At 47.1% G+C, this 70,896-nt stretch overlaps 2 protein-coding genes across 4 annotated transcripts; one reads left to right on the top strand and one right to left on the bottom strand.

Moving 5' to 3' along the window:
* Window positions 1-10,321: 10,321 nt before the first annotated feature.
* Ran (RAN, member RAS oncogene family) lies at window positions 10,322-13,417 on the bottom strand. 2 transcript variants are annotated; one of them, XM_051204912.1, is made up of 7 exons: window positions 13,265-13,417; window positions 12,987-13,032; window positions 12,773-12,857; window positions 12,566-12,691; window positions 11,299-11,486; window positions 10,976-11,146; window positions 10,322-10,716 (listed from the first exon to the last, which is right to left on the bottom strand). In XM_051204912.1, exons 2-7 carry the CDS (start codon window positions 13,020-13,022, stop codon window positions 10,672-10,674), a joined length of 651 nt encoding a protein of 216 aa, XP_051060869.1. In that variant the 5' UTR covers window positions 13,023-13,032; window positions 13,265-13,417; the 3' UTR covers window positions 10,322-10,671. The 2 variants fall into 2 exon arrangements, with proteins under 2 accessions (XP_051060869.1, XP_051060870.1); XM_051204913.1 differs by having other exon boundaries at window positions 12,987-13,048; window positions 13,265-13,347.
* A 13,850-nt stretch (window positions 13,418-27,267) lies between these two features.
* On the top strand, window positions 27,268-50,600 carry Stx2 (syntaxin 2). 2 transcript variants are annotated; one of them, XM_051204906.1, is made up of 11 exons: window positions 27,268-27,453; window positions 36,247-36,324; window positions 39,381-39,480; window positions 40,789-40,863; window positions 42,192-42,265; window positions 43,043-43,151; window positions 43,710-43,783; window positions 43,892-44,029; window positions 46,248-46,358; window positions 47,404-47,528; window positions 48,882-50,600. In XM_051204906.1, the coding sequence occupies exons 1-10, from the start codon at window positions 27,424-27,426 to the stop codon at window positions 47,482-47,484; spliced, it is 870 nt and encodes a 289-aa protein (XP_051060863.1). In that variant the 5' UTR covers window positions 27,268-27,423; the 3' UTR covers window positions 47,485-47,528; window positions 48,882-50,600. The 2 variants fall into 2 exon arrangements, with proteins under 2 accessions (XP_051060863.1, XP_051060864.1); XM_051204907.1 differs by lacking the exon at window positions 47,404-47,528.
* The last annotated feature ends 20,296 nt before the right edge of the window (window positions 50,601-70,896 follow it).

The raw sequence follows: 70,896 nt of genomic DNA, 5'->3' as shown, positions 1-70,896 counted from the left end.
GCAACTTCCTGGCAAGTACTCTGGTCCCAGAGATCGAGGCCAGAAAAGTCTCATGCAAAGCCAGGGCAGGAAAGTTTTCGTAGACTGTAGTCGAGGGGTGATGAACATCTACCACAAGCTGGGTTTGTACCAAATTATTGTCAAAAGCTGAGTGCTTGGGTGGGTACTTGGGCAGCTGGTAACTTCAGGGGAGGAAGCTGCAACAGCCACTAGGAATAAGGAACTGGGCGTTTTGGCCCCTTTCCTTTGTTCAGAGATTCTCTGAGCAGGTGGGGTTTGGAGAAAGAGAGAGACAGAGGAATGGGATTTCCTAGACCGAGCCGGAATCTCCAAATAAATAAATGTCTTGAAAATAGTAATAAGAGGCTGGGAAGATAGCTCAGCGGTTAAGAGAACTGACTGTTCTTCCAGAGGGCCCAGGTTCAATTCCCAGCACCCATATAACGTAACTCTAGGTCCAGAAGACCTGACACCCATGGCAAAATACCAATGCACATAAAACAAAAACTGTTGTCAATGTTCTGTGCTCACACCACTCCAGTAAGCATGTAGAGGGGTCTCTTTTTAACTTTTACTTTATGTGTATGTGTGACTGGATGTGTATGCCACATGAATGCAGTACCTACACTGACCAGAAGAGGGCGTAGGATCCTGAGCCATCGTGAGTGCTGGGAACCAAATCCAAGTTCTCTGTAATTGCAGCAGGTTCTCTCACCACCAAGTCATTTCTCCAGGCTTCTAATAATTCCAGGTGAAGCTTGTTAACAGAAGTAGACCATCCTCTGGCCTAAACGTGGGCAGAGGGCAAAGATGTCTGAATTTGAAATTACCTCAAACCTGCCCCAAGATAGCAAGTGGCCCCTGAAGAAAATTTCCAAATTTTTAAAAATTAATTAATTTATTATATATACAGTGTTATGTCTGAATTTCTGCCTTCAGGCCAGAAGAGGACACCAGATCTCATTACAAATGGTTGTGAGCAACCATGTGGTTGCTGGGAACTGAACTCAGGACATCTGGAAGAGTAGCCAGTGCTCTTAACCACTGAGCCATCTCTCCAGCCCCCAAAAGTTTAATTGCCTGATTTATTTTTTATTTATATAGGGGCTGGAGAGACAGCTCAGCACTTACTAGTACTTGCTGCCCTTGTAGAGGACCTGGGTTGGGTCCCCATTTCCCATATGGTGACACAAGCACCTGTAACTCCAGCTCCAGGAGATCCAATACCCTCTCGGGGTTTCTGTGGGCATTGCTTTCGCATGCATGTGTGCATGTCCCCACCCAAGTAAAATCATCTTAAAAACAGACAAGCAATGGACTGAAGAGATGGCTCACTAGCTGTTCTTTCTGAGGTCCTGAGTTCAGTTCCCAACAACCACATGGTGGAACACAACCATTTCTAGTGGGAGGTGATAGCCTCTTCTGGCATAAAAGCATATATTCACATAAAGCATAAAAACACTCATATATATATAAAATAAATAATTCTTTAAAAAAATGAATGCTTTAAAAACAAACAGGCGGTGGGGGTGCATGCCTTTAATCCCAGCACTTGAGAGGCAGGGGCAGGAGGAATTCTGTGAGTTCAAAGCCAGCCTGGTCTACAAAGCTACACAGAGAAACCTTGTCTGGAAAAACCAAAACCAACCAAAGAAACAATGAATGAACAAAAAATAGACACAACCATGGGGCTGGAGAGATGGATCAGAGGTTAAAAGCATTGGCTGTTCTTCCACAGAACCTGAGTTCAATTCCCAACAACTACGTGGTAGCTCACAACCATCTATAATTAGATCTGGTGCCCTCTTTTGGCAGGCAAGCAGAACATTGTATACATAATAAATCTTAAAAAACAAAAAACAAAAAACAAAAACAACAACAGAAAAACACAAGTGTATATCTTTGGGAAGACTCTGATACCATCCCATGAAATTCAACAAGTGTCCTTTATCTAGCCATTATGGGTGTGTGTGTGTGTGTGTGTTTCTATCTAAAAGAGACCCTAGCTCAGGCATAAGTCACAAAGGACAATGTAAGGCATTTGTGGAGACCTTCTGGTTACTGGCAGGAGATTGCTGTGAGCTGGCCCATATCTCACACTGGTCTAGCCCATGCAGGTGCATTTGTTGAAGTCATATTGAGGCAGTCAGTGTGACACCTGTCCTTGTAGGAAGAGCAGAGGCAGAGATAGACATGCACAGAGGGAGGTGACCTTATGAGGTGGAGGATAGGTAGGAGAGGCACCTCCAAGTCTGGGACCATTGTAATGTTTTGAATGAAAATGACCCCCAAAGGATCATATTTGTATGCTTAGTCCACAGTTAATGAACTATTTTCTGTAAGAATTAGAAAGTGTAGCCTTGTTGGAGTAGGGTATGATACTGGGGGTGGGCTTTGAGGTTTTGTTTTTGGTTTTGATTTTTTGTTTTTCGAGACAGAGAGGGTTTCCCTCTGTAGCACTGGCTGCCCTGGAACTCATTCTGTCGACCAGGCTGGCCTTGAACTCAGAGATCCGCCTGCCACTGCCTCCTGAAGTTCTGGGATTAAAGGCAGGGCTATCAGTGCTTGGTGGGATTTGAGATTTTTTATTATTATTATTATTATTACAATCCTGTGGGAGGTTCAGTGTCTCTTTGCCTGCTGCCTGTGGATCTTGGCTACCAATGCAAGGCCTGTCTGCTTCCCACCATGATGATAATGGGTTAAACCTCTGAAACTGTAAGCCAGCTCCCAGTTGAATGCTTTCTTTGATTAGAGTTGCCTTGGTCATGGTGTCTCTTCACAGTATTAGAACAATAACTAAGACAGTCACCAAGGATTGTGGAGAGCCACCAGAAACTCAGAGATGAGCATGGGACAGAGTCTCCCCAGAGATTAAGAGGGAACCCCTCCTTACCTGGTCCCATTTTACCTTGGATCTCAGCTGTCAGGCTTCTAGAATGGAGAGTATCTGTGTGATGTTTTGGGTGACTGTTTCTGTAGGAACCTGTCACAGCAGCAAGCTGCAGAAAACCAACACAGAGTAAACACTGGTGTACTTGCGCAATGATATACCAGAGAGACAGACAAGGTGGATGAGTCCCAGCGATACACACATCTACCAATAGCCTGGGCACTGTCACCAAGGAAGTCCTGGCTTCAGAGTGCTGGTTTCCTGGCACCAGTCACCTCATTAAACATTAGTGTATTATAATTGGGTCATTCTTATGAAACTGGTCCAGCCAGGTTCCAAAAGGATTATTTAACAATGTCTTCTATTTTATTCTATTCTATTCTATTCTATTTATTGGTGGTTTTTTTGTGGGGTGGGATTTTTCTGTGTAGTCCTGGCTGTCCTGGAACTCCACTCTGTAGACCAAGCTGGCCTGGAACTCAGAGATCCTCCTGCCTTTGCCTTCTGAATGTTGGAATTAAAGGCCTGTGCCGCCACCACCTGGCGACAATGTCTTTTAAAGCACAATGTTTCTCCTAAGTTCTGGCCAACCAGTCTCACTGCTAAAGGTAAATCAAACAGGCCTGGTGCAGCTGAAAGCAGAACACATGTTCAGTGTACAAGAGATTCCGGATGCCATCTCTACCAAAAAGGAGGAGAAAACATTCAAATTGTATATACAAAAATGCTCATTGAAATTATGTAAATTATTACTGCTTGAAAAATCCATAATTCTTCTTATGCAATATGTGACAGCAAATGACCATCCCACAGCCATTCCCTAGCTCCATGCATCATTGGGTCCCCAACTGTATGCAGGGCAGCAGTGCGCCCAGGCATGAGATCACAGCACTCCCTCCTGGGTAGGGGCTGCTCTGCTCACTTCAGTCATCAAGGGATGATATTATCAGAGCTTCCAGTGGAGAAACTGGGGACATCAATGACAGAAGGTCTTGCAGTCCCATGTGCATGGAGAAAGGAGGCTAAGTTATTAAGGGATCAATTCATTAACAATTCTATGTTCTGGCAAAGTTGGCCCAGTTCTGCAACTACAGGCACTCAAAATTGTGATGATTTGGTAATAAGGCTGTTTGTAGGAATGGTCACATCATTTTAGTTAAGTCTGGTAATCTCAGCCCATTACCAAATGGCTGCCAACTGTTGCCCAGAATAAAACGTAAAGCTCATGGCCTAAATGGTAAAACAGCCAACCAAAGCAGCCATAAGGCTCCTTGTGTGAGCTCCTCTGCGTTTGGAGCTAGCTCATGAGGTCTGCCTTATTGTGTGCTTTCTTTGCAAATTAAGCCTTCAATTAACTTCTTGCTTTCCTGCTTATAGTTTGAGCTGCTTTATCTTTTTTTTTTTTCCATGACAGGGTTTCTCTGGAACTTGCTCTGTAGACCAAGCTGGACTTGAACTCAGATATCCCCTGCCTCTGCTTCCTGAGTGCTGGGATTAAAAGAATGCACCACCACACCTGGCTAAAGTCGCATTATCTTTTCTCTTAAAACCCATGGTGGCAGCACACACCTTTAAACTCAGCATTCAGGAGGCAGAGGCAGGTGGATCTCTGTGAGCTCAAGACTAGTCTAGTCTACAAATCAAGTTCTAGGACAACTAGGACTACACAGAGAAATCCTGTCTGAAAACAAAACAAAGATCTGTACCTGCAATCCACTGCCAGTGTCACCAGCCACTGTTTTCTGAGTTCCAAATGAGTATGTGATGGCAGGGACTAAGAGCAAGTCTGAGAATACAAACAGGAATTGTGACATGACCAAGGGAGAGTAGGACTCCGTGTGTTTGACTCAGCCTGTCCAGGGCCCCTGAAAGCTGGGGGTGGCATGGTGACGTCACACACATAGACTTTTAGATGGGCACGGTGGTGCACATCTGTAATGACAGCAGTCAAGATTCAGGAGGATCATGAGTTTGAGGCCAGCATGGACCACTCGGTGAGACTGTCTCAAAGGAAAAAATAAATAGATTAAAAAAAAGGATGGGCCATCAAGATGACTCACCTGAGAAAGGCTCATAGCATGCAAGTCACAACCTGAGTTTGATCCCTGGAGCACACATGGTATAAAGAGAGAGCCAGCTCTTACAAGCCTCCATCTGACTTCTACACATGCACTACGATGATGCTTGCACCCACACACAATAACAACCAAACTTCAAACAAACAAAAGAACAATCAAAGCAAATTTCAGCTGGGACTATAGCTCAGTGGTGGGTGGGACACTTGTCTCACATGCTTTAATCCCCATGGCTGAATTTTTTTTTTTTATTTTTTTAAGTTTGCTGGGTGTAGTAGTGCCCATCTGTAATCCCAGCACTTGGGAGGTAGAGGCAGGAAGTTAGTTCAAAGTAAGCCTTGACTATACAGCAAGCTAGAGGCCAGAGTGGGCTATGGGAAATCTTGCCTCCAAATAGTAATTTCAGCGTTTCTATTTCATTAAGCAATGTGTACTTTTAGGAAGTAAGCCCCATTGACAGTTTGAGTGTCCCACAAAAGTAAAACATAGAAACTGCAAAACAGAGATCATAGCCAGTCCAGGCAGGACTGGGTTGGAGTCCTGTGGTAAAGCATTAGTCTAACTCAGTGATTCTCAACCTTCCTAATGCTACCATGCTTTAATCCAGTTCCTCATGTTGTGGTGACCCCCAACCATAAAATTTTTGTTGTTGATGGTCTTAGGCAACCCTTGTGAAAGGGTCGTTTGAGAAACACTGGTCTAGCCCAATTAAGGCCCTAGGTTCATCAAAAGAGGTGAGCTACTGTGAAAGTAACAAAGCAAAGCACAAAAACATGGACACACCTTGACCAGATCTACAGAATAGGTCAAACTGATCTATGGTCTATCCGTACTGTGGGTGACTAATTAATAGCTATGTAAAAGTAAAAATGGATGGGGCCAGGCGTTGGTGGCGCACGCCTTTGATCCCAGCACTCAGGAGGCAGAGACAGGCAAATCTCTGTGAGTTCCAGTCCAGCTTGGTTCCAGGACAGGTTCCGAAGCAATACAGAGAAACCTTGTCTCAAAAAACAAAAAAACAAACAAGCAAACAAAAAAAGTAAAAATGGATGAAGCAGGATTATAGTACAATTTCACCTCATTTTTTTTTTTTTTTTTTTTTTTTTTTCTGTTTTGTTTTAAGACATGGTTTCTTTGCGTAGCCTTGGCTGTCCTGGAACTCGCTCTGTAGACCGGGCTGGCCTTGAACTCATAGAGATCAGCCTGTCCCTGCCTCCCAAGTACTGGGATTAAAGGCCTACACCACTACCACTTGGCCAATTTAGTCTCTTTTGAAAACAGTTTTATTATTACATTTATCTGAATACATGTGTGCTGGAGCACACATGCTAGACAGAGCATGCTTGTAGAGGTCTGAGGATAGCTTTCAGGAATTGGTTCTCGTTCCACTGTGGGTTCTGAGGATTGAACTCAGGTCCTTAGGCCTCTACTTGCCTTGTCTTTTGAGAAAACATTTGAAGGATAACAGCAAAATATCAGCAAGTTATTCTTCACTGATCAGCAAGCATGGGGAGGGGCTTAGACATCCATGTCAGGGATGGAAAAAAGCAAATGTTACCCACAAACTAGCTACTGGGCCAGGCTGATTCTAGGATTCTGCTGCAAGCACCCTTTCCTAGAAGTCTGGAGGCCCATTTTCTGTGCCTGGAGGGTCGCCAGCAGGACCTGGTCATCTCCACATGATCACCTTACTTGGTGCAGCCTGTTATGTGACAAAACTTTTCCTGGTTAGGCATAATTACACACACATCTATTCACCCCAGATACAGAACCCACAACAGATCAAATTTTAGTTACTACCAAAGTCCAACTTAGCAAACCAGTGAGTTATATCGTGGTTACTCATGGTTACTTATAGGAATATGGGTGAGCAGTTACCTGTAAGAGTGGAAATGACTCAGACAGCTGTAGTATCAAAAGCCCGCTCCCAGCATGGGTGACCGCTCACAAGCTGGGATCCTGGAGCTCATTACATAGCCAGTAGGCAGAATCAACAGGTTTGAAGAGTGTCCTTTACTGGTGCCTCAGTTGATCTAAACCTCTTTCAGGCAGCTTGGCTGGTTTCTACTTCCTCCTGGCAGCTGGTGTGGTCTGATTCTTTACAACTAAGCTTCCTTCCCTCTGAGGGGCACTCTCGGATTTTATTGCTTACTGTGGCAGGGAGGGGCCTGGTGAATCTGATCAGTTTCAGGGACTTCCCTGCGTAAGGAGCTTTCTGCAAGATGAGATGCTTTAATGTCAGAGGAAACTGTTATACGACCCAGTCTGCACCTGGACCAAGTACACCAGGGACCCTACCTCCATCCCTAGGGGAAACCCTACCTTTATTACCTATGTGTTGGAAACAAATTCTTGGTTTGCGACAGTACAGTCTTTATGCCTCCCCAAAAGGTCAAAATTTCCAGTCATAGATTATCCAATACTCCCACCAATGGACTCCATAAAACATGCTGATTCATAGACTGCGGACAGCCTTACTGGCTGTCACAGCCTGTAGCCAGCCAAACGGTGACTTCTAGGTGCCACATCTGAACATCCCTTAAAGGTAGCAGCTGGCCTATCTGCCCCAGGACTCCCACACCAATCCTCTTCCCAGACCAGTGACACTTTGCAGGGGACTAGATTCCAAGGATGTCATCAGAGTGCCCTTCCTTCTAACCCAAACACACCTTGCTCCTCGGAACACCAAGCTCTGCCTGGTGCTGCGAACAAACTGTCCATGCCTCACCCAAGATCCCTGGCCCAGTTCCTACACTTTGAGGTCCCTACCTGCCTACACAGCACCATTCCCATTTTGAAGTTTATTTATGGCCAGTACCCTGACTGTCCACTCAGCTCTCTGCTGCCAAACTGGATTATGAACCCATAGTGTACCAACGGTGTAACAAAATTCTGTTCTCAGGGTGATGGTGCTTGCCTTTAATCCCAGCACTCCAGAGGCAGAGGCAGGGAGATCTGAGTTTAAGGCCAGGCTTGTCTACAAAACAAATTTCAGGCCAACCAGGGGTTACACAGAGAACCTGCCTCAAAAAATGACAATTCTGTTCCCTACTCTGTCTCTGGTTCCCTAGTCCTCTTTTCTCTGGGTCCCCAAAGAACACTATTACACAATGGGACATCAGTGATCAAAGACCTTTGCTCTCATGGCACCCTGGACTCACAACTGTAAACTCACCACATGGACTAGGGATGAGACGGTCCTGTGACAAGTCTACATCAGGGATGTGTGATCTATTAACATAAACAGGCTGAGATGCTTAACAGGTAAGGCCTTCCGGATGAAGAGGAAGGTACATAGGAGAGTACATTGCAGCTGCAGGTACCTCAGGTAGCCTGAGCTCTGCAATTTGGGCCTACTAGCTGTGAATGAGCCACATCTAGATGGCTGGATAGCTTTCGTTACCCAGCTCCACCTCAAGCTTCAAGAGTAAAAGGAGCAGAGACAATTCAAGACTGACAGTATTGCTTCCAGGAGAGGGTCTGACACAGTGCAACTTTAACTGGGTAGAGCAACTGCACTCCTCATGGCAGAGTTATCACAATGCATCACATGCACAAGCCCAAAGCAGGCTTCTACCCAGCTCTCACCTTCCATGTGTCCCTAGCTGCATCTACCAGACCCAAAGCAAGCAGTTCTGGCAGGTACAGGGTGCAGCTTTTCTCCATGTTGGTTTAGAAAGACCTCCCAAGCCAGGTGTGGTGGTGCACTCAGGAGGCAGAAGCAGATGGATCTGAGTTCCAGGCCAGGCTGTTCTACAAAGTGAGCACACACAAACACACACACACACACCAGGGCTGTACAGAGAAACCCTGTCCAAAAAAAACCAAAACAAAAAAACCTCCCAAATACCCAACTTCCCAGCTTCTCCTCAGTGACCTTGCTTAAGCCAGCTCTATCTGCTGTACAGTAACTGATTAATAAGATACCATCTAGTCAGGGATTTTTTTTTTTTTTTTTATCATGGGTGAGAACTTTCCCCATGTATAAAAACTGAAGAGGTCAAATAGTAGTGGCACATGCCTTAAACACAGGACTCAAGGTAGAGGCAGACAGACCTGTTGATGTCAGCCTGGTCTACAGAGTTCCAGGACAGCAAGGGCTACACAGAGAAACCCTGTCTGGAAGAGCCAAAAATAAAACAAAAAAATCACAACCTTAAAATAAGATGGTCTCTGCCATTTGGCAAATCAAACCTCAAAAACAGGAGAGGAAAAAGAAAAAAAAGCCATTCACTACTTATTCCAATAGCAAATACCAGAGATGACTCAGAAAACTTAGGCAAAGCAGAAGCAATATATATTTTGAAGTTCTTCCAATAAATAATGTAAATTCTCTACACTCTGGTTAAACACACATTAAGTAGCTCCTAAATTTAACTGTTACAAAAATAAGAGTCATAAGGTATTTGCATTCTACATTAGCTTAACACACATTGTATTAATTCAATAGATCATCTAAATGAAGTTTCATCCCAGTTGGGGGAAGGGGTCTTCATCTGACTGTAGCATAGCATAGACATCAAACTGCATCCTGAAATCAGTAAAAGCTGATGCACAGCACACCTTTCCTTTCACCCTCCCCGTTTTGTGACTCGACCTTTGGAGAGAAACAAAGTAACCATCTAAAGTATTCCACCCTTTAAGAACTTTGGTGGGCTGGACTAGCAGAGCCCACAGAATGGCTTACTTTAAATACATCTTATCACAACATAGCTGACAGGATCACACACCTAATGAGAAAAAGGTCCAACTGACAGCCTGACACCAGACGCCCACCCTGCTCTACAGTTGTACGCCTTCCTGTTCTAGAATTCCCTTTCCTGTGCTGTCTATAAACGACCTCTGGAAAAAGAATCACCAGGTGCTATGCCACAGACTACCTACAATTATCACTTTTTTACTAAGAGATGCTGCCTCTGCCTCTCATGTGCTGAGACCACCACTCAAAAGCAGAGAACCATGGAAACCAAGAAACGTACTCCATCTCACAAAACCCTCAAGCTTCCATCAAACGCAGTTCTAACTTCTGAAGCCTGTCAACTATACTCCTAGATGAAACATCTGATGCACGCATACTTACAACTTTTATTAAACAAATTCTTTTCTTAGGTGAAACTACCTAGGCAAAATGTAGGTAGGGCAGATATAGCAGCTACAGCAGTACTTACACCTATAACAGAAGAGTTAGGTCATGACTTGATCCAAATGTTTGTGAAGGAAGGCACAAGGAGAATATAATTGAATGGATCTCAGGTAATCAGCAAAGGCATTGATTGTTAACTATAATATGGCACAAACTTCCTTATGTTGGTTTTAAAGTGCTTATAAACAAGGGATGATTCACTTGTTTAGATTATTTGAAATACAACTTTATTCTGATTCTAAACAAAAAGAATGGGAATGACAGTAACAAACAAGATTTCACCACTGACTGAATAGTGTGATGTGACTGTAGCAGTCTTATCTTTGAAATTCAGGAAGGAAACAACTGTGTTCCAAACAGCTAAATATGCAAGTCCAAAAAAAAATGAAGGTATGTTTTAACTGCCACATTCACTCCGAAGCCCATTCATCTCCTTCAGCATCCAATGAAGTACACGATCTGCTTAGCTAAATAAGGTGGCACACACGCTGCACCGCTGACGTCACAGGACAGTTGCCTATAAAACTAGACTTCTGACGCGGGGCTCCAGCTTCACTTTCTCACAGGTCATCATCCTCATCCGGGAGGGCAGTCGTTTGAGCAACCTGGAGCAAGAAAGAAAACACTGAACATCAAAACTACCAAGACCAAGTAGAGGCACTAACTAACTATAAAGACCAATGTGCCTGAAGATGGCTCAGCAATTAAGAGCACTGCCATCTGAACACAAGATTTGAGTCCAGGCATCTACAGGGCTGGGAGAATCTAACACCAGCTTCTGACCTCTGCAGGCACCAGGCAAATGCAGACACACATGAAGGGAAGACACCCATACATGTAAGAAAAATTCAAAAGGACAAATACCTCTAAATCATGCTCGTACTGTGCTGCCAAAGCAGGGTCCATGACCACCTCAGGCGGGGCAAGAGCAGGCATGGCAACAAACTCCAAGTTAGGGTCTCCAATGAGCTTTCTGGCAAGCCAGAGGAAAGGCTTTTCAAAGTTGTAGTTACTTTTGGCAGAAATGTCATAGTACTGTTTAAAACAAAAAGAAATGCATATTTTAAAGAGTTCTGCTAGTAATTACCATTCCAAGACACTTTAAACTCACCATACATTGGTCCTACACGACATGTGTACCTTATATCAATATTCTCTAAGAATGATCTGATAAATTGTGAACATACCTGAAGATTCTTCTTTCGGTGGAAGACAATAGATTTTGCCTTCACTTTTCTGTCCTTAATATCCACTTTGTTGCCACACAATACAATGGGGATGTTTTCACACACCCGTACCAGATCTCTATGCCAGTTAGGTACATTCTTGTAAGTGACTCTTGATGTTACATCAAACATTATAATGGCACACTGGGCTGAAACACATTCAAAGGATTGAGATGTTTCTTAGTTTATTGTAGTATTTATCATCTTTGGACGCTCTTATGATCAACCCATTCTGAAGGTCTCCCCTCACCATACTAAAAAGTTAGATGCAATCCACAGCACTGATTGCAATTTTTCACATGAAAGCTTAAATGTCCTACTTACTCTATCAACTACCTTCTCCCTCTGGACACCTAATCACCACCACTCTCCAAGTTTGTCAAAGGTAAAACAGTACATCAGCATTGTAGAGGACCCATCTCCTTTATAGTAACTAGGACCCATGCATAAAAACACTCTGCTACCTAGAAATATAGTCTTTAAATGGTCAATGAGTGTTACACCTTTAAGATAATCTGAAGTGAGGATTCCATAGCCTGACCTACAGGGATGGTGAGGATACAGTTAAAGAGGCAGCAAAAGTACAGTCCAATTTTCTGGTTAAAAAGTTTCAATTAAAAAAAAAATGTTTCAACTCAAGGATAAACACCTTTATGTCCTTACATGCTAAAAAGACAAGAAAACAAAGAACTTCCAACGGTTTTTCTCATCAGGCTAGTATGATCACATTTGTTTTCTTTAACCACCCAGCAAGCACCTTTCCTTAAAATGTTTGAATCGCTTTCAAGAAGAAAAGTACAATTTTCATGACATAGTATGTCTCTCATTGAAAGAAGGCCTGGCTCCTGGGACTGGGTTTCATTAAGTGGCCCATAAAGTGCTCACCATCTTTCTTTTAAATGATGGGGAGTAAGTACTCACAGATAACCAAATACAAGTTTTGAAAACCAAAAAGTGATCCTACAGCTTTCCTGCCTCCTATTGATAAGTTGTAAAGACAGTCTTCCCTAAACCATGCCTAGCATGACACAGCATGTGATCGAATGACACCATGGACGAGTCACATAAAAAAATCATCTTTTATCCACTCAAAAGAGGTCGCCTCCCTGGAAGCGACGCGTGTCTGCCTCTCCTCTTTCTCCCTTCTTAGTCACCAGGCAACGGCTGGCTCCTGGGCTCACCCCAGGCACATGTCCGATGGGCCAGGCCCACTTCCGCAGGCCCTCACCTTGGATGTAGTAGCCATCGCGCAGGCCCCCGAACTTCTCCTGGCCGGCTGTGTCCCACACGTTGAACTTAATGGGTCCTCTGTTGGTATGGAAGACGAGCGGGTGCACCTCCACGCCCAGGGTGGCTGCAGGGGCAGGGAGGCAGGGTCAGCCATGTACTGTCGGCCACTTCCCCGCCCGTAGCCACGCAGCCCCTCCGCACCTACCTACATACTTCTTCTCGAACTCGCCCGTCAAGTGGCGCTTCACAAACGTCGTCTTCCCGGTGCCACCGTCGCCCACCAGGACGAGCTAAGGAGAAGGCAGCGTGAGCGGCCCGCTTCCCTCCGGCCATGCCGTCCTCCCGACCTCCCCTCCCGTTCGCTCTCCCGCCCGCCAGCCCGCAGGCCCGCCGGTCGATCCGTCCGTCCGCGCACGCACCTTGAACTGGACCTGCGGCTCTCCCTGGGCGGCCATCGCGGCGATCCTGCGGGAAAGAGCGGCTGCGGCACGTGCGCCCCACAAAGGCCGCGGCCGGGAAGAGCGCGCGGGAAGGCGGGGACGCGGCGTGAGACGGTGGGGGGAAGGGAAGCTGGCCGAGAAGCCCAGGGCGCAGCCCGTTCGCTCTCCTCCCCGTCGCCGCCCCGCGCCCACCCGAAAGGCACCCCCTTCCCCGCCGCCGCCCGCACCCGGCCCGATCCTCCCGGCCCCGCCGCTACCTTCCAGAAGACTCTCCGCGCCTGTCCGACTGAAGCTGGAAAGATGGCGGAAGCGCGATTCAAATGCCGGAGACGCAGCGGACGCCGGCGCGCGGAGGGGGCGGAGCCTAAAGGGGCGGAGCAACGGCGCCGCGCCCAACCACGCGGCTCACGCGCACGCGCACGCCTGCACTGCCCGCCCGACTCGGCGGGTCAGTCGGAGCGCAGAAGGCGGGAGAGGGGCCGTGGGTCACGTGGTGCTGGCGCGCGGGAACGCGCACGCACGCAGAGCAGGAGGTCCTGGTGAGCCGGCTCCGAGCGCGGGCTCCGGCACGCATGCGCTCACTGCGGGAGGCCGCGCGTCACGTGGGCGGTGGCCTACCCCGGCCTCGTGGGCGGGAAAGGCGGCTGAGCCCTCCTAGTCGCTTGCCGCTGATCGGCGGGCACCGCCCGACATTTGTCCCCGCGCCCTGTCTCCACAAACTCGGTGGGCCTCGCGGGCGGACGGTCGCTGAGGGCTCGTGGCCAGCGTCCCCAGAATGAATGAAGGAGTGAATGAATGAGGGCAGGGCGCGCGTGCCCGCGACCCGGCTTGCGTCAGCCTGCCGGGACGGCCACGCGTGCCAGGGGTGGACGCGTCCTGGTGACCCTAGCTGTGGCACAGACTCTGAGGATGGGGCGGGGTGCAGTCGGGGGCGTCCATGTCTTGTGTATCCCGGGCCCCCTTCTCTGTTTCTTGGCCGAGGTGGATAATCCATTTCTCAGAAGACAGTCCACCCTGGCTCCCTCCTGAGCACCAAGTGACCAGGGAGGGGTCCTCACAGGCCTGGGAAAACAACAGTTAGATTGGGCCTGTTGGAAGCCAAGGTCCACTCCCCCAAAGCACCAGTAAATACAGGTGCTGCTGGGAAAATAGAAAATATATCTCTGATGACCAAACTTGTGGCCTTGCTGTTATTTTATACTATGCAGTTTAAAAGGAGACAGCGCAGCTTTCAGAAGCATTTCAGGTGCAAGGCTAGCTTGGGCAACTTAGTGAGATAAGTCATGGCAAACTGCTTGCCAGGCATATGCAAAACTTTGAATCTGCAGTACCAATAAGAAAATAAATAGATGTCATCCATTATGATTAGGTAGATCCTGGAAGGATACTGTTTGGGGAAAACAGTGAATGGGAGAAGGGAAAGTGGTTGTGTGAGGTACAAAAGACGATCACATATCCTTAACTTAACATAGTGTATATTTAATGGGCTGCCGGTTACATCGGTTACATTTTTATAGAAATACAAAATTACAGCCCGTCCGTGGTGGCACAGGCCTTTGATCCCAGCACTCAGGAGCCAGAGTTCGAGGCCAGCCTAGCCTGCAAGAGCTAGTTCACTACACAGAGAAACCCTGTCTCAAACAAACAAACAAACAAAAAACCCAAACTATATTCTTGAGTATGTGAATCTTAAATTGGCTCCAAGGGGCTATATGACATTAGCTTCCTTTAATAGAAGGTAGAAAGGGATGGGATCAAATTGAGACTTGAGAAGACTATCAGTCTGCATAATTCCAGTTCTGGGTTTAGGTAGTTGATAAAGGCAACAGTGGGTGCTGGGTAGTGAGATCACCAGTGACCCCCCCTCCCCTGGAGAACTCACCAGGATATTTCCTGTTCTAGCATCCAGCCTCCTGGACGGCATGCATCATCAAGTGGGTTGTGTTGTGTTATTAACTGACCCAAGTTTAGAATTTAAAGAGCCTCCATCCTCTTGGAAGCAGAAGAAAACGAGAAAATATAGCTGAGTGGGCATACGCCATGTTTCCCTGCCAGCACTGTCCAGACTCCTGGCTGCCTACTGCTTCCTAGTTTACAGAGACACTTGTCTCTGCCATCCAGTGTGAACTGCAAACCCAGACTTAGCCTGCACTTTAAATCTTGGCAGCTGTTTAACATGTGTGAGAACTGGGGCTTGGAGGTGTGGGGTGTCAGGGGTGGGTGCAGCTATAGACACAGTAATTGGTACAGCCCTGGGGAAAGGTTGCGGTTGTAGAAGGGATTTTAGCGTGTGATGGTTATTAGTCTACAGGATTTAGGGTTGCCTATCCGACAAACCTCTGGGTGTGTCTCATGTGCTTACAGAGAGGTTTAACTGAACATGGGCTGTACCCTAGACTGAATAGAAAGGGGAAAGTGAGCTGAGTACCAGCATCCATCTCTACTCTCTCTCTGTGGACACAGTGGCCAGACCAGCTGCCTTTACCCTCTTGCCATCATACCTTCTACCTTCCCCAGATTGTGAGCCAAAATGAACTCTTCCTTTCCTTAAGTTGCTTTTTGTCAAGTGTTTTTGCTGCAACAATGAGAAAAGTGGCGAATTTTATTTTCTTCTGACTCCCCAAATGTTATGTTATAATTTGAATTTGAGATTACCCCTTGTAGGCCCATGTGTCAAACACCTCATTCCCTCGCCAATGGTGCCGTTTTAGACTTGTGAGCTAGTGGATGGCTGGTGTGGGGGCAGAGGACCGGTTTGGGGTGGTCAGCCTTAAAAATCACATCCTGAAGTGTCTGGTCAGCTACAGTGTGAAGCTGCAAGCTCCCACTACCGTAGAGTGAGATCCAATGCCATGCTACCCTGCTGTGGTGGACTGCATTCCCAGTAAGGCCCTTTCTCTACTCTTGATTCTTTCCAGTATTTTTGGTCATGGTGACAAGAGAAGTCTCTAGCATGCCCCTTCATGTCTGTTCTCCGCTTCCTTCCACACAGTGGGATGGTCAATATCTGTGTTCAGCTTGGCTGAATCTGGAATTAACCAAGAGACACACCTCTGCATGGGTCCTCTGGGCATTTCTAGGAAGCACTAACTGAGGTGGCAAGATACTCGCCTAGGGTAGGCAACATCTTCCCTAAGTGTCCCAGATACACAGGTCCTAGGAAAAAAACCGCCCTGCCTCCCCCTTCCTCTCGATATGAGTATATTTATATCATTTTTGCTGCAACTGTTATACTCAGCTGACATCAAGTTCAGCTTCCGGCACAGAACACTGGGATTCTTAAGGCATTCAGCCTCATGGACCAAGCAGCTCCTGGTTTCTCAGGTGGCCACTGTTAAACTGCCCAGCACATATCCTGCAAACGATTTGAAAACACACACACATACACACACACACACACACCCCGAGTTGGTTCTGCACCTCTGGAGAACCATCTCTAAAACATTGTTTAAGCATCTGTTTGCATGTGTGTCTAGTTTGCTAGAATTGGTTCTCTCCTTCTCGGAGAGACTCGGAGTCAGGTAGAGCAGTTTTATCCACAAAGTCATCTTAAAGGGCCCTAGTACAATGCTATACATACACATGAATAAATACAAATATATAAATAAAATCCTTATGAATCAAGACCTTTGCTTATACATGATATTCCCTCTGAAATGTTTGAGAGTATATAGTACACAATCTTCCTCATATGTCTTAAAACTAAGGACACTTGACTACACAACTTCTGTTTACTGACCAACACCATGTTACCCAATCTGCAGAACTTAATCCCATTTATGACACTAACAAGTGTCTAATCTGGGACCCATCCCAGAGTTACCTGCTGCTTTGGTTGTCTTTAAATCTAGAGTCTAGACAGTCCCTTGACATTCTTGCAGAGTATTTGTTGAATCAGTCATTTTGCAGGACATCTCTGCTGTTGTTTGAATCTAGTGTCCCCCCAAAGGCCATGTTAAAGGCTTCGGCCCAGTGTGGTGATACTGTGATGTGTCCTAAAGAGGAGCTTTAGGTTGTTGGGGCTGTACTCGAACTATGGGGCCTTAGTCTCTTTTCTCTTTCTCTCTCTGGCCATGAGCTAATCTGGCCATCTCTCATTCCTACCATGCTTTATTTGCTACCTGCCCATAGGCCCAAAGCAATGGACCAACCAGCCAGCCACAGGCTGAATCCTTTAAAACTGACAAAGCTGTCTCACGACAGGATGTTGGACAGCAGCAGAAAGCTGACAGAACTCCATCTGAATGGGGTCCAATACTTCCTTGTAATTAACTTCTGGAGAGACAGTTTCGATGGTGATACCACAAGAGTGATGGTGTGATCTTCCTCAAAACTTTGAGGGCACAGAACATTCTAACTCCCCCTCCCCCGTCAGGCTACCCTATACCCTCCTCCAGCCCTGCAGTCATTTTGATTATCTCACTCCAAGGTGCCCCGTCTTTACCTCCCTCTCCTGCTCTGTTCTTATCTTCTTGTAACTCCTTGGAGCCCTCACAACCTTTCTGGATCTTCTTTTAGCCTATTTGTAGACTTACTGGTCTCTCTGACTAAAGGCTTTCCCCCAACACTTTTGCCTTACAGGCTCCTCTCCCTGCTCAGGCTGAAGCTCCTTAAGGGCCCAGTCTGAACACCTGGTCCAGCTACTGCCTAACACCCAGGCTTTCCTCACCAAAGCACCTATCCATCTTCCGCAAAGCACTTAACTGGAACTATAGGGCATAATGACTCATAGGTTTGTCATTTATCTGTCTCCTTAATGGAATAAGTGGATTCACCTGTCTTTCACATTCAACATGGAGCACAGGGCCCTGAACATAATACATACTCATGAATGGTCACTGGGCTGTCAACTGGACCTTCGGCTCCTTCTAAACATGCAGCGAATTAGAATTAGCAGAGCTGTGTTCTAGTAGGAATCATGGAGATTCAAGGCCTGGAGGGTGGTTCAGCGATATAGCACTTGCTCAGCACTATGGGAGTCAAAATAAATGATGGAGATCTAAATGCACACACTGTTAGTTCATAGAAGGAATCATTAAGCAGATACAATTTGCCAAATGCAGGACCAGTATTTTCTGTTTGTGCAGTCTCCATCAGGTTAATTTTCTTTGGAAAGGAATAAGAAACTCTTGGACATTTTCCATCTCATTTACCAGTAACTTCTCAGATGCTCTGCCTTCTCTAAGGGAGAGTGTGGCTCACACAACACTTGGCTGCTTGGCCTTGACATAGAATGTCTTTTCCCAAAAAGCAAAACAAAGAGATACGTCAGATATCTGGGTGTCTAGGCATCTTGGCTTCACCTCTTTTCTGTAACTCGGTTGGGCAGAAGGTGTATTGTGTCTTAGACTGTATCCAATCTATGTGCCTCACTTTCTGGCCTGCTTTGCTTTACCTCCTACCTTGTGTCTTGTCCCACTTCCCATACCTGTAGGTAAAAGTTTCCCAACAGGTCCTGCAGCCCTTTAGTCCCAAACAAACACACAGATCCTTATATTAATTCAAGATTGAGATGAATAGGCATTCTTCAAAACTTTCAAAGACCTACAGAATATGGCATTTAAAATGGTTTAGGGTTTTTCTTGACAATGAGGCACAATTGCTCCTGGCAACACCACCTGCGTCAGAAAGGAAGATGGACATTGAAGAAACTCGTTATGAAGTTTACTTCCAATATGGCAAGACTAGCCATTTGGAGAAAATACTTCTCTTGTCTGGACTGTTTGACTTTATGCTGTATAAACTGGACATGCAGGACTCACAGAAAAGTGACTCCTGATTCAAAATGGACATTGCTACAGAATTCCTGCTTCATGGAAGAGTCTGCCAGACGGTGTGCAGGATACAGAGAAAAATGACTGACAAACTGCCAATACAAAAAGACAGTTTGAAGTTTCCTGCCAGACTGAAGTCTGCCAGACACACTATGGCCTATGGGCTGAAGATGGAAGATTACAGAAGAACTTCGGGTGATTGACCAGGCAGTGAGTTGTCTCTGTCATTTCTAGAGTTTATATACTATCCTTCTGTGGTCTTTGAAGGAGTTGAAGACAAATAGTTATGGTTATAGTTTTCCTTAGTTAGGATTAAAGATAAGTTACATATAGGACTTTAGACTCAAAAAGATAGAATAGATGACATTTTCTTCAAATCTTGCTAAAAGTTAATAGACTAAATATTGTTAACTGTGATTCTTATTTGATAACTGTTGTGTGATATATTTTGCTATGTTAAGGTTAAAACCCTTCTTTTTATTTTAGACAGAAAAGAGGAGATGATGGGAGATGTCATTCTGTATATATGTTTCTCATACTGGTTAATGAATAAAGCACTGTTGGCCAATAGGAAAGGAAGATAGGAGGGACTAGGAGACAAGGAGAAAAGAGGAAGTAGTAAGGAGGAGTCAAGATGGAAGAAGGAGAGAGCAGAACGCCGGCGGCCTCTCTGGTAAGATAAGACCATGTGGAGATTAATAGAAATGGGTTCATACTTAAGACAGAGCCAGCTGATAAGAAAGAAGCTAGTACCTGATCAACAGCATTATATCAAACAGACTCTCTGTGCATTAATTGGGGACAAGACCAGCGGCGGGCAGAAAAAACCTACTCCTTACAGTAGAGTGTTTGGCTGATGGCTCAGGCTTCTTATTGGCTAGCTCTCTCTTAATTATTAACCCATTCTATTAATCTATGTATCTCCACATGGTCTTGGCTTACCGGAGAATGCTCTTCTTTCTCAGCAGCTACAAAGGAGTCTCCCTGGTGACTCACTCTCTGTCTTCCTCTTCCCAGAATTCTCCTGGTCTGGTAGCCCCACCTGTACTTCCTGCCTGGCTACATCCTGCCTGTCCATTGGCCGAAACAGCTTTACTCACCAACCAATAAGAGAAACAATATTCACAGCATACAGAAGGACATCCCCATCACATTCCTACTTCGCTTCCAGTTCCTTCTGCACTTCCTATCTCACTTTCCTTCCTGCCCTGCTTCGCTTTCTGTCCTGCACCATTTCCTGTCTTGCCTAACTTCTACTTCCCACTCTTTCCCTTTGCTTCCCGTCCTGCCCTGGGGCACTCGACCCCAGTGACTCTGGCTTTAAAATCATGCAGGTCCAACCCCTTCCCAGTCACCAGCCTAGTGGTGTGGGGTACACCAGTAGAACATCCTCTGAGTCTGAGGCCTAGTGCCAGAGACCCACTTCTGAGTCTCTTTCTGGTCCTCCCACCCAGATGTGCCTATTTCCTCAGTTACTGCTCACAGCTGGTTGCATTGATGTCTCTTGAAGTAAGACGTTTCTGTCTTGAGACTGGAATATAACACTACAACTAAAACCATAAGCAGAATCACATAAAAGCAGAGAATGCCAGGTGGCACGTGCCTTTAATCCCAGCACTCAGAGCCAGAGGCAGGCAGATCTCTGTGAGTGTGAGTTCGAGGTCTACAGAGCAAGTTCAAGGACAGCCAGAGCTACACAGAGACATTGAAGAAACTCATTATAAAGTTTACTTCCAATATGGCAAGACTAGCCATTTGGAGAAAATACTGCTCTTGTCTGGACTGTTTGACTTTATGCTGTATAAACTGGACATGCAGGACCCACAGAAAAGTGACTGCTGATTCAAAATGGACATTGCTACAGAATTCCTGCTTCAAAAAGAAAAGCAAAACAACACACACACACACACACACACACACACACACACACACACACAAAACAACAACAAAAATAAAACAAAAAACCCAAAAACAAAAGCAGAAATCAAGGTTGCCTCTAGAGGTCAAGATGGACAGATGCTAGGCCAGACAGAAGCCTCTTATCATGAGATCAGGTCTCCTGGTCTCTCCCAGGCCACCTACATCAGTGCTATCCTTTCCTACTGGAAAGTTGCTTGAGCCCTGGACTGGGATTCTGTTGGGTACCTTTCAGGACATACTTTTTAAAGAGTTTTGTTTGTTTCTACTTTGTATGTATGAGGGTTTTACCGGCAGGAATGTCTGTGCTCCACATGCATGCAGTATTTGGAGAGGTCAGAAGGGCATCATATCCGTGGAACTGGAGTTACCAAAGCCACTAGGTGGGTGCTGGAAATGGAACCCAGACCCTTTGGAAGGGCAGCCAGTGCTCTTACTGCTGAGGGACTGCTCTCTCCAGTTCCAGGCCAGACATTCTGTTTCTTGTTTTTGTTTGTTTGTTTGTTTGTTTTTCCAAGACAGGGTTTCTCTGTGTTACAGCCTGGAACTGACTTTGTAGACCAGGCTGGCCTTGAACTCACAGAGATCTGTATGTCTCTGCTTCCTGTGTGCTGGGGTTAAAGGCGGCCAACACCATGCCCAGCCATATGTTATTTTTCAAGGCTGTATGTGACTTGGGTGAAACTTTGGTCACATCTATCAGGATTAATAACTGTCACACCCTGGTTTTTGGAAGTCGGGATCCCTGCTGGTTGGATGGTTTGCTTTGATTGTCTTTTAGTAGATTTAAACTTAGAAAAGGGACATTCTCCCCAAGATGCCCATATGGCCCACTCCCCCACTGTGCTGGGGCTTTGACTTTTTGTTTTGTTTTGCTTTTGTTTTTTGAGACAGAATTTCTCTGTATTGCTTTGGAGTCTATCCTGGAACTCTCCCTCTGTAGATTAGGCTGGTTTCAAACTCACAGAGATCTACCTGCCTCTGCCTCCTGGGTGCTGGGATTAAAGGTGTGTGCCACCAACACCCGGCTGGAAAATTCTTTGACGATTATTATTGAGTGAACTCCAAGCTGTCCCTCTCTGAGGTCATACAAACACTAAACACTTGCTGACAGAGAGGATACTCTTTAGTGGAGCTGCCAGCAATTGTTCAGGGAGTTCCAGGGTTGGCTGTCTCAAAGCAAGCAAGCAAAAACCAGACTAGAAATGAACTAGATAAGTAAGTAAACATAGGGTGGCTGTCTTTGTATAAGACAGTTTGGCTTATGTGGGTTCAGCCAACTGAACGTTGAAGGTATTAGGGGACATTAAATCCTTACTGAATGTGTATGGTGAGTCCCTTATTTCTATTTCTTAAGCAATACAGTTACTATGCAACTACTTATATAGTGTATACATTGTGTGAGGTATAATAAGTAACCTAATGGTTTAAAGTTCTCAGGATATGAATAGGTTATATATATAAATGTGACTTTGTTTTCATATAAGAGACCCAACCATCTGCCTATCTTGGGTACTGGTAGGGTTGCAGGTGGTTCCAGGACCCAATCTCCATGGATACAGAATGTTAGCTATCCAAAGGATGATGACTGCTAAATTGGAAAGGAGGAAGGAGGTGACCAGTCAGGGTGAGGACCCCAAACTATCCCTGAGATAGCAAGGGGGAACCAGGCCCAGGAAGGTGAGGGAGGGGTGCCAAGGAGATCTGTGAAGGAAAAGATTCCAGGGAGGGGAAGTGACATATGAAAGCCACTGTGCAGATGAGCTGAGGAGCTAGTGGGAAGAAGAGATGGGCCAGAGAGGCTAATGGACACAAGGTCTTTGTTTTTTGTTGGCTGGTTTGCTTTTGGTGATTAAACTCAGGACCTCAAGCAAGCCAAATTGACTCATGTTTTAGCTTTCTGTGTCTACAGATGACTGTGGTATATGGATTGTTTACCCCACCCCATTTTCATGTTAATGCCCCTTCCCCAAAGTGACTATATGACTTTGAGAAGTAACAAGGTCCTAAGTAGAGCCTCATAAATGGGGAAGTGGGACCAGTGTTCTTATCAAAGTGTTAACTGTGGTTGGGGATATAGGTCAGTTGGTGGAATGCTTGTGTAGCATGCAGGAGGTCCTGGGTTTGGTTCCTAGCACTGGATCAGAAGTTCAAAGTCATCTTTGGGTACACAGGGAGTTTAGGGCCAGCCTGGGTGAGAGACTGTCTTGAAAAAGAAAAGAAAAAAGTGTCCTCAGGAGTCTGGTACAGTGGTATAACCCCAGCACTATCAGGGCAGAAGCAGGAGGATCAAGGCCAGCCTCAGCTACATAGTGAGTTCCTGGCCTTCCTGAAAGTGTCTCAACAAGCTCCCCTGGGAGCTCTTTTGCTCCTCCCCAAATCCCAGGACCCAGGGGAGGGAAGCAGCTTTCCCAGCCCCCAGCTCTGGAGGCCCTGGACCTCAGACTTGCTGCCTATGGAATATGAGGGTTATCAGTCAGACTGAGTTGGCTTCCCAGGTTTGGAGTGATGGCTATTTCTGTAGCTAGAGGGAGTTTTAAGAGCAGTGTGCTGGTCACCCACAATCATCCAGATTCTGTGATGCTTTGACTCTGTGTCCCATGTCACTTTAGAAGAATCTAGTTTTAAGAAAGAAGAGTAAAGGTCAGGCACATCCAACACCCAGGAGGCAGAGGCAAATGGATCTCTTTGAGTTTGAGGCCAGCCTGGTCTACAGAGAGAATTCCAGGACAGGGTTCCAAAGCTACACAGAGAAACCATGTCTTGAAAAGTCAAAAAATAAAATAAAATAAAATAAAGGCTGGTGAGACTGCTCAGCAGCTAGTCTACCAGAGATCCTGAGTTCAATTCCCAGCAACCATCCATAATGAGATCTGGTGCCCTGTTCTGGTACATGCAGACAGAACACTATACATAACAAATAAGTCTTTAAAAAAGAAAACAGAAAGGAGAGAAAATAGCAGAAGAAAACCTAAAACTGTTTTAGGATTTCTCACAAGTTAGGACAGGCCTAGGATGCTCATACATAGAGATGTAAGAATGTGGGATGTGTGAGTGTGAATATAGAGCATCCCATTATATGACTTTCTAGCATATGCTCAACTGAGTATTTGTCTCAAACATTGGCTTTTTTAGTTTCAAAATGTGTAACACATTTTAAATGCTTGGGTTTAAAATGGCCTCTTATAAACTGTGTCAACAGCCAATTTGTACAGCATAACTGTCCTATTTATAAGATAATTACAAGGTGACATTGGTTTAACAAAATACCACAAACTGAGTCCCTTAATAGGACAGAATTGGATCCCCCTATGTGACTCTGGTATTAAACCGAAGGCCTCAAGATTGCTAGGCAAACACCACTACTGAGCTACACCCTTCAGCCATCTTAATACTTTTTACTTGGAGACAAGTGTGTCACTAAATTGTCAGGATTATCCTTGAATCCACTTTGCAGTCCAGTTGGACTTGAACTCAGGGTCCTACTGCCTTGTTCTCCTGAGAACCTGGGGTGACACTCTTGCACCACCAAGCCCTCCTAGAATGTTTCTGGAAGTCTGAAACTCAGGAGTGGTCAGACCATGCTAACTCTGGAGTCTGTCTCCTGTTGCCCCTTGAGCTTTTGAGTTGCTGGCATTCACGGACACCCCTTGCTATATAGGCATATGGTTGCAGTGACTTAGCCACCTCCTCCTAGTTGTATCATCCTTCTGTATGTCTGTCTCTGAGGTCAAGCCCTGAGTCATGACTTCATCTCATGTTAAGCTGAAATGTAAAAGGCCTTTTCTTGTAAGGTCCCATTCATATTGTAAAGGTCCCATTCATAGGTTTCTTTTTTTTTTTTGGAGACAGGGTTTCTGTGTGCAAATGCTATGGCTAGTTTGGAACTCATTTTGTGCACCAGGTTGGTCTTGAACTCAGAGATCTGTCTGCCCTCTGCCTCCCGAGTGCTGAGATTAAAGGCATGAGTCACCACCATCTGGCTGAATCTGACATCTCTATCTGTGGATGTAATATAACCCTTAATACAGATTACCTGTAATCCCAGGAGGATCCAAGTTCAAGGCCAGTGTGGACTACAGAAGAGGATTCAAGGCTAGCCTGAGCAATAGATGAGACCCTGTCTAAAAACTAAAAAATATAAAAAAGGGCTGGAGGTATATAGCTCAGTGGTAAAGTATGTGAGATCTTTTTAGGTTTTAGGTTTAATTCCCAGCACTAGGAAAAGACCCAATAATTTGTAATATGCTTAGGTAGCATGGTTCAGAAGTCGGGCCAAACTTTAAGGTCACTTAGCAGTTATTTTATTCTCTTTGTCCCCATGGTGGCTCCGTGCTAACTGGATACTTTTAGCATGTTTTCTACTGAAACTGTAAGAAATGGATTTTTGTTATAGTTGTGGAAGTCTCACACAGTAGACCATGCTGGCTCAAACTTGTATCAGTCCTTCTGCTTCAGCCTCCAGAGCCAGTGAATACCGGTGTGAGCACCACTCAGAATGGAACTGTGTTCTTAAATATGTTTCTGTTCCCAGGCATAGTGTCATGTACCTGTAATCCCAGCATTTAGGAGGCCAAGACAGGAGGATCAGAAGTAATGGTTGAAGCAGGAAGTGGTAATACATGCCTTTCATACCAGCACAGGGGACAAAGAAGCAGGTGGATGTCTGTGAGTTCAAGGCCAGTCTGGTCTACAAAGTGAGTTCAGGACAGCCAAGGATATTATTACAAAGAAACCCTGTCTCAGAAGGGGAAAAAATTCCTGCATGCAGGGAGTTTAAGGCTAGCCTGGGCCTGATCTCAAGAGAAACAAAGCAAAAGACTGCTCCACAATGCAATCACTTCTAACTTTAGAGTTTAAATGTTTTTATAAATAAAAATCACATTCTTTTCGAATCTTCTTCTTTTCATCCCTCCCTCCCCCCTTCCTTTTTCTTCTGAGATCTGCTTTGCTGCCTGAAGCATTAGACCTAAAAAGAAGGTATTCACCTGTGTTTGTATTTGGGGAGCACAAACTAATACTACAAACTTTTGTTGTTGTTGTTGGTTTTTTGAGACAGGGTTTCTTTGTGTAGCCTTGGCTGTCTTGGAACTCACTCTGTAGACCAGGCTGGCCTCAAACTCACAAGGATCTGCTTGCTTGCCTCTGTCCCAAGTGCATAATGCTACACACTTAAGGATCAGCTCCCACAAATTTGTGGCTTATTACTGGTAAGTACACCCTGCCAGTACACTTAGGAATGAAGGCTACTGGCTGGTGAGATGACTCAGCAGTTAGAGGTGGCTCCTACCAAGCCTGACCTGAGTCAGTTCAGGAACCCACATGGTAAAACAAAACTAAATCCTGAAAACTGTTCTCTCAGCTCACTCAAAAAAAAAAAAAAAAAAAAAAAATTGGGGTGTGTGCGAGTGGGAGGGTACTGGAGAGATGGCTCAGAGGCTAAGAGCACTGACTGCACTTCCAGATGTCCTGAGTTCAATTCCCAGCAACCACATGCTGGCTCACAACCATCTGTATTGAGATCTGGTGCCCTCTTCTGGCCTGCAGGCAGACATGCAGGCAGAAAACTATACATAATACATTCATTTTTTTAAAAAAAAGGATGAAAGCTACTATGCACAGCCATTATGAGGCTCACACAAGGAGATAGGAGGAACCAAGGGAAGGTCGGAAGAAGCTCCCTGTTGGTCTTCCCCACACTCTACACTATGCATGACTATTGCTGTTAAACTGCTTCCTTCTTCCATGTTGTTTGAATGTGAAATGTCTTCCATAGGTTAGTGCGTTTGAATACTTGTTTGAACACTCTCAGACAGTTGGCACTCTTTTGGGAAGCTGTGGAATTTTTAGGAGGTGTGGCCTAGCTGGGGAAAGTGAGTGGCTGGTCACTCAGCCTTGAGGGCTACAGTATGGACCAGTTCCTGTCATTCCTGTCTTTGTTCCCTATTCCTCCAGAATATGAAGGGTCAGGGTTAAAATCCCCACCGACATGGGCCGTCTGCATCCACGCCTTTCCTGGCATAATGGACTTTAGCCCCTCAAATCACGAGCCAAAATAAATCCTTCCTCCCTCCCTTACTTGGCATTTGATGGCTACGCTGCCACAGTGACCAGAAAAGTAACTGCCTGAGTCCCCCATCAGAACTGCATCAAGCGTGGAACATGCAGGTGTTCTTTACCTGAGGACCCAGGTGTGGCGCTCTCAGGGTCAAAATAGGTGATAGGTGTGCCCGCCTTATTTTGATTGCTTTGCCGTCAATGTGTGCTGTGATGGTGAATATAGAATTTTTTTTTTCGCTGTTGAGTGTAAATCTAGGACATGGTGGGCAAGGTCTAGCCACTGATTTGTGGCCCCAGCTCTTCAGTGTTTTAAGCAAACAAAACGAACGAAAGTCAAGAATTAAGCAAGGGCAGACAGCGTGTTAAACTGTCTAACCACTCAGCCAGAGGACTGAGGCCAAGCCCCGCCCCCAGATAGAACCACGCCCACTCCACTCTCCCACCCCTCGCGAGGGCCCGCCCAGGCGCCCGGGGTCCCGCGGGAGGGGGTGGGGCAGGCGCAAGCGCAGAGAGCGCGGGCGCGGTTGCCGTGGTAGCGCCAGCCCGAGGGAGGGCGGCGGCGCGGGGCCAGGACCCCGGCTGGCAGAGAGGCGGCGACGCGGCCACCCGAGAGTGTGCGGCCGGGCAGCTGAGAGGCGGGCGCCCCGCCCTGCTGGCTGGTGGGGATGCGGGACCGGCTGCCCGACCTCACGGCGGTGAGCGGCGCGCCGGATAGCGGTCCGGGCCGGCGGGCGGGCTGCTGAGGGTCCGAGGCAAAGACCCCTGGAAGAGGGATGATGGGGGAGGGACTCAGGAAGGGGAGTCCAGGAGCAAGACCCTAGAAGGATCCTGAGTAGAAGGGCCGGGAGGGGAGCCAGGAGGGGGTCCTGGAGAGGGAGACCAGGGAAGAGGGCTCTGAGGAAGAACACCCGGGAGGGACCTCATAAGAGGGTTCCAGGTGTCCTGGGGCCTGGCTGGGAGTAGTCTTCAGGAAGGACCCAAGAGGCCTCCTAGTAGGGTTCCAGGGAGTGGGCTCCAGGGTTTCCAAGAGTTACAGGATGCACAGGAGGGACCCAAGCACTGTTTCTGAGCAGGGTCTCAGGGGAAGGGCTCTAGGTTTCCTGGGGCCATTAAGGGTGTTAGGGTGGGGAGGGTTTCTGGGTGAGATCTCCATGGGTCCTTGGGCAGGGCTGCTGGGGGGGGTTCTTGGGTTCCAGGCAGGTTGTCGGGACTATAGGTTCCATTAGGTGTCTGGGAGGTGGACTCTTTCCTCTTGGCTGCTGTGGACCAATGCTTGGGCCAGGATCCCTTTGTCCCCTAACAGGGCTGGTTTCAATAGGTGAGAGTGTGGTTCAGGGTTCTAGGTAAGGAGCAAGGGCTGGGCTTGCACCTCCTGGCCTGGGCTTATGTTTGATGTCTGGCTTGGGACTCACCATGACACTGCCTGCCTGGTCTTTTTGCAAGGCTCTTATCACAACCTCTCCAACTAACCGCCCCACCCTGTAAAGGCCCTTTTCCCGCCGCTTTGTTTCATGGCCTTGGCACAGAATGCTGTACCAAGGGTCCCTCACAGACACTTCACACAAACTTGGAGCCCAGGGGCTAGATGCCTGGTGTTATCTGCACCACCCACAGCTGCCTTAGGTATTTCTCCCAGTGCACTGGGGACCAGAAATGTGTTTACGCTTTAACGCAAGACTTTAGTCACTAGTGAGCATTGCAACAAGGGAAAGGCTGAGCTTTTTAAAGGGGGAAGGGGGCTTACAATACGTATCTACATTTGTAGTGGACACAGTCATTGCACCCACTTTTGGGGTACAATGTGACATTCAAGACATGTATTCAGTGTGGGCCCAGTCAGGGTGATTGACCATACCCTCTCTGATGCTTTATCATTTCTTTGGGAAGAGTACTTTGAGACCCTCCTCAATAGCTACTTGCATACGTTGACTATAGTCATCCACTGCTATGCAGAGGATGGGAAGGCATTTTTCCTTTCCACCTGGACCCCAGAGCCACCTGTCTATACTGCTCCCTTCCCAGACCCTATAACCATTCTGTTTTCTATTCCCTGGAAAGCAGCTTTTTAATGTCTACACATGCTGTATTTGTGTTTCTGTGCTGATTTGCTTTGTGATCCTCAACGCACCTGGGGATCTTTTGCAAGATCCAGGTAGTAACCTGGGAAGGGAGGGAAGTTGCTCCCAGTGCTGGACTCTGGCAGGATTTGTTGACAGCCCTGAGGAGCAGCCGTGGGTGGTGCCCTCTAGTGTCACAGCTCTGGGCACTAGGAGGGGGACCCTGAGTAAGTGTGCTTGGGCATCAGGGATTCCTTAGACCTTAACAGCTGCTAGAACTGTCTCAGCTGAGCTCTGAGACCCTTGTCCCTAAAGACCCGACAGCCCTCTGGAACTGTCTCTGACCCTTAAAGACTTCTGTGTGCCTCCGGCTCAGCTCTGTTGCTCTCTGCTCCTTCCTGTCACACCCTAGATCTCAGCTGCTTCCCACTGTGCGTGTGCAGTCACTGCCACTTTTGCTGTTTCTGCTTCTGCCCCTGTTGACCCTGGTCTTGCCCTTCCTCCCTTGTAGCTGCTGTGACTCAGTGTGCCGTCAGGCTGTCTGCTGCGTCTGTCATTCTCTCTGTGCCACCAAACCCTCCTGCCCCACTGGAAGTGGGTGGGGCAAGGCCACTCCAAGGAAGCTTGCATGGGCTATACCCCACTCACCAAATGAGCACTGAATGAGTTGGGCAGCCTGTTATAGGCATGGGGAAAGGGTGCACCAATCACAGACCTCCTTTGCAAATGAAGGTTGTGTTTGCACCAGTCCCAACATTTCACCTTTAGCAACCATCCTGCTGATTTGGGGGACATGGATACAGGGTCATCCAGAGTTCACAAAGGCTTGTGATGGCACAAAGTCTAGCGCAGACTGAAAACCCTGGCAGAAGCTGTGCCTTTAGGAGCTGGAGCAGTCAGCTGCAGGCATTGTGTAGGTTCCTCAAAGCATGCAATGTTCAACATGGCTGGTGCCGGCCCAGGGGTAGTCCAGATGGCTGTTTGACTGACAGTCAGTCCCTTTGCTTAAGGCAGCTGGAGCAGTGAGGGAGTCAATTGCCTCAATCTACCAGTGTCTTTGCTTACTAACAGGAGGATAAACATTAGAAAGAATGCTTATGATAAAAACCTTAAAGAGCATGCCATTGTCTCTAATGCTAACTCAGCAGTGCTTTAGCTGTGTGTTATCATTTTTCTGGAACCCAGGGACTGGTCCCCCTTGTTTGTCTCAACATCGTTCACTGTAACCAGCTTCTAGTTCCATCTATACTGCTGCACATGAAGTATCAATCTTTTTTTAGGGTTGAATTGTACTGAGTGACTTGATTTCACGCATTCCACTATGTAAAGATGCCACCACTATGAACATGGTGGTTGCTATGGAATTGGAGTTGGTGATGATAGAATCAATTGGATTTCTTCCCCTTGAAAACACAGGAGTGATTTCTGCTGGTTGTGGCTGGTTTTGCTTTTGCAATGGGAACACGGCTTCAACTGTCTGAATGGTTGCAGCCTTGGAGCAGGGTCTCAGGCCCACTTCCCTAGGACATGCTTCCTTAAGTGTTCCTGCTAGTGACCCTTTTCACTTGATAAATTTTAACATGAGCCTGCACGTATGTCTGTAAGACAGTTGTGCAAATGGAGCATTAACTGATGATGATAAATCATAGATGTATCAAAATAATTCCTTTGTATCCATACACTTACCAATTATCTAGGATGACAGCAAATGAGATGGATGTATTTGTTTTACATAAAGAATTAAGCCTCGGCTGAATATTTGATTCAGAGCACAGCGTTGCTGTTCTGGTTTTATGATAGTCAAAGCCCCAAAGCCCCTCCATACATAGATGAGTAGAACAGAGTGGTAGAAGAGTGCCGAGGGCCAACTCTGATTCCAAACCTAATTCATTCATTTTTTTTCCTAAATGGAACTCAAGTTATCGATTCAAACAGAAATTTACAAAAAAACGAATACATAAACTTAATGTATTTATTTGAGTGCGTGCACCACTGTGCACACGTGCAAGTCAGAAGACACCTTGGAGTTGTTTCGGCCTCCACCGTTTGAGTCTTCAGTGGCACTGAGGTTGTCAGGTTTGGTGGCAGGCACACTGACCCACTGAGCCATATCACCCGCCCCAGTAAGTCAATCTTTATTCCAGGATTTCCAGAAATAGGGAGGACATGTGGATCTGTGGGCTGGGGAGATGGTTTAGTTGGTAGAGTGCCTTGCAAGTTTGAGGACAATGGGGTCAGTCCTCAGAAGCCACATTCTGAAGGCATCATGGTACATACTGTAATTCCAACTCTGGGGAGGTGGAAATAGGCAGATTCCTGGGGCATACTGGAGTTCAGAGCAGTGAGAAAGCCTGTCTCAAAAATCCAGGAGGACAGTGGCGGAGGAATGCCAGCTGAGGTTGTTGCCTGGCTTTCACATGTACATACACTAGGACCTATGCTTCTCCCTACATACACATTGTCTGTGTGTGTTAGACACAACCAATATGTGACTTGGTTTTCTTGTAGGATTTTGGACCTGGAAGTGACCTTATCTGGTCCAGTGCCCTGCCATTTCCATGCAAGGACTGGGCAGCTAGAAATCACTAGTGGGAGCTTCCACCCTGGAGCTCAGGCAAATGATTTGTGAACCTCAGTTGTTTAGTCCAGCGCTGGGGATAGAGCTCAGGGCTTTGTGGGAGCACAGCAAGTGCTCTTCCCTGAGTCCCATCCCCTGTGCGAGTAATTTATATTCAGAGCTCTCAGTACTTTGATTTTCTTGTCTGACAGCTGTCTTTCTGCCTCTCAGAGGGAGGTGTGTCTCTAGCACAGGCACCTCTGGGACAAGCAGGCAAGTGCCATGGGCTTACACTGTTGATACCTACTAGGTTTTCTGTTTTCAGGAAGTTAGAAAAAGCCACGTTCTCTTTAACATCCCCAGTATAAAATTATCTGAATTGAATTTGACATGTTTAATGTGTTTGTTTCCTTTTGGGTTGGGGAGGTTTGGGAGGTTCCCAGGGCAGCTATGAACTTACTGTGTAGCCTAGGCTGATCTTGACCTCCTAGCTTAGCCTCCCCATGCTGGGATTATAGGCATGAGCATGTAAATTGGGCATGGTGGGTGGCCCATGGCTGTAATTGCCTTGGGAGGTGGAAGCAGAAGGGTCAGAAATGTAACGCATTCTGAGTTCGTACCTTCTGGCCTGGGCTACCTAAGATCCTGTTTCAAAAAGGACTACTTACCACATAAGTTTAATTTTTGTTTAGTGAAATGCATTCTTTTTTTTTTTTTTTTTTTCCAAGTGCTTTGGGATGGGTAGCCTGCCTCTTCACACCATATATCCAAATGCTGCTCTTTTGTAGATAAGATCCAGTGTTTAATTTTGTGGTTAAAATGGCTGAACCATAATGGCCATAGAGACCCAGAGTTTGAGGTTTCGCAGAAAGGTTCCTCATTGGCTGTGTGTGCATCCATCCACCTGAGGAAAAGGCACTCGTGGTGATCACCTGTGAAGGACTTAAAAATTACCTTGTTTGAATGGCTGTGATTCCAGTGCTTGGGAAATGGAGGTAGGAAGCTTCTGAGTTCCAGGTTAGCTTGGGTGATGTAGTTAATACCTTATTGCAAAACAAGAGTAATCATGGGAAGCGGTTTGCACTCACAGATTTTGTAAAGGCTGAAGGAAGCTTCCTGCTTTGATCCACTGCTCATTTAATACAAAACCTGGAGCAGCTTGCCTGAGATTGCTTCGACTCTGTGTCCAGGGTGATTCAGTCTCTGACTAACAGAACATACAAGCACAGAGAGTCTGGAGACAGACTTGAAGTGACTTGGCCGTGTGCTGTGGATTCCAATGGTGGAGGGAGGAAGAGGGGTAGGCACAGTGAGCTGCGTTTTAGTATGTTAGTAAATCAGGGTCATGTATAAGAGATTCTGGGTTTTCCCATACACAAATCATTTCCTGTTTTTGCTCAAGCTATATCTAAACTCTATGGCCTGAGAGCATCCGCCATGGCCAGACTTCCTCTTGGCCCCTTGGCTGCAGGATGAGCTCACTTCCTGACAGCTTCCCTAGCCTCCATGGCCCTGCTCCCTCTCAGCCTTGCTCACACCTTGTCCACCCGGAAGTCCCTGTCTGGCTTTTCTCTGTGTCCCTGGCAATGGTCACCTTCTGTCCCAGCAGCCTGCACAGAGGTGCAGAACAGTGTCTCTCGTGTGCTCCTGACTCCGTAATCACTCTTTCTTGAACTGCTGCTTCTGTTATCTTGTGCTTCTGTGACTTTGGGTACACTTTCAGGCCATGGTGCATTCTTAGAGAGCATTGCCAGAAATGGAGTACTTGAGGTGCTCATGGCGCTGGGGACAACTTACAGAACCCACAGACAGCCTTTCCCTTCCTCTCCGTTCCCCTCCCCCTTCCCCTCACTCTCTCCTTCCCTCCCTTTCTTCTTCTCTTCTTCTCTCCCTCCTTCCCTCCCTCCCTGTCCTATTATATATCCCAGGTTGAGTTCATTGTAGCCCAGTCTGGCCCCAAACTCAGCACCCTCCTACCTCTGCTTCCCAAGTGCTGGAATTACAGGCATGCCTCACCAACGCTAATTTCTTTCTTTCTTTCTTTCTTTCTTTTACAAACAGGATCTCACTGGGTTGTATGGGATGGCTTCAAGTTGTTTCTTATTTGAGACAGGACCTCTGTGTGGTCCTGGTTGCCATAAAGACCAGGCTGGCCTTGAACTCACAGAAATCTACCTTCTCTGCCTCCCAAGTACCAGGCTTAAAGGCGTGTGGCATTATTACCAGGCTTTCTGGCATCAAATTTGAGATCTTCCTGCCCTAGTTTCCAAAGGCATTTGAGGCTTCAGGTGTGAAATCAGGGTATCGGTGCCTCTAAAAGCCATGGCTAAGATTTTTCTTTGTATTTTAGATTCTGAGACACTGCTGTTTGACACTCCATTCCCAAGCATGCAGAGATCCTCTGGGCCACCCTCTGCTGAGTCTCACAGTTGTTGTCCTTGCTCTGTGACTGTCTCAGCTTAATGATCGTAGCTTACCCTCATGTGGAGTGAGCTATCCTAACCAGGCATGTCAGTGCCCCTGTCCCAAACATGATTCCCTTGCTTGGGGCTGTTGGGACAACCTGCCATACTTCAGCACTGTCCTTCATTTGAGGCATCTGGGAGAGCAGTGTGTTGACTGACAGTGTGACTTGGACTCTGGGGGAAAGTCACACAGAAGGGGCATCCGTGGACTAGAAAGACAGAGTGTAGGCATGTGGTACTGAGAAGCCAGAGGGGGCTGTGCTAGGCTTCGTGTATGTATAAGGCATCCTCTTAGATGATGTCCCTTTAATTTTTAATTAGGCTGGTCCTGACTGTGTAGTCTTATCTCCCTAATGACAATGGTTCCTCTCATACTCCTGTCTCTATCTCAGAGCCATACTCCCAGCCTTAACTATCCAGCCATCTTATCCATGCAGACAGCACCAGAAGAGGGTGCATGAGATGTGGGAAGAGCTCATCAAGCCTCAGTGAGGATCCTGGGTGGCATTGAGAGAGGCAGAATTTGTGCTTTCATACCATAGTTCCTTACTTTTACTTCCTTTTGGGGGGTGGGGAAGAGGGCAGCATCTCTTCACATAACCCTGACTGCCCTGGAACTAGCTATGTAGACCAGGCTGGCTTGGAACTCAGAGATCCCTGCCTCTCTCTCCTGAGTGCTGGGGTAAAAGGTGCATGCCAGACTGCCCGAGCTTTAACACATTTCTTAAATTTGCAGAGTTTTCTTAGCTGGGAATTGTAGTAGAATTTTGTTTGCAAAGTTTCCTGGGTGGTAAAGGAATACTGCTGGGTGTCAGGCCTGCAGGGTAAGGACTTGATTCCCCAAGCAGTGGAGGTAGGTTCCTAAAATGCCTTGCTGAGCTTGGCTGCTGGAAGGGAGGCTGGGCTAATGCTGACTCACGGGGCTGCCCTGGGGGAGAGAGCTCAGCAAGTCCCTCCCCTGTGCCTCGTGGCAGGCTGGGCTCTGCAGTGGGATTTAGAGACCAGCTTGGGGGTTGGCAGGGGTAGACCAGCTTGGGGGTTGGCAGGGGTGGCGGGGGTGGGGGGTGGGGGTGTTTAGAGCTGTTGACGAAAGCGACTTCCAGCTAATTTAGAGTAGTCTGTGCTGCTAGAGGCTTTGACTGCTTGGAAGGGAGGCTTCCAGGTGGGTTACTGGGAGTCAAATGCCAGCATCCCTCTAGCACCCTGTGCAGACACAAGGCCCCAGGCCTCAAAGGAAGCAACAGCTGGGTTATAGTCCATCATCCAGCACTCTCGGGATCCAAGGCCATACATCTAGCTTAGGAAGTGCCTGATTCTGTGTATCTTTGATTCTGTTTTAGGCATTTGCTAAAACGCAGCTCCATCCATTTTAACTATGTCTGTGACATCACCATTGTTTTCTTCAGTGTTACTTGGCTCTGTCTTCCCCAACTCCTCTTTCCTTGTCTGAGTGTTTATTATTATTATTAAACAGTGTGTGGTGGTCGTAACCCTCTTAGAAAGTAAGGGTGCCAGCTGACATACCGCAGAAGTTACTCTACAAAAGTTAGCTAGTGCTGTTTCCCAGCCTGGCCTTGAACTCACTGTGTGCTGGAGGTTGACCTGGAACTTGGATCGTTCTGCCTCCACCTCTCAAGTGCTAGGATTATAGGGGTACACCACCAAACCCAGTAGCATTTTTAAAAGAGTGGTTTTTTTGTTTTGTTTTGTTTTTGTTTTTGGAGGCAGGGTTTCTCTGTGTAGCCCTAACTGTCCTGGAACTTGCTCTGTAGACCAAGCTGGCCTGCCTACCTCTGCTTTCTGACTGTTGGAATTAAAGGCACGTGCTACCACCATCTAGCTTAAAGAAAGATTGATTTGTTTATATATTTTATGTATATGGGTGTTTTGCCTTCATGTTCATCTGCGCCCCAGAAGAGGGCATCGCATCCCATGGGTGTGAGTCCTGAGAATTGAACTCCGGACCTTTGGAAGATCAGCCAGTGCTCTTAACCACTAAACCACCTCTCCACCTTCCACCCCCAGTAGCATTTTTAATCTTTACAGAAAATATTAATATTACAGGTATAGTGATGCAACCCTTGCTTAGCATGCTCAGAGTCCAGAGTCAGTCCCCAGGATGACTCTGTGTATGCGTGTGTATGTACATGTGTGTACATTGGTTTTTGAGGACAACCTGTTTTGAGTGACCCGGACTGAGATGAAGATGACCGCACCTGTATAAGTATCTGGCCTTTGTTGTCCTCCTGGGCTCACTCCTTCCCCTGTTGGTGTTAGCTGTCACAATGAAGAAGCAGTAGGCTGTAGAGTGTGGCTGCTCTGCTGCGCTTGAGGTCCTGTGCTGAGGTGCTGTGGGTCCTGTGTTGCTGTTCAGCCTCTGTGACACTTTGAAAATGTGTTCTATTCTAGTGTAGGAAAAACGACGATGGAGACACTACTGTCGTGGTTGTTGAAAAGGACCAGTTCATGGATGATTTCTTCCATCAGGTATGTATTTAATGAAATGCAGCCTCCGACTTTACCTTTGGCCTTAGATACCTGACTGTAACAGTATTTGTCGTCACATGTCAAACAGCACACCCATGTACCCCAGATCTGCCGTTTGGCTGATGGTAGACGGTATATCTGACTGTGGTAGCATGAGGTCGTGCCACTGGTACCAACGAAGCCATCCGTACTTCCATGTCATTCCCACAGGGAAGTCACCCAGCCGCATACATGGTTCTCAGTGTGTCTCATCATGACTGACATGTGACTCTATTTTTGCTTGTTTTGAATTTGAAGTTTTGAGTAATGTTTCCCTGTGTGGCCCAGGTTACCTTTGACCCTGCCATCCTGCTGCCTCAGCCTCCTCTTGATCATGGCTGTTTTTAAAGTTTGAAATATGTAAGTTCTTTGAGATTTTCAGAGTCATTGCAGTTAATATCAAGACAGATTCAAGTGACTGTTGATGCAGACAGCCTGGGAGGAAGGGCTGGATATTCACAAGGGATGGAGGCGCTGTGGGACTAGGACCAGTGCACCTGGGTGGGTGAGTCAGGCCTCAGAACTTGCTGCTCTTTCTATGACACGGAGCTGCAATGTCCCAAGCCGTCCTTCCTCCTATGGGAAGCCAACCACACCTCTGGAGTAGCTTTTTAAAGGGTCTCACCAAGAGACTTGTGGTCTCTCGGGAACCCAGGCTCTTGGGTCCAAGAATCCTGGCTTCAAGCACAGTGTCTGGGACCACTTTTGCTGTTGCTGTTGGCCACGTGTGAAGTAGGACCCTTGTGTTCTGAAACCATTGAATCATCGGGATTCTCCGAGAAGCACAAGTTGCATTTGTTACAGACTTTATTCCATAGTTGCTCCTGTGAAGTGACACCTTAGACTGTACACATCACACAGAATGATGGAAACGACAGAATTCTCTACTGACCAGGGAGGGTTTGGTTAAAGACCAGTAAAGCAAGACCTCGAGAAGAAGGAAGTACTTTTTCATAAAAATGTGCAAATGTGTTTTCTGTTTTGCTGTGACAGGTGACCAGAAGACTGGGGACTGTAAGCAGCACATACTGTCTCCCAGCTCCAGAGCTATGTGTCTTCAGTGTTATAGGCTGAGGTGAAGCTAATATTTAAACTGCAGAGGAATGAGGGAGCACACTTGGGCTCCGGAGACTACTTTCTTGGTTTGCAGCCCCTGCCTTCTGAATGATGCATAGTGCACATCTCTTCTCTTCCCATCACATTGTCCCTTCCTGACAATACGAAGTTCTTTTTTTTTTTTTTTTTTTTTGTGACAGGGATTCTCTGAATTGCTTTGGAGCCTGTCCTGGAACTAGCTCTGTAAACCAGGCTGGCCTCGAACTCACAGAGATTCTCCTGCCTCTGCTGGGATGAAAAGAATATGCCGCCAATGTCCAGCTGACAATGTTTCTTTAGTCTCAGTTATCTGGGACCAGCTAGATCACCCAGGGTCTTAGTTAAGGTGTCATTGCTGTGAAGAGACACCATGATCACAGCAGTACTTACAAAGGAAAACGTTTACTTGGGACTGGCTTAGAGGTTAGAGGTTTAGTCCATTGTCATCATGGCAGGAAGCATGGTGGCATGCGACACAGGTGGTGCTGGAGAGGTAGTTGAGAGTCCCACATCTGGAAAGACAGGCAACAGGAAGAGAAGTGAGCTGCCAGGCCTAGCTTGAGCTTCTGAAACCTCAAAGCCCACCCCTAGTTAAATACTTCCTCCAACTAGGCCACAGGTCTTAATCCCTGTGACTCTGTGGGGACCATTTTCATTCAAACCATCACTCCCAGCTCAGATCTTAACACCTGTGAAGCCCGCCCCCACTCCATGGAAGGCAATGCCAGGGTGTGGCCATGGGTCTTAGCATACAGTGGCTATAATTTATGTAACTATTTTAAAGTGAGGGAAGGAGGAGGGACTGGCAGTGCCCCTCCTGCTGTGGCCGTCATGTGGCGTCCTCTGTAGCCAGGTTCTATCTGGGTCCAACCTGGACATCCCCACCAGTCAGCCTCCTCGTCTCCAATTCCTAGTTGAACAGGTTCCTTTGTTTCTAATGTAACAATCATAGGGGCCAGGACACCTCCAGGGCCCCATTGTTGAGTGACCACAGAGCTTTGAAGATCTAAGTCCATCTGAAGGACTCTTGCAGTGAGTTGCTCACACCATGTACACATTCAGGAAGACGAAGGGCTGACCTCCAGGATGATGCGGGCTTCCCCATGGGAGGCTGTTCCCTTTCCTTTTCCCATGGGCATGGGGTACTCACTGCTCTGCTATATAGTCATATGCCTCTACTTGGCGTTACATGGGCTTGAGTATGGGGATTTTTACAGCATATAGTTTTGCTGGGAAATGTTGCTTTAGTATTAACAGTAGGCATGTAGTGGATTTCTGTTCTTACTACATTTTAATTGTGTGTGTGTGTGTGTGTGTGTGTGTGTGTGTGTGTGTGTGTGTACACTCATTTGTATACTATACCAGGCAAGTGGAAGTCAGGGTAAGTTTTGGGAGACTCTGTCTTTCCAGACATGCGTCTCAGGGATCAAGCTCAGATTGTCAGGTTTGGTGTCGAGCACCTTCACCCACTGAGGGTTTTTTTTTTTTAAAGATTCTGTTTATTATGTATACAGTCTTCTGTCTGTAGGCCAGCAGAGGGCACTAGACCTCATTCAAGGTCTTCCTCTGGAAGAACAGCCAGTGCTCTTAACCATTAAGCCAACTCTCTAGTCCGTCCCCCCCCCCCCTCCCGGTCCTTTCTTTTTTTCAAGGGGTTCTCTGTGAAGCCTGGCTGTCCTGGAACTTGCTCTGTAGACCAGGCTGACCTTGAACTCACAGAGATCCGCCTGCCTCTGCCTCCTGAGTGCTGGGAATAAAGGTGTGTGTCATCACAGCCTAGCATTTTTTTTTAATCAATAATCACAGTGACAGTGGGAGGGCAGCTCATTCTTTACATGGGATTACATGTCTTCCTCTGCAGCCTCCCTCTGTGGGAGATGACAGCATTGGCCGCTTTGACCTTACCACTGTGTCTCTCCTAGGTGGAGGAGATTCGAAGCAGCATAGCCAGGATTGCTCAGCACGTGGAAGACGTGAAAAAGAACCACAGCATCATCCTTTCTGCCCCAAACCCAGAAGGAAGTAAGTCCGTCTGCCTGCCTGCCTGTCCTCCAGCTTCCCCCTAGATGGAGCGGTGTGTGCATGCCTATGAGCATGCCCAGGTCCCCTTGGCATTCCAGGCATCTTTGTGGTGTTTGAAAGCTCCCGGATAGTTCCAGTGTCCAGCCAAGGGAGGACCCCTGCTAGGTAGGATCCAAGGGATGTGTGAATGTGCCCAGTCAGACTCTTGGCATGACAGTGGCTCGGCTAGAGGTCTGCACTGTGTCCACCATTGAGGGATGGTGGATCTTGTGTTTGGGAACGTTAACAACAGGTAGGCTGACTTGGCAAGGCTGGTTGCTTGTCAGAGCTGGGTTAGTGATGAAGACTGAGAGGAGATTCTTGATCTGGAGGTCAGCTGTGTGCAGTGTGTGCTCACAGAGCATGTGTGGGGGGGTATGGGTGGGGCCGGGCTGGGCTCAGACAGCATTTCCATTTCCCCAGTGCCTTAGGATGTCTGCACGATCTATCTAAATCCCAGCTCTACTTAGAAACGTTGAATGCCTTTGTTTAGAAACTTTCAGTGTTGGTTACCACTTACAGAAAAACCCAGGAAATGAGGCGTGGCCTGTGGAGTCTTACTCAGTGTCTGGTCCCTTTTACACTGTTACTATAGACCAGCTCGCTGTCCTTTGGCCACTCTGCTGCCCCAAAGGAGCCAATCTGCATGTTTTCAGGCTGCATATTCTGCTTCCTCCGGGGGAGCCTCAGAGTGTCTCTGGTTCCTGGTCACACTAGGGGTTTGTAGGGCCTCCCTCAAATCTGCCAGCCCCCCCCCCCAGTGTGCAGCTCCTTGGGTGTTTTTGTGACTCTGGGTGGGGTCCCCCAGAGACTGTAGGGGTTTAGACATTGCTGTGGGACTGCCATTGTCAGGTAGCTCGCTCTGCCGGTGATCTTTTGCCCTGAGAATAGCTGGGGGCACCAGAGTTGGCTCCGAAGGTCCGGAGCCAGGTCTGCTGGAGGGTGGCATGTGTGGTGTGTCTGCTGGAGCAACAAGGACTGGGAAGATGGTGACAACAGGAGGGACCTCTGGTGCCTAGGCAGGCCTCTTCCAGGGTGTGGTTGTGCGCATTCCCTGTCCTGGTGAAGGTCAGCAGGAGTTAGCCTGCAAGTCTGGCTCCCCACCAGCTGCATCTGATGGCCCTGTTCAGTGCACCAGGAGCTGGTCTGGGCATGGCAGTGGTGGCTGGGGGCAGCACACTTGGGAAGGCACTGGGAAAGAAGGCCCGATGCACGGGTGTGCAGGGGTTGAGTGTTCCAGCTCAGGTGTTTTATTTGGAACTTTTACAGAAATAAAAGATGATCTGGAAGACCTGAACAAAGAGATCAAGAAAACAGCTAACCGGATCCGAGGCAAGCTGAAGTGTAAGTCTGCCTTCTTGGGTACTGGTGGGTGTGGACCTTGGTACCTTTTCCTTGGACCTTTGTTACTCTTACATTTTCCAAAATAAGAGTTGAGGCTAATTCCAAGTAGGCTGGATACGTGTATCTGGGCCGCTGGATCTCATAGTGACTCTGTTGGTGACACTGAGGAAGGGGGAATAGCCTTTCAGTGAGTACCAAAGCTCTCAGATGGCTCTCTTAGCTAGAATATGCTTTCCAGCTGCCAGGAGCCCAGCTGAGATCGTGATGCTCTGGTTCAGGGTGACACCTGGCCTGGGTGAGGGTTGTGGCTTTCAGTACAAAGCTTAGATAGAAGTTCCCTTCCTTGATCTGTGAGGAAGACGTGTGTTTAACTCATAGAGACATCAAAAGAAGCCAACCTCATCTCTGCACACCACACCCTCTTCTCAGGGACAGCAACTCCATGGTGGCAGACATATTTATTGCCCAGGTCCTAGTGTACTCCCCAATGGTCTCAAGGCAGGCCCCGAGAGTGTGCACCTTAAAAACAATGTTGTTCCCAAGAATACACCACTTTATATCTAATTCAGACTCATTACAGTGACTGGATATTTAAAGACACCTGGCACACCCCAGGTATACACACCAAATGCTTACAGACACAAGTGTACACACATGCAAACAGAACCAGAACAACACAGAGACAAACATGTGGGTACACAAACACATACATACAAGCACAAGCATACAAATGCATAAATACAAACACAAGGCCCATGCACAGTCACATACCTTTATGCATATTTGTGCATGCTTTTGTTTATATTTTCTGTATCATGTGTTTATGGTTTTGGTGTATATGCATACATTTATATATGCAACTGTATGCATGTATATATTGTTGGGATTTGTATATATGCTTATATGTGTATTAATGTGTGTAGACACAAGTGCCTGTGCATGCCTGTCATTGAATACATATGTGTGTGCAGTATTATAAACATTCCTTTTAGTGGCTAGTCTTTAGAACAGTGCTCTTGACCACTTTGAGGGGTTGCATGACCCCTTCACAGGTCACAGATCAGATACCCTACATATTAGAAATTTACATTATAATTCATAAGAGTAGCAAACTTGCAGTTATGATGTAGCAAGGAAAATGATTTTATGGTTGGGGGTCACCACAGCATGAGGAACTGTATTAAAGGTTGTACATTAGGAAGGTTGAGAACCACTGCTCTACAGGATTATTTTAAGTGGTCACCTGTTCTTTGGTTTTATGGGGAAACTGAGGCCATCCTGAGACTGACTGCTGTATATCTGGGTGATTCTGCCTTGCTTTCTCCTAGCTATTGAGCAGAGCTGTGATCAGGAGGAGAGTGGGAACCGAACTTCGGTGGACCTGCGGATACGGAGGACTCAGGTCAGTCTTTCATCCTTATTAGACTGAAGTGATACGGAAGAGGATTTCACTGCCCAGATTCAAAGCACTTTCAGTTTTCATTGTGCCAGGATTAGAGCTGGTTCCCAGCATGTGTGCAGCATAGCTCCGCCACAGAGCCACACCGAGCCCAGTTGTTTCATCTTTATGGCCACGCCTGCCCCCCCCCCCCACTATGTCTGCACATGGGCTGCATCTCTTCACTGTGAGGAGACGCCCCATGGTCTGTGCCGCAGAGCAGGGGACCAGCCAGATCATCTGGGTGTTAGTGGTTTTGGGTCTTAACTGTTTGGGATTTGTGGTTGAAACCTGGCAAGTTCAACCCTGTGTGATCTAGCCTACCAGCTGGATTCAGCCTCCCATAATGCCCACCCCCAGAGGTCAGCTGACTGCTGTAGGTCACAGCTTATTTGTTGTTGGTAGTGGTGGTGTTCTTTGCTTGCTGTTTTTTTTGTTTTGTTTTGTTTTGAGACCGGGTCCCACTATGCAGTCCTCATTGGCCTGGAGCTCACTGTGTAGTTCAGGCTGACCTTAAACTCACAGAGATCTGCTTACCTCTGCCTCCTGAGTTCCTGAGTGCTGGGATTATAGCTGTGTGCCACCACCTGTGACCCCAGGCCATGCAGCTTCCATTGCTACTTTTGCTCTTCTTTCCTACTGGAATTGAGTAACGGTCTGAGCTTCCCAGTCATAAGTTCTACCTCTTCCAAAGGAAGGGATGGCCCTCATAACAGTAACGACATGTTTTCCATGTTCTAGCACTCGGTGCTGTCCCGGAAGTTTGTGGAAGTCATGACAGAGTACAACGAAGCGCAGATCCTGTTTCGGGAGCGAAGCAAAGGCCGCATCCAGCGCCAGCTAGAGATCAGTGAGTAGGGAGAGTGTGGGAGACACTCTTTCAAGGACCCTTCACACCTCTTAACCACACCATGAACCTGACCCTTTCCTAATGCCTGGGCCTAGAGTCCGCCAGATGTGTTCGGAGTTGGGAGTGAGGGGCCGGTGCTGAGTCCATTGTAACTGCTAGTCTCTTATGTCAGTCACATTTGGAAAGCTTGAGGTTCAGATTTCTTCAGGCATTTCTGTGTCCTGTGGCCCTTCCCACCTGGCTAGGTGATAACCTCCCACGTTTTTGCTCATCCAGTTGCCATCTTCATGCCATCTTCAGCTTAGCTCCCTCTGACCAGAAGCCTGTGGTAAATCTGTAGAAGAGCACAGCTGCTCCTCTGTGACAGCAGGGTGGGTTTGTGGCAAATCAAAGTCACATTTCTGCCACATTAACCTGTCCAGGAAAGGACCTAGAAAGGGCAGGCAAAAACTGTTGGCGATGTTAATGGCCCAGGTTGACCTTAGTGGTCCCATGAGTTGACCATCCCTGGCTGTTGAGCCATACTGCATCCTCAGTGCAGTTCCCATTGTCCTTCAGCTGGGAGGACCACCACTGACGATGAGCTGGAGGAGATGCTGGAGAGTGGGAAGCCATCCATCTTCATCTCGGATGTGAGTGCCACAGCCATGTATGCACACACCTTAACCCAGATGGGCATTTTTGCCTTAATTTATCAGCCAGCCTGGAGTTAGTAATACTTTTCCATTTACTTTCTGAAGATTATATCGGATTCACAAATTACTAGGCAAGCTCTCAACGAGATCGAGTCACGTCACAAAGACATCATGAAGCTGGAGACCAGCATCCGAGAGCTGCACGAGATGTTCATGGATATGGCCATGTTCGTGGAGACCCAGGTAATGAAGCACCTTCCATATAGAGGCTGGTCATGGAGAATTAGCCTGCTCTGGCCAAAAAAGCCATGGCTATGTACATATCCAGTCTCAGAATTCAGGAGTTGTTAGAGGTGTTGATGCTGAGCTGAGACCTGAGCATATACTGCCTCAGTAGGTCACTGGTTAGTTACAGGAGCCATGCCATGCTCACAGGCCAGCTACTTAGGTAGAGAGCCACAGGGAATACCAGGTGCTTGTTCAAATGTCTGTGCTGGGTTTAGGTTAAAATTAAAGGATATACAGAAACCTTACTTATAGCCATGGATATATATAAGTGTAAATACATGAACACACATCATGTGACCTCAGCTACATATAACAGTGCTCCCAGAGGAAGGAGGTGGCCAAGCGAAGAACCCTGAAAAGGCAGGCCTTCTCTTTTGGGGCTGCTGCCCACAAGGATGACGGAGAAAGGATCAGAACAATGCCTAAGGACTAAACTTGAGCATAAAAATCAGCGAGCCTGACATCGCCCACACTCCCTCTGTGGTGTTCTTGCTTGCTCTGCAGCTCAGGTAGGGAGGACCAGAGAGTCCTGCTAGTGTAACAACATCAAGTTGGATGTGCACGTGTGATGTGTCCATACTGACTCAGTTGCAGTGGGAACCTGCAGAGACTGAACTGGTCTTCCAGGGTTTTTTAGACCCCAGGAAAGTCTGGGGCAGGCTACAAGTGCAGCTGACCTCTACTGAGACAGGCTTTTTAATTATTGTTTTGTTCTTTTTGAGACAGGGTTTCTCTGTGTAACAGCCTTAGCTGTTCTAGAACCAGCTCTGTAGACCAGGCTGGCCTTGAACTCACAGAGATTCCCCCTGCCTCTGATTCCCCTTTACTGGGATTAAAGGTGTACACCACCATTGCCCGGCTCTCCCTGTTTGAGAATCGGTTGTCAGGGTACCTTTGCTGATAGCTAGTAATGTTTTGTGATGGTCTGGATATGTAAAGGGTTTAGGTTATCCATCCCCACATACTCTGAGTGGTGTTTATTTTGATAAATCTTGTCATAAAAACATGTGAATAGCTTGGCGGTGATGGTGCACACCTTTAACCCCAGCAATAGGGAGGCAGAGGCATGCATATCTGAGTTCCAGGCCAGCCTGGTCTACAAAGTAAGTTCCAGGACTTCCAGGGCTACACAGAGGAACCCTGCTTGAAAAACAAACACAACAAAAACAAAAAACACAAAAAAAATCTTAAGTATCATACACCTGTGGAGAACACTAACAGTTATGTAAAGGCAAGGATAGGCACTGGTGGGTTATTATGGGTATCCGTGGGTAGGGATGGTCAGGGATTAGACACGTGTGGTTCTCTTTGATCTGGGATGGACCAGTTGCCACTTGGTCTAAGAACTGGGGATTGGGGTATCTGGTGACTTTCCAGGTTCAGAGGGAAGTAGTTGTGATAAGAATGGTAGATTGATTTTGAAACCACAAAGCTTTGCAATGGCTCAGGCTTTGGTTATAATCACTCCATTCCTACTGTGTGGTCATGGAGACCATATCATTAGGACATTAACCTCATCATTAGGACAAGCCACCATTTGTGGCCTCACTTCCCTGTACCTTTTAGAAGTCTGCATTGGGTTAGGTTGATGATCCAGAAGCAGAGTGAGGACTTACTAGGGCATTTGCTTGTGAATGAGTGATAGTTATCTGTCCATCCTTCTCCAATGCTTTGCTATTGGCTGCTACAGACTTTGTCTCCTCCTGGACAGGACTCAGGTAATGCATCGCCCCCTCCCACCCCTAACATACTGTGGCATCTCTTCCATTTTCATCTTTGATCATCAGTTCATTGTCACCCGGAGGCTGTACTTAGTTTGCCTGTTAGAAATGACATCATCCTTTGCGTGTGGAATGTTTTACACAGCAGTAAAACATGAGATGGACCTGAGCTTGCAGCCCTCCCTTCACTGTGGATCTGTGAAGATATGTCGGGTCATAACTCATCTGTGGACAGTCTTCACCTGTCACTGTTGCTGCCACCCCTTTCAGCTGCTTCTGACACATGGATTGGATTGGATTGTGTTTGCTGGCACGTCTGCACCAGCCTTGCCCTCTTTTGTGACCTTGAGGGATCCTGTCTCCATCCCTCTGGTGCTGGGCTTACATGAGAGCTGTCTCAGGAGACTTGGCAGAGCGATTTGATGTTTGCTGAGTTTGAAACTTGTTTTCAGGGTGAAATGGTCAACAACATCGAGAGAAATGTGATGAATGCTGCAGACTATGTCGAACACGCCAAGGAAGAAACCAAGAAAGCCATCAAATATCAGAGTAAAGCCAGGCGGGTGAGTCACGCTGCTGAGGACTGAGTCCTTAGGTGGATTCTCTTCTCTTGGTCTCTAGCTGTGGAAGGAGCGAAATGCCTTCAATACGTGCTTTATTTTAAAAGCAAGATAATTCTTTTCACTAAAATTTCCTAAGTTGATTGGCTTATTTGTATACCAGCCATTTAGTGTTGTAATTAAAACCCTTTAGAAACTCAAGTCAGGACGAACCTGCCTCTTTTGAGCTCTGTTCCCTTTGACTGTCACCTGGAGGGAGGAACAAGGGATGGACTTTGGGTTTTCCCTAAAAATCACTGGTGACACATTGTATGTGAGAGCTGTTAGCTCTGTTAGGTAACTGGCTGTGAGGCTGTGGCTCCTGTCTTGTGTAAGAGCCCTGGGAGGCAGTCTCAAAGGCAGATGCCCCTTTGCTTAGGCTTCTGTCATGCACCCAGACTGTCTTAAGGGAATTCTGCCACAGTGGATGCTACTGGCGCAGAATTCTGGATGTACTCTGCTAGCTTGAGTGTCTCCCATAACATCTCTGAAGCTTGAGTGGGGTTGGGTTCCATGTTGCTGCCTGCAGAGGTTCCAAGGATGATGTCTACTTGGCAACAGGTTGTAACACCTCTGTCTCCATCTTCAGAGCACCGTATGTGCATGCAAGCTCTTTTACGACAGCTGAGGGCCTGCCAAGGGCATCATTGCCTGCTACAGGTGGAAGGCAGAAGCCGGCTGCTTCCTCTGCCAAAGCTCTGACTTTCAGGGTTTCTGGGAATGTGTTCTGTGTTTCAATCCATCTCAAACTCTGGTATGCGCCTGTCATGTGTCCAGGAGAAAGCTAGTGTTACTGGGTTACAATGGTAGACTGACTCTAAGAGACCTGACCTCATAGATCAAGCCCCTCTGGGAAGTAAAGACTGTTGTAGGCGTCAGGAGAGGGCCTGTATATACTTAGAGTTCAAAATGAGTTCTGGCAATCGCTTCACTCCCAGTGAAAGATGCCCTTGACTGTGGCAGTGTGCAATCAGCGTGGTGGTGTAATCAGCCTGCTTTTCTTTGACAGAAAAAGTGGATAATTGCTGCTGTTGCGGTGGCTGTCATTGCTGTCCTGGCTCTAATCATTGGCTTGTCGGTTGGCAAATGATTGCGTAGATGGCGCTGGGTGCTTGCCTCTCCCTCAGGGTGGCAGTAAGTGACTAATCAACTAATTTACTTATTAACCTTTTCAATCAGCCAGTAGTGTGTTTGCCCAGTGTTAATATACTTAAAAGTCACAGGGGCTTGTCCATTGAGTGCGTGGTTGAGGTCTTAGTGGCCTCTGTTTACTGAGGTGACACAGACTGGGAAGGCACTCAACTCTGCACAAGGTGGCCACTGCCCCACAGAGCTTGTCCCCAGTGAAAACTAATGCGAACACTGCAGTTTAGTTCATCTCTTGTAACTTTCAGAATAACGGTAACTGAAAATGACTGTAAAATACTCTTAACTGCTCAGTTCACCATGGAACCAAGAGAATGGAGCTTAAGCTGCGGATGACAGCAACAGACCAAACTTTTCTCAGGTTCCTACTTGGCAGCAGATCCCTACTAAAATGAAAAGCCTGGCATTTAATTTCCTGCCTGCTAATTCCGGCAGGACCACGGGTGTTGCATGATCAGTGTGGAAAGTTATTTTGTCACATCCATGGGACTTACCCCCTACATCCTGGGGATTCCCCACTGCACAAAGTCATCCTTGTAAACACTGACCATGACCATATCACACTTGTGGCGCCTCTCAATTTTTTTTTTTTCACTGTGGCAGAAGCGAGGCTCTCCCAAGCTGGGTTCCTCATTGCCTTCCTCCTATGAGGCTTTTCTCATGATTTGAGCATCTGTCGGGTATGGCTGCCATCAGCTCTTGTGGGCTTGCAAAGAGAGAATTTGTCCTTGGATGAGAAGGACTTGCAGCCTCTGTCTTTTGGAAAGGAGGTCTATCTGTCTTTCCTGATGCCATCCTCTTAGTCTACTGAAAAAGATGACACTGATTTTTCTCTGCTAAAAATAATTACTATTGTTCAGTATTTTCACAAGTCTCTGTAGAACCATGCACTTTGCTTATTTTTCCTATAGCATGTGAGGTCACTTTAATATGGTCACAAAAGCCTGATGGTGGCTCCCAGCATGGTCAGGGAAGTGCTTGCTTTTCTGTGGGTGCCCATGGGCTGCTTGCTCTTGCTAGGACCCAGAAAGCAGGTGTGATCCTCTGCCTGGGCCAGCTGGACATTTGCTGTAGTGCCTGCAGATAAAACACACATGCATACATGCACATTTACTCATCCATCTATCCATCCATCCATCCATCCATCCATCCATCCACCCATCCATCCAGACCTGACAGCTGTGCCCTGTCTAGAAAGGCAGTTTCCTGTTCCCTCCTCTCTCACCTGGAGCATGTTTCCTCATGATGGCCAATTTTAGGTTGCCGAGTTACAGCAGGACATCCTGGGGGTGGTGCTTGCTTTCTTTCTGCATTGTAGACTCCTGTCTCTTTTCTTTGCAGAAGGTGATGTTCGTCCTCATTTGTGTAGTCACTTTGCTTGTGATCCTTGGAATTATCCTAGCAGCAGCATTGTCATAGCAACCACACCCCAAGAGCTCTTTGTCCTCAGAGACTCCGACCACGTCTGCAGCGGAATCAGTGTCCTGTCCTTCCACATGTGATCTCAGACCTTAGGGCTAGCGCTGAGTGCGGAGGCTTGTATTGGTGATGAAGAATGGAGCGCCACAGAGGTTTCATACCATGAAAACACCAGGAGCCAAGCGGATGCAGCATGCCAGTCCAGATGGCCTTGGGCTCTGAAGGATGCCACAGAGATTTCACAATGGTGGCCTTGTCTCAGTAGCCCTGAAATAGGAATGATTGAAAAATCCAACTTTTTTTTTTCTTTAAAGATGTCAGTGTTACAAATGTGTGTGCAGTTTAATTAGGGTGTGCTCTGTGCTCTCTTGGCTGACAGTGATAATGAAGAGATTTTGCACTGGGCCTGATTTCTGTTCATGTCTTGCTTGCAGAATCACCATGGAACTGTTTTGTAAGGTAGCTGTAATTTTAAATAGCCATAAATTAAATTCCTTAATATATTAACATCGAACCCCCTTTTTCTAAGCTAGACACTGCCTTGGGAAGGACAATGGGCAGGCCCTAGGCAGCCATGTACAGGAAAACCTGGTCTCGCAGCCCTCGGGGCCTTTCTTGGGGGCTCTCTGGTGACCCTGCCCTAGGAAGTGTAAGGGTCTGAAGAGTCACTGGCTCACTTCTACCTGCTACATCGTGGAGGTGACACACAGTCGTGTGCTGCACTCACGTTGGTCTCTTCCCCACTCACTGGTGCTGCTAGAGTCTCAAGGCAAGATGGCGACGACGATGGAGTCAAGACTGGTGCTCACTGAAGCCATTCTTGGTCAGCATCTGAAGGACCAGCATCTCAGCTGAACCCCCACCAGTGCCCAGAGTCCCTGAGAAACTGTGATAGGCGGTGTGAAGATGTGGGCTGTTTTACACTGGTGAGTGAGGTACCCAGGGATGGCCTATCTGCCTGCTGAGCATGTGAAGGACACCAAGCCTGGTGGACTCCGCCAACTGCGGACTGTGTGTGTGGATGCTCACTCAGTCCCAGCCTCCTTTGGTTGGATCTGACCTAGCCATGCTGATTCAGAACACCAAGCCTGAGGGATCCTGAACCATTCGGAAACCCACCACCTCTCTAGTGGTGAATGTCACTCACTCACCTCACACCTCCCAGCCTGACACCCCATGTGCCTAGAGCGACTGCAGGAGGCTGGCCTGTGTGTTCTGGTCTAGAGCTAGCCTGTAGTGGAGACACTCCTGCCTGGAAGCTTCCTGAAAGCTCTGAAGACAGAGCTGTGTTTGTGCAGCTCCACCCACCCCCGCTCTGCTTCAGTGCCTTTGAATTTAGCTGCAGAGTTCCCGGCACTCGTGGCCGGGTTTCCTTCAAGTTCAGCCTGAGTCCTTGGCCTGCGATGCGCTCCTCACTTTGTGCTCTGGTGGCCTCTCCACCAAGCAGGTGCCTGAATGTGGCTTTCTGGTGAAGCAGGGGTGTGTGGTTGAGGGAGTCAGTCCTCAGGATGTATTTCTATGTTGACGTCACAGCCTGTTTCAAAATACATTTACAGATTGTGTTGTTTTCTTCAGATTTCTTTCAAGGATTTCTTCAGAAATTTTGTGTTTACATTAAAAAGTTCTCCAAGAAGCAAATGAGATTTTTTTTTTTTTTTGCCTCATCATTACAGAAGGACTTTTGGGGAGATCTCCATTACATAAGGCCTCGTTGTGTGATACTTTCTGAGGGGACATGAAACATGTCTATTCCCTCCAGATGAACCAACCACAGACCAAAGAGAGTCTAAACACACCTTGCGTGCAGCTGTGTCCTCCAGGCAGGGCATGGCATGGCAGTTGTCCGGAGCAGAGCAGTTGAGATGATCACAGGGGACCCCTGCTGGCCAGGCCTGTTACATTGGAGGGCTGGACACTGGCTGACCAGGGCTTGGGGCTCTGTAGTAGTGTAACTGCCTGTAACCTGCTCAGGGACTGTCCCATGGTGCAGCTTTTCCCAAGTCTTCATGCAATGGGCTCTCCAAGAGTGACACAGGCTTGTAAGCAACCTCAGTAAATTCACCGATTCACCAAGAGGGACTTGAATGGAATCCTTTCTGGGGTCTTTTGGTGTCCCCTCTACCTGAGGTGAATGGACATTGTTTATGTCTTCCCAGGATTTACCCTAACTGGAGGGAGTGTGAGGACATGGGAGAGGGGCCAGGAACCTGGCATCCTGTGGGTTCTCACCCTCAGTCCACTCCCTAGAGAAGACCCACCTGGGACTAGGGCCCAGATGTGGACACAGCTATGCAATGCCAGCAGCCGAGTGTAGTTAAGCCACAGTGACCTTACCCCACCTCGTCTTTCTGATGCTTTATATAAAAAAAAAGTCCCACAGGGCATATTGTTACCTGGGGCTCCATAGCTTGGTTCCAGGTCCTCTGCAGGGGCGTGGCCTCCCGGTCCAGGTTCGGAAAGATGGGAGCAGCCCCATCTCAATGCTCATTTCATAGATCAGAGTTTTCCATCCCTTTCCACTTGAACAGGTGTTGCAGTCTTGGCCTCAACAAAGCTTCACTGGCTTCATTGCGCAGCTTCACACACACACACACACACACACACACGCACGCACGCACGCACGCGCGCGCACACACACACACACACACACACACACACACACACACACCACCTCACCCTTCCACAAAGAAGGATGCATCTCCCTTCTTTCCATGACATAGCTCTTGCTCCAAGAGTGCCTTTGCATATCATCTGCAAGCCCAGCAACACCCTGCCTGGAAGCAGCAGGAAAGCACCCAAGGTCTGGGCCCAGGGGCTCTGTGATCCAGAGAAGCAGGGCAGGAAGCCACACATCTCAGGGGTTAGTGTGCTGGGTTTGGACTCTTCAGGGAAAATCTCATTAAAAACGTTTGTGTGAAGAAAGGAAATGGGTGAGGGTATGATGCTACAGGCTAAGGCAGCACGTGGAAAGGTTCTGGGTGGGTGGGGACATAACTGATGGGCTAAATCAGGAAGGCTGTGTGAGTGCCAGGCAGCAGGGGTCAGGAGAGAGACACAGTGAATGGAGGGTGAGGAGTCAGGCTCTCCAGGACCTGGGAGCCATGGACTCTTGGCAGTTGGTTCACTCAGACATGTGAGACGTTGTTGCCCTGACTTCCATGTTGGGCTGAGCCATAGATGAGAAGAGCAGAGAGGACCCCTTGTGAGCTTAATGAGTGCGCTGGGGACAGGTCTGAGGACAGTTGTGGACAGGACAAAGGCAGCCAGACATTTAGTCTCCCTCTGCTTCCTGCCCCACTTTGCTTCCTGATCTTGCCTTCTTGGCCTGCCTTGCTTCCTGTTCCTGCCTCACTTCCCGTCTCACTTCCTGGCTGCTTTGCTTCCTGTTCCTGCTTCACTTCCTGGCCTGCCTTGCTTCCCGTTCCTGCCTCACTTCCCATCTCACTTCCTGTGCCTGCCTCACTTCATGTCTCACTTCCTGCCTGCTTTGCTTCCTGTCCCTGCTTCACTTCCCATCTCACTTCCTGGCTGCTTTGCTTCCCGTTCCTGCCTCACTTCCCGTCTCACTTCCTGTGCCTGCCTCACTTCCTGTCTCACTACTTGGTCTGCCTTGCTTCCTGTTCCTGCCTTACTTCCTGACTTCCTACCTTGTGTCCTGTCCTACTTCCCATTCCTGTAGGTGGAAGTTTCTCTCCTGCCTGGTCCTGCAGCCCTTTAGTCCCAAACAAACACACAGAGGCTTATATTAATTGTGAGTGCTTGGCTGATGGCTCAGGCTTCTTATTGGCTAGCTCTCTAATTATTAACCCATTTCTATTCATCTATGTTTCTCCACATGGTCTTGGCTTACCGGAGAATGCTCTTCTTTCTCGGCAGCTACATAGAGTCTCCCTGGTGACTCACTCTCTGAGTTCCTCTTCCCAGAATTCTCCTGGTCTGGTAGCCCCACCTGTACTTCCTGCCTGTCCATTGGCCGAAACAGCTTTACTCACCAACCAATAAGAGAAACAATATTCACAGCATACAGAAGGACATCCCCATCACATTCCTACTTCGCTTCCAGTTCCTTCTGCACTTCCTATCTCACTTTCCTTCCTGCCCTGCTTCGCTTTCTGTCCTGCACCATTTCCTGTCTTGCCTAACTTCTACTTCCCACTCTTTCCCTTTGCTTCCCGTCCTGCCCTGGGGCACTCGACCCCAGTGACTCTGGCTTTAGAATCATGCAGGTCCAACCCCTTCCCAGTCACCAGCCTAGTGGTGTGGGGTACACCAGTAGAACATCCTCTGAGTCTGAGGCCTAGTGCCAGAGACCCACTTCTGAGTCTCTTTCTGGTCCTCCCACCCAGATGTGCCTATTTTGCCCTGAAGTGCAGCAGTTCCTCAGTTACTGCTCACAGCTGGTTGCATTGATGTCTCTTGAAGTAAGACGTTTCTGTCTTGAGACTGGAATATAACACTACAACTAAAACCATAAGCAGAATCACATAAAAGCAGAGAATGCCAGGTGGCACGTGCCTTTAATCCCAGCACTCAGAGCCAGAGGCAGGCAGATCTCTGTGAGTTCAAGGTCTACAGAGCAAGTTCAAGGACAGCCAGAGCTACACGGAGAAACCCTGTCTCAAACAAAACAAAACCCCAAAATACAAAAGCAGAGAACAAGATTGCCTTTGGAGGTCAAGATGGACAGATGCTAGGCCAGACAGAAGCCTCTTATCATGAGATCAGGTCTCCTGGTCTCTCCCAGGCCACCTACATCAGTGCTGTCCTTTCCTACTGGAAAGTTGCTTGAGCCCTGGATTGGGATTCTGTTGGGTACCTTTCAGGACATACTTTTTTAAAGAGTTTTGTTTGTTTCTACTTTGTATGTATGAGGGTTTTACCCGCAGGAATGTCTGTGCTCCACATGCATGCAGTATTTGGAGAGGTCAGAAGGGCATCATATCCGTGGAACTGGAGTTACCAAAGCCACTAGGTGGGTGCTGGAAATGGAACCCAGACCCTCTGGAAGGGCAGCCAGTGCTCTTACTGCTGAGGGACTGCTCTCTCCAGTTCCAGGCCAGACATTCTGTTTCTTGTTTTTGTTTGTTTGTTTGTTTTCCCAAGACAGGGTTTCTCTGTGTTACAGCCTGGAACTGACTTTGTAGACCAGGCTGGCCTTGAACTCATGAGATGTGTGTACCTCTGCTTCCTGTGTCCTGGGATTAAAGGCCACCATGACCAGCCATACATTATTTTTGAAGACTGTATGTGACATGGGTGAAACCTCACTCACATCTATCAGAATTAATAGCTGTCACACCCTGGTTTCTAAAGGCTGGGATCCCTGCTGGTTGGATGGTTTGCTTTGATTGTCTTTTAGTAGATTTAAGCTTTGAAAAGGGACATTCTCCCCAAAATGCCCATATTCCCCCCATTGTGCTGGGTCTTTGACTTTTAAGGCCACCTGCTCAGAGAGGGCTAGTATGGCCTGTGCCCTCAAAGACCCCCCATTCTCCATTTCCTCACAGGACTTTCTCAGTTCTTAGTATCTGACCCATGCATGTACTATCTTCTCTGACCAGCAGGTGGCAGCATTGCTCATTATGATCTGTGTCTAGGACATAGTTGTCTGATACACATAAAAAAATATTATGCCTACATATATGTATGTACATGTAAAATAATACATACTCATAAAAATAATTAAGGCTCAGTATAGGCATTACCGTCTCCAGTGCCAGTCCTTGCGTTTAAATGCTATAGCTGATTGAATGCAGTGACTCGACTCTTTTGTTCAAGCATGGGCAAGCATGCAGGCATCCTTTAATTGGGGCTTAGGCATCCAGAACGGGGAAAAGCCTTTTGTCCAGAAGAGGTGTGTATTAAAAGTATTTTTTCCCTTCACTGTGATAAGGTATGTGAGAAAACAGCTAAGAAAGGGGTTGCTTTGGCTCCCAGTGTCTGAGGTTTTGACCATGATGGCAAGATTCCATTGTTTTGGCACAGAGGTAGTAAGGACAGAGAGTGTGGCAGAGGCTGTTTACCTTATGACAGTTGGGAAGCAGAGAGACACAGAGGGACCAGGGACAAAAATAAACCCTCCAGAGACATGCCCCTCTGGGACCTTGTACTAGCTGGTTTTTTTTTTTTTTTTTTTTTTTGGTTTTGTTTGTCAACTTGATACAAGCTAGAATCATCTGAGAGGAAGGAACCTTAATTGAGAAAAATGCCTCCATAAAATTAACCTGTGTATAATCCTGTGGGGCCGTTTTCTTGATTGATGATTGACGTGGGAGTGTCCAGCTCACTGTGGGTGGTGCCCCCTCCCCCCCGGGCTGGTGGTCCTCGGTGCTATAAGGAAGCAGGCTGAGCGAGTCATTGGGAGCAAGCCAGGGAACATCACCCCTCTACTTCAGTTTGTGCCTGCAGGTTTCTTCCGTGGCTTCACTCGGCGATGGACGCTGAGCTATAATCTGGAATAAACTTTTTCCTCCCCACATTGCTTGTGGCCATGGCATTTCTCAATAGCAGTAGGAAAGTAACTGAGACCGACCCTGCTTCTTCCCAGTAGCCCACTGATAAAGTTAGCACTCTGTGATCTCCTCTCAGTTGAGACCGAATCTTCCACACACGAGTCTTTTGGGGGATGATTCGTATCTGAACTACAGCGAGGTAAAAGGTGAGAACTCCCTGGCCATGCAGGTAAGTGGGGAAGATCCAGGGGGCCTGCAATTCACCCGTGGAGTGTTTTTTGCAGAGCAGGAGTTGCAGAAAACAGCTTGGCAATGGTTCCCTAAGAACTGCTGGGGAGAGATGTCTGAGTGGTTAAGATCACTGGCTGCTCTTCTAGAGGACCCAGGTTCGGTTACCAGCACCTACACTGCAGTTTATAACCATCTGTAACTCCAAGGGAATTCAGTTCTCTTGGCCTTTGTGGGCAACAGGCATACATGTGGCATACTCACATAGGTGCAGGTAAATTCATGTATGTTAAATAAAAAATGAGAACAAAAATATTCATTTATATAGCGACTCCAGGAGCATTCCTCCAACAATGGACAGCAACTCCAACAACCGTCGCAGGTGGCAGAAGATACAATTAGGCCTACAGTGAGGAGCCTCCCAGCAGTATGAGACACCAGGCCACTGGCTCACTCCACCATGCAGTGGGCCTCCAGACAGTGACAGAAGCCAGACACAAATGACAGCCTGAGGCCCTCTATTTGGAAACCCTGACAGTTGAGGCAGGAAGCAGATTGGAATTTGCTTGAGGCTGGGCCAGGACCTGACAGCAGAGTGGCTCTCTGGAGGGCAGAATGTGATCTGGGTTCTGGAGATGGCCGAGTGGTAACTGCGTTAAACCATTGACTGCCTGACATGGGTCTATTCTGCAGTAGGCTTGCTGTAACTTCACAGTCGCACTTAAAAATTCGATATGATTATGATGTTTGCTGAGCATATTTTTAGCTCATTTTTATGTGTATGAGTGTTTTGCCTACATGTATGCTTGTGCATCGTGTGTGTGTGTGTGTGTGTGTGTGTGTGTGTGTGTGTGTGTCTGGTGCCCATGGAAACCAAAAGAAGGTGTTGGCTCCTGTGGAACTGGAGTTACAGGAGATGGTGACTACCATGTGGGTGCTGGGAATCAAAGCTGGGTCTTCTGGAAGAGCAGCTGGTACCCTTAACCATGGAGCCATCTCTCCAGCAACTTTCTGTGCATATTTAAGAGATTAAAAATGATAGTAATTTATGTCTACAGTATGACGTGATCAAATCAGGTCATTAGCGTCTCCTGTTAAATATTTTTAAAGTGTTTGGTCAGCGTGTATTAACTGTGTGTTCATAGGTTAGCTTGAGATATTTTATACATGCATTGTATGCAGTATAGCAAGCAATGATTGGATCAGGGTGTTTGACACTTCTATCTTTTAAAAAATACTTGTTTTATTTTTGTTTGTGTATATTTCTTCTCCCTGTTTTTTTTTTTTCTCTCCCTCTTTCTCTCTCCCCCTCCCTACCCCACATACACTCAGGTACTTTGGTTTTAAAAATGTCTTTCTCCTTCCCTCCCTTTGTGTGTGTGCAGTGCACACAGAGGCCAGTAGAGGGCAACAAATCTCCTGGAAGTGGAGTTACAGGGTTATAGGAGGTGGTGCTAGGAACTAAACTCTGCAAGAACACTATTTACTCTCAACCACTGAGCTACGTTTCTAGTCTCTTGTGCTTCCTAGCATTTTAATTTAATTTTACATGCTTACACAGACCATTCTAATGCAAGTATTTAATAATGTACTGCTGTGTATCCTTCTTACCACACCTCCACCCTTCCCTTTCCTCTCCCCTCCCTTTGTTTCTGATAGTTTCACTTTGATTTTCACATCATCTATACACAATAATACTTTATGCATTTATATAAAACCAAGAACCCTTCAGTGAGAGAGAATGTGTGATATTTGTCTTCCTTTAAAAAATTATTTTATGTGCCTGTGTGTTCACTACATGCATACAGTGCCCAGGGAGACCAGGAGAGGGTGTTGTATCCTCTGGGACTGGGTAACCAGTGGTGGCGAGCGATCATGTGGGTGCTGGGAGTCAAACCTGGGTCTTCTGCAGAAGCAGCCAGTGCTCTTAACCAGTGAGTCCTCTCTCCAGCTCCAGCATTTGTCTTTCTGTGTCTGACTCAATTTTCTTAATATGATTATCACCAATTACATCCATTTTCCTACAAATGACATAACAACTAGACGTTATAGCTGAAAAACATTCTCTCTATATATATTTAATATCAAGGTATTGGAAGCCTTTGAGCTCCTCGTCATTATGTATAAAATACATAATGGATGGTGAATGTCCTTGTTTGCTTCCTGTTACTGTGTTCAAACACTGACTAAAAGCAACTTGGAGAAAGAGAGGGTTTATTTCACCCAAAGTTTACAGTGGAAGCCAATTCATGGTGCTCAAGGCACGAGCTTGAAGCAGAAACCAGTGTCTCTGCTTTCTGCCTTCCTCGAAGGATGTCAGCTACCTTTCTTACTTGATCCAGACTCACCTGCCTAGGGATGATACCCATGGTGGACTTTGCCCTCCCACATCAATTAGTAATCAAGAAAAAAATCCCACAGACACAACCACAGGCCAATCTGACGGAAGGAATTCCTCAGCTGAGGTCCCCTCTTCCCAGGTGGGTCAAGTTGACAAAACCAAGATTAGTCATCACAGTGATCGATCCTGTTTCTGCCATGGAAGCTGTTTACAGCATTGCATTTGTCTTTCTCAGTGCAAGAGGTAGGATTGTGGGGTCTCCTGGATAGTGGGTCCTGAGGCTTACTGTACTTTGCTTCTTTCTGTGCAGTGTCCCTATTTCCTGTCATTTGCCCTCACAGCCTGCTGGGCTTCCCATGGTCAGCAGAGGGCGCCAGCTCACAGATCTTGGCCCAGCCGTGGAATGTTGTTTCTTTTATTCCTTGGGCAATAGGATCTGTGTCAATCAAATGGTCATAAGGACGACCCATAAAGAGCTGTCCATAAAGAGACAGGACCCCTTCCAACTGGAGGCCTTGGAGCCAGCAGAACATGAGACAGTCACAAACAATAACTAGCTGGGGGACATGGCTCCTTCAAGATCCCCTGCTGTGAATGCTTTTGTCCAGCAGAAACTACGGGTGCCTGTGAAGGACCTCAGGGTGGCAAAGTCAGACTGTGAAGGACCTCAGGGTGGCAGGGTCAGACTGTGTGGGGACACAAGGGACCTCTGGGAGGAAGGGGTTCTGTCTGATCAATAGTTGGAATGAAGCACTGGTCTGACCTCTAATAATAGAGCTGGCGAGTCTCCCACAATGCTTAGCAGCTCTGAGTGAGCCTGAGGCAGCACTGTGAACTCTGAGCCACTTTGGCTTTGGTTGGAGAGTTTTGTTTTGTTTTTGAGAATCCTGGCTATTTTTTTTTTTTTTTGAGACTTTATTTATTGTGGGCCGGCACATGCACATATATGCATGCCATGACAAAGGTGTAGCAGTCAGAGGACAACTTACAGGGAACAGTGTCGTTCCACTCAGGTCATCAGGCTTGGCAACAAGCACCTTTACCTGCTGAGCCATCTCACCAGCCCAGGGTTGGAGTGATTTTAATTTAGACCCTTCTTTTTATTTCTGTTATGCATTTTGATAGGCTGGTTCTTGCAATGTAGGCCTAGGCCGGCCACCAGTTTGCAATCCTCTAGCCTCATCCTCTGGGTGCTTGGAATTTCAGGCCTGAGCCACCAGCCCTGGCTCTCTGAGACGTTTAAATTCCTAAATTGGTGCAAACCACCCAGATTGCATATGCTTGCTGTACAGGCTTAGCTGAAATCAACAGGATCAGTAACTACATTGATGAGATTCAGACAGCCTGGGGTCTTCTGGAGGTGGGTTCAGGCTGAGTCGTGGTGTTGTGACTAGAGACAAGAGGAGCCATTTCATCTCCTGCCATGCAAGGAAAGTGAGCTAGGAGGCTGTGGCGTGTGAAGTGTGTGTGTGTGTGTGTATATGTGTGTGCTGGTGCCGTGGAAGGTTAGAGAGGACATCAGATTCCCTGGAGTGGCATGAACATGAGTTATCTGACATGGGTGCTGGAAACCAAACTCCAATCCTATGAAACACTCTTAGCCCTGGAACTTGTGTTTGATGAGGTGAGCGATGCCATTGACTTTGGAGCTGCTAACCGTGGGGTGCTGTCAGGCTGTGGGGAACACTCCGTTCCATGTATGAATGATACCATCCGGCCGGGACAGAAGTGGAATGAAGCCCCCAGAGCAGCTGTGGTCTCCTGAAGATGCCAAGCTGTAAAGGGTCACCATGCTGTAACAACTGAAAGTCTGTCAAGGATGACAGATCTCAAGGGAAAACAAACAAATACGGATGTGGCTGTGTGGGAAATGAAACTGTGGTTGAAAGGAGTTTACTTAACAGTTACTTTGTTTTCATTTTCCAGAAAAGATCTTGCTACATATGTAGCCCCGGCTGGCCTCAAATTCTCTGCAATTGTCCTTCCTCAGCCTTTCAAGTGCTGGGTTAACAGTGCCTCCACTCTGACCAATGGTATTTTTCAATTTAAAAATTATTTATTTACAATACCTTAAATTGACACATCATAATTGCATTTTGGGGTACAGTATGTCCAGGGTGTGAAATGGTCACATTAAGGTAATGAACATGTCTGCCTCCTTTAACATCTGTCATTGCCTTGTGTTGGGGACTCTGAGCCTCTGTCTTCTAGATCATTCCTGAATAGATATCTAGCTGCTATGAGATGCCCTCTGGGTCTTGTCATCTTTCTGATCTTGTGGGACACCATGTCCTTATCTCTCCCCAACTTCTCCCTACCACGGTTTGACTGACATATTTTATCTTCTGTATGCAAATATGACACTTGTCTTTCTGTATAGAGCTGATGTCACATGACATAACAACCCTTAGTCATGACCATGCTGGTGATTTTCATGGCAATTTCAACTGAAAAGAAGGAAAAATTACAGTGAATGTGCACTCTAGGATCCTGCATTCACCCATCCCTCCTTGTGACATCATCTTTCTTCCTCCCTCTGTCCCTCCCTTCCTCTCTTCCCCTCTCTTTCTTTCGTTGTAGTGCTAAAAAGCTATGCAGTGAGTGTTACCAGCTCATGTCTACCCCCTGACATCTTTTCCTCAAAATCTTCATCATGTGCTGTGGTGGGAACCAGTGAAGCTCATGGATAAACACTGTCAATTCAGGAGTTCCAGTATGCCCTGTCCGTGGGTAAAAGGGCCAGCCAAAGGAATACACCTTGACCTCAAGCCAGAGCCAGTAAAAGAAACACATTTTGCCCATGAAACTAGAGACAAAGAAGGGAACACTGCTCCTGACCAACTGAGCATGAGATCAACCAGTCCCTGAGCAGGAAAACTATCCAATCCCTGAGCACAAAGTCCAGCCAATCTCTGAGATTTTCCAAGCTCAGGGATTGACATCCGTCCAGTTCTCACCCTGAAAAACCTCTTCCTGGAAAAACTCCACCCTTAAGAATCCCTATATAAACTCTGTGCCTGTTGAGTCGGGAGCTGCCCTTTTCTACCCTGGCAGAGGCAGCCGCTCTCCTGGATTCCTCTCTCCCAATAAATCTCTTGAAAGAGTTTTGGGTGAAGGCCTTCTTTTGCTGGAGCAGAGCAGAGAAGCAACAGGCATCTGTGCTGGGAAACTCTCATAGTGTAGCGGAGCAAAGAAGCAACTACATCTTTACTGGGAAACTCTCTTAGCCAAGTGGAGCAGGGCTCCGCTGTTACATCTCTCTCAGAGAGGAGCAGGATTGCCACATCCTGCAGGGAGACCATCCCCCACAAGAACATAGCTAGAGGTATAGCGTGATTCCCTGACAGTCAGGATACCTTTCCCTCAGAGCTGTAACACTTGCGCTGTCCACTAGAGTACATGGCAGAAGAGCATGCTCGGTGGGTCACCAAGAGACACAGAAACAGTAGGGTTGATGTAATGCTTCCGGTGTGTATAACCCACCTTAGCCCTTTCAGTATTCAACTCACTCCAGGCATCAGCACTATTGTCACACCCAGTATACTGAGAAGGAAACAGACACTGGAGGCTGAGGTGACTCCCTTATGCCCTGCTAGCGTGTAACCACGTAAGGGCGTGTGCGGTGGCAGGCCCTACAATTTTGTTCCCCAGACAGGACTATGTATCAGAAGTACCATCTCTTTTCTTTTTAAGAAGTAGTTTATTTCTGATTCATGGTCTCATGTAGTCCAGAGTGGCCTCTGATTTGCTATGTCACCAGGGATGACCTTGAATTTTGGATCCCTCTGCCTCTACCTCCCCAGTGCTGGAATTATGGTGAGCAGTGCTAGGGATTAAACCCAGCCCATCCCTAGCAATGCCATTTTGAACACGCCAAGCAGACAGTGTTTCCCACACATCTGGAGCTGGTAGAGGTAGCCACTTCTCATGGTTGGACAGACACATAAGGAAGGTAGTTTGCAAGGTAGGTTGCTGGCTCTAGACCTCTCCCCCTGGGGTAAGCCACGTCCAGGGATAACTACAGAAGACCCATTTAAGGTGCCACACAGCAGAAGCTTACAATCACATAGGTTCTAGAATGGTCTGAGTGTTCAAATGTCACTACTTGTAAGAGCAATTAATATTACAGAAGAGTAATTTGGTAGAACGAACCAGTTATAAGACAGTTTTGGAGAACAAGATAAAATAGCAATGAATTTCCTCTGGGTGCAGAAAACAGTGAATGCTATCTTATACAGACTTTGTAAGAAACAGAGGGGCCAAAACAGAGGGTGCAGTGCTGGGGCCTCAAGAGTCAGAGTGGCCTCCTCTATGGTCATGGCGAATGTAGAAGAGATCATCCAGGGCCGGTGAGATGGCGTAATGGGCAAAGGCATTTTTTTTTCCTTTTAGAAAACTTCTCACTACACAGCCCCAGCTGACCCAGAACTTGAAATGTAGATCAGGCTGGTGTTGGGCCTCAAACTCAGAGAGATCCCCATGCCTCTCTCTTTCTGCCTACCTAGTGCTGGGATTAAAGGCAGGCACCATAACTTGGCCTTAACAGCTCTTCTTGTTGGCAAGCCTGATAACCTGAGTTTGATCCCCAGAATCCACATGGTGGACAGACAGAACTGACTCCTGCAAGTTTTCCTTATGTCTCTACACAAACGTGGTACATGTGTGTGCGTGAACATACACATAAACAACAACAACAACAACAACAAAATAAATGCAATTAAAAAGAAAAGGAAAACATCTTCCAGTCTTCACTTTTTGTCTTAGTTTGGGTTCAGAGAAGCAACCTCTAGGTGGCACCAGAGAGCAATGGATCTTTGTAGGGGAGCCAGCCTGGCCCAAGGCCAGTTCCGGACTACTCACTGTCCATAGCTGGAGCCACTGTGGAACAAGGCACAGGCCATGTGAGATACCGACAAATCACTACTCACGGTTGCAGCTGCACCTTCAGTGTGCAAGAGCAGCCAGAGATAAGACAACAACTCCCTAAAGAGTCTTTATCAGGTCACACATGGCTGCACCTTCTCTGGGTGCCATGCTGAGCCCCAGGAGGCAGGCTTTGAGCTTTTCCTCCCTCTCACTGGGGCTGGCAAAAACTGGGTTTGGATCTGGCCTTCCTTTGGGGATCTGTGTGGACAAAGGACTCCCAGGCAACGTTTCTTGGTCCATGTCAATGTTTTTAGCTCCCAAGAGCCCTCCCTGGCTCTGTGACCCTGAATGTGTTCCTTGCCATGCTCCTCCAGGTCAGCTGCATAGATGACAGATGGAAAGAGCCACCAGCAAGTGAGTCGATGTGAGCTGCTGAGCACACCAGGGATGGGCAGTGGGTGTGATGCAGTCTTCTCTAGCCAGTGTAGTGGGGACACATTATATATCTGCAGCATCTCTATAATGGAAAGAAGAGGCAATTGTCCAGTTTGGGGGTAGGAATACATGGTCTTGTTCACAGCAGAGAGCACTCCCTGGGCCTAGTTCTCCCTGGATCAGGGTTTAAGTCCAGTCTGTTTTGTTATTAGAGCTATTAGGGCTAGCATATGTGCCCTAGAAGCCCAAACAAGACAAACTTGGTCCTGGAACATCTATCGAAGAACCCAGGTTTGTGTGTCCCAAAGTAAAGAGTTGAACCAGGGACTCAGGCTTAGAAATAGAAATTAAACTGTCTTAGTTAGGGTTTTTATTACTTTGAAGAGACACCACGACCACAGCAACTCTTATAAAGAAAGCATTCACTTGGGTGGCTCGCTTACCATTTTAGGGGTTCAATCCATTATCATCACGATGGTGAGGATGGTGGCTTGCAGGCAGACATGGTGCTGGAGTAGTTGAGAATCCTACATCTTGCAGGCAATAGGAAGTCAACTGAGATACTGGATGGTATCCTGATCACAGAGAACCTCAAAGCCTGACACACTTTCTCCAATAAGATCAAACCCACTCCAACAAAGCCATACCTCCCAATAGTGCCACTCCTTATGAGATGGTGGGAGGGAATACATTCAAACTACCACAGAAATTATTAACAAAGAGAAAAGATTCTGGAGAATTGTATGGGCTAGTGGTGGAGGGAAAAGACCCCAAAGTACCAGGCCTCAGGTCGTACAATGCATTAAGAGACATTTGCAAGGTACCAATCCTCTCATATTTGTGTCTCAAGGTTTTGTTTTGTTTCTGCTTAGATTAAAAGAAGGTAAGAAGGGTTTCCATCATTTCTTTGCCAATTGCTTTATTTGTTAATCTCTAAAAAATGTTTTTAGATTTATTTGTTTATCTTGTTTTTTTTGTGGAGACAGGGTTTCTCTCGGTAGCCCCGACAGTCCTGGAACTTGTTCTGTAGACCAGGTTGGCCTTGAACTCAGAGATTCGCTCTGCCTCCTGAATGCCGGGATTAAAGGTGTGTGCCACCACTGCCTGCTAGATTTACTTATTTTATTTCATGTGTATGAGTGTTTTCTTTGCATTTACATAGTCTGCACCTTGTGCATGTCTTGTGCTCGAGGTGGCCAGAAGAGGGTGTCAGATCCTCTGAAACTGGAGTTACAGATGGTTGTGAGCCACCATGTTCTGCTGGGACTTAAACTCGGTCTTCTGGAAGAGCAACAATTATTCCTAACTGTGAAGCCATCTCTCTAACCCATACGTTAATCCTTAATCTTTATTTTGTGTGTGTGTGTGTGTGTGTGTGTGTGTGTGTGTGTGTGTGTCCAAGTGTATGTACATGCACTCTGTGCCTGCAGTGCCTGAGGAGGCCAGAAGAGGGCATCATATCTAGAGCTAGAGTTACAGATGGTTATGAGCCACCATGTGGATGTTGGGAACCAAACCTGGTCCTCCCCAAGAGCAGCCAGTGCTCTTAACACTGAGCCACCTCTCCAGCTCCCCGGTATGTTAATTTTAATGCTGCCATCTGGGGTCTGTACTCTCCTGCCACCACCGTGGTTCTTCCATGAGACTTCTGGGGAAATTCCAATTCCTGGGGTCATGCATTTCAATATCTGAGGTAAAGTGATGGGCCCAGCAAATCTGTATCTTCATTCTTACCCAGTTCACTTCAACATTAGAGCAGGAAGAATGACAGGAAGAAGCCCTAAGCCCATATATTGCTGTCAATTAAACCACAGCTGTTCTCCGAAGCTTAAGCTAGATAGAAAAGGGAAAACCCCCAACTTCCCCCCCAAAAAACCCTGCTGTGTGTGTTTAAAAAGAGCCTCACCCAGAACAACACACAGCTAACAGCTGCTCAAATAGAGCCTTGTTTTTCTCCCATTAGAAGAGGTTTGATTCAGGCCACTGCTGCCTATGGGTTAGTGGCTTGGCTACACTGGGGCTGCCACACTCACAGCTTTTTAAACCTCTTAGTCACAGTTGCACTGTGGCTGCCACAGCTCCATCTCACATCTGTATTTAGGATGGGAGTTAGAGGGGAGAATGAAGGGTAGGGTTCACTTTACCTGTCCCTCTTCATAAGGAAGAGCAAGCAAAACCTAGCTTCCAGTTCCTCTGCTCATGGACCAATGGTGGTGACTGTCACGTAAGCTGACATCATAACCTGACTGTCACCATAACCTGAGTGCATTGCTGCCCTGGGGTAACTGGTGGCTGGTATTGGGGATCAGCCTGTCAGCTTCCCTTAGTGTTTGGGAGCAGTGCCTTCTCCAAAAAGATGACGACCTCCTCCATGGGAGTGGAGGTCAGGGGCCTCACAGAGAAGTCCTGCCCTGACCCCAGTGGGCACCCTCAACCAGGCTGTCTGAAAATGGGGCCATGGGGGAGAGAGGGGCCTAGTGTTCAGCCTGTGGTCTTGGAGCGACTGCCCTGAGACAGGAGAATGTGTGCACTTCCAGTGATGACAGACGGAAGTCTTTAAGGTGTGGCTTGTGGATTTTCCACGGTGTTGAAAGGCCTTTCAGTTTCGAGACAATTATCAAACTTATAGTTTTGATAATGGAATCAGCAAATGATTCCTTAAGTCCTATACCAGACAACCTGCTCACATCTCATCCTGAATTCTTTGTACTTTCGTTGTTTTATATAAAAATGCCCACTTCCTGTAGCCAGGCAGTGGTAGCTTTAGTCCCTAATCCTAATCCTAAACCTTTAATCTCAGCACTCCAGAGGCAGAGGATCTCGGAGTTTGAGGCCAGCCTGAACTACAAAGTAGGTTCCAGGACAGCCAGGACTACACAGGGAAACCTTGTCTCAAAAAACAAACAAAAATGTCCACCTCCCACTTACCATATCTGTCACCTGCCTATTTATACATCTATCACCTACTTATCAATCACTTGTCCCTGCCCTGTCTGTCTTTCATCTCTCTGTGTCATCTATCAATTTAATCTATCCATCATCTGCGTAACTATATATCATCTATGTACCTATCTTTATCATTTATCATGTACCCATCTATCAGCTATTGCTTATGTATCTTTGATCTATCATCTTCATCTATCACCCACCAACTGTATATTATTTATCTAATGATCTATCAATCATTTATCATCTGTTTCTCTCAGACATCTATCGCCCATCTCTCATCATCTATGCATGAGTTTATCATCTCTCTGCCTATCAATTATCTGTCATCTAGCTCTTTGTGTCTATCTCTGTGAATCTGTTAGCTGTCCAGCTGTCTCTCAACTCTCCCATTTGCATCTGTCTGTCTACAGAGAGAAAGGGAGAGCTGTGGAGGTAGGAAAACCCAGGATTTTACACTTAGTGTTCAGAATAGCCTGTCCCCAAAACAAGCCCCTCTGTGCTTGTGGGACCACAGCTTGTAGAGAGCGTGGCTACAACTCAGCTCCTTAGCTCCGTGGATCTGCAGAGCAGGCTCTGTGACTTGGGGCTTGGAGCCAACCTGGAGCAGACATGGCATCCAGAATCCATCCTTGGATAGCACAGGGTCCCAGATATCTAGTTCCATGCTTCTGAGGATAAGCCCCTAACAGTCAACAGAGTAGGAGAGTGTATGCTGGCTCCATCTGGGAAAGGTGGGCACAGTGTTGGCTGGGACGATCTATTGTTTTGTTGGCTCAGAGAGACAGTTGTAGAAGACTTTGCTGGAGGCAACTGTCAGTCATGGGGACAGCATCAGGTGGTGTTGGTCAAGAGTGGCCCTGACTTCCATGTGTGGTGATCAGGTGCCTCTCTTAGAAGATGGTAGAGAACCTGGGAGTGGGAAGGGACAGCTTGGGTGGACAGATCAACCTCCAGATGATTCCTCACATGTGATCTTCCTTTCCAAGGAAGGTTGAAACCTATACACATGTAGGCAAATGCTATACACATAAAATAAGAAAACAAATTAAAAGCAAAATAATTGAAGCAGATATCTCCTTCTTTGTTGTTTCCCTTTGGGTTTTTTAATCTGGCTCTTAGTCTTTAGACTAATCTGGGCTTCAGCTAATGGTAGTTCTTCTGCTTTAGCCTCCCAAGTGCTGGGGTTGCAGCCATGATCTCCTGTGCTCAGCTATTTAATTACTTTTTAAATGTTGGGATACTAGGCCTTGAGTTGTGATACAAGGTCAGGCTTAGGACCTCATACGTAATGTTTAGGGCCTCCAGGTGAAGAGCCCCTCAAACCCCCCATCACCTCACATGAGGGCACACGGGGAGCCCCTGGCAAAAGAGGCCACCTGCAAACGGTGGTTCTTAGCATTGCTCCCTCCAAGGGACTGGCCTTTGTGGCCCCTGGCTCTCTTCATCTAATGTCACATCCTTCTGTCACCTGCTGCCTGCCATACCACAGTGCTCACTCAGACGCTCAGAGGTGGCTATGTGAGATGGAAGTTCTTGTCCCCTTCTCTAAAGGCTCAGCCTGAAGTAGTTAGAATCCACACTGGTCACAGCCTTTGTGGGGTACAGTCCAGACACCCACTTTCTCCAATGATGCCTTCTGTTTCTGCTCTATCTGGTGTCCATAGGGTTTATGCCAGCAGTTCTCAGCCTTCCTAATGCTGCGACCCTTTAATATAGTTCCTCATACACTGGTGACCCCCCCAACCATAAAATCATTTTGTTGCTACTTCATAACTGTAAATTTGCTATTGCTATGAGTCACAGTGTAAATATCTGATATACGAGGTATCTGATATATGACCCCACAGGGATCACGACCCACAGGTTGAGAATCACTAGTTAGTGCAGCTGAGGTTCTATGTACTTGGTCTGACTAATCCTCTGTTGGTCACCTCTATCTCTTTAACCCACAAAGGTACACCGGGACCCACCTACAGGATGGCTGAAGAGAGCCCGTCACTCATGGACAGCTCCCAGCACATCCTCTGCCTTCTTGCCCTGCTGCACCTGCCTTCCTGTGACAGTGGTTTCCTAACATGGTCCCTTGTGGGAGTATGGGCTGAGGTGTGTCCTTCTGCAAACAGAAGCTCGAGCTGACAGTGTCAGAGAATGCCAAGGCCATGTGATTGCTAGATCTTCAAAGAAATGCTTATGTTGGAACAGAGCCCCACAGTGACTACATCCTTGTTGTGGGTGGTGATTAGGATACGCATGTGGGTAAGGACCTCCAGGTTACCATCAGCGAGGTGACATCAGCCCCAGCCATGGATTCATCACATTTCCATGCTTTAAACCACATGTGCTGTGACTTTTTTCTCCTGGGTTGAGCTGACACATAGACCCTGTTATGAGTGCATCCAGTTCCCAAGGGTGTAGATGGTTTGTGTCTTAGTTTCAGTTTTGTTCCAATTTAACTAGGTGGAAAGGGGAAGAGGTGTGTGTGTAGGTGTTTGTGTGCATGTGGGTGCAGTGCCTGAAGATGCCAGAAGAGGGTGTTGGATTCTCTAGAGTTGGAGTTAGAGGCAGTTGTGAGCCACCCATTCTGGGTGTTGGGATCTTAACTCAGGTCTTCTGCAAGAACAATACTTACTCAATAACCACTGAGCTATTGCCCTGGTCCCATATTTCTGATACTTTTTTAGAAAGTCAAGAACTGATGACAGCAGTACAATGAACTCAAGCATCTGATGGGATCACCCTAAAACACTGGGTTCTGCCATCTATTTTCACAAAACCATTGGTGTTAGAATGTCAGAAAGCTCAGTGGCACAAATTTCTTCAAAATGAGTACGTATGTATATATATTAAAGACTTATTTATTTTTATTTTTTTTGGTGTGTATAAATGTTTTGCCTGCATGTGTACCTATGTACCATATGCATGCCTGTTACTCTTGGAGGCCAGCAGAGGGCATCTGATTCCCTGGAGACAGAGTTATGAATGGTTGTGGGCTGCCATGTGGGTAGTGGGAATCGAACCTAGGTTCTCTGTAAGAGCAGTGAGTGCTCTTGACTGCTGAGCCATCTCTTCAGCCTCAGAACTTATGATTTTTTTGTGTGTGAATTTTTCCATCCCAAGCATCTAAATCAAGATGCCTATGGGCTCTCTAGCCAGGATTAATTTTGAGCAATCTCTGAAATTCAATAAGCATTGAACCTTTTCCCCACAACCCATTGATGGATTTTTCTAGATACAAACAGGCTAAAAATGAATACAATAAAATAATGATATAGTTCAATAAATACCCAGTTGGGTTGTTGTTTCACTTCATGTGTAAGTACTTGGTTTACCTGGACCAGATTTTATGTGTAAGGATTTTGTTCCTATCCCCCTCCCCCTCTTTGAGACAAGTCTTCTCTATGTTTTCCTGGAGCCTGCTATGTAGGTTTTGGTCTCACAGAGGGGTACCCATCCCTGCCTCTCCAGTGCTAGGATTAAATGTAAGCACCACCATGCCCAGCATAATTTCATTTCTTCCCCCCTCTTATTATTTTGTTTATCTAGACAGTGTTTCTCTCTGTATCCCTGGCAGTCCTGGAACTTGTTCTTTAGACCAGGCTGGCCTTGAACTCACAGAGATCTGTCTGCCTCTGCCTCTGCCTAAGTGCTGGGGTTCAAGGTGTAGGCCATCATGGCCTGGCTAGGTTGGTTTCGTAATTATCCAGTTTCCTGAACATTTGTTGAATTCACCATCTTTGTTTTGCAGTACTGCAATGGAGCCCAGGATCTCATGTATACTAGACAAATACTGTTCCCCTGAGCTCCACCGCAGCCCATCTCTACTGCTAGAAGTGTCTCTTTGTCTTAATTAATCTCTAATTAATTTGGTGAGTCTTCTGTTTGTCTATGCACTAAGACCAGGCTGTTCATCTCTTGTGTGTACGGGGTGGTGGTGGTATGTGTATGTGAAGGTGTGTACAGCTGTGCACAGATGTGGAATCCAGAGGAGAGCATTGCATATCTTGCCCTGTCACTCTCCATTTTATTCTCTTTCACTGAAGGTTCAGGGCCTTTCATTGAAGCTGGAGCTAGACTGGTGGCCAGGGAGCCCTAGTAAGACAGACATCTTATATACCAAATGAAGTGTGTGCAAATGAAGTGCTTACACATAATGTGAAATAACAACCCATATGGGTATTTTTTTTTTAAAAAATCACATTTATTTATTTATATGAGTGTGCTATTTTCATGTATGACTGCATGGCAGAAAAGGGGTCAGATCCTACTATAGATGGTTGTGAACCAATATGTTGTTGCTGGGAATTGAACTCAGGACCTCTGGAAGAGCAGCAAGTGCTCTTAACCTCTGAGCCATCTCTTCAGCATCCCCCACCTGCCCCTGCCCAATCTGGGTATTTGTTGAACTTGTCTCCACCTCCTCTCCCCAGGACTGGCGTTGTAGGTGACCATGCCTGCACCTTCATATGGATTCTTAGGATTTGAACTCAGCCTCTCATGCTTGTACATAAGCGCTTTTTACCTGCTTTGCCAAACTCCTTCATATCTCTTCATGTTGTATTTCAGCGTCTGCTTACCTGCTGCTTTCTGGGTTTTTTGTTTTGTTTTTCCGTGACAGGGTTTCTCTGTAGTGCTTTGGAGCCTTCCTGGAACTTGCTCTGTAGACCAG

Source organism: Phodopus roborovskii, unplaced genomic scaffold (genome assembly GCF_943737965.1).
Source record: "Phodopus roborovskii unplaced genomic scaffold, PHOROB, whole genome shotgun sequence".
NCBI classification, from domain to species: Eukaryota; Metazoa; Chordata; class Mammalia; order Rodentia; family Cricetidae; genus Phodopus; species Phodopus roborovskii.
Note: the sequence above shows the minus strand (reverse complement) of the source record. Positions and strands in the feature narration are given on the sequence as shown.

Coding starts and splice junctions, on each gene's coding strand:
- Ran (XM_051204912.1), bottom strand. CDS start 13,022: ATGGCCGCCCAGGGAGAGCCGCAGGTCCAGTTCAAG. Junction 11,487..12,565: donor CGATGGCTACTACATCCAAG/GTGAGGGCCTGC, acceptor AATGTGTTTCAG/CCCAGTGTGCCATTATAATG. Junction 11,147..11,298: donor ACCGAAAGAAGAATCTTCAG/GTATGTTCACAA, acceptor TGTTTTAAACAG/TACTATGACATTTCTGCCAA.
- Stx2 (XM_051204906.1), top strand. CDS start 27,424: ATGCGGGACCGGCTGCCCGACCTCACGGCG. Junction 40,864..42,191: donor GATCCGAGGCAAGCTGAAGT/GTAAGTCTGCCT, acceptor GCTTTCTCCTAG/CTATTGAGCAGAGCTGTGAT. Junction 43,152..43,709: donor CCAGCGCCAGCTAGAGATCA/GTGAGTAGGGAG, acceptor ATTGTCCTTCAG/CTGGGAGGACCACCACTGAC.